Below are 57,985 nucleotides of genomic sequence, written 5' to 3' on the forward strand. Positions count from 1 at the left end.
ATGTTTTTTTGTCAACTTTGTTGTTAAATATAGTCACATGAGGTGGACCCGACCTCCGTGTAAGTCGCCACGTTTGCTACGCAGTGTTGAAAACTATTGCACCAAACGGTCCAGAAAACGTCGAATTCGTGTTGAATTTTCAGCGATGCCGGAAACCGGAAATGCCCCACTGTAAAGCGTCCCCTGTCGGTTGCTAGGTTGGTTGCGGCCGATGCCGTACCATCGTCATATACCGATGTCACGGAAGTGCATAAGGCACGCCTTAATGCTGCGTTTACTATGGTTACAGTTAGGGGTTTGGTTAGGGTAAGGGTAAGGGTTCGTTGTACACTAAATACACTACAGTGTACACTGTACACTAAAAAACAAATAAGCACTACAATAAAAACAATTCACTACAGCTACCGCTCTTCTTTCGCTTTTCTGCCACATTTTAATATCTGCCACTGTCGGAGGAAAGGGACAACTCCGGAGTAGAAGGTGCCAATAATGCGCCTATTATGCGCCTATTACGCGAGTGTACAACCAATCAAGAAGAACACAGCCTCAACCATAGCGCCAACACTTCCTTCCACATTGACCAATCACAACAGAGTGGACCATCTGGCCAATCAGAGCTTCAATGGGAGGGCGGCTTAAAGAGACAGGAGCTAAAACCAAGCGAATGTACAGTGTGAGGAAACTGATGTGTTTGCTGAACATTTGAGCATGTAAATCTATTCAAGTAATACCCCAAATCAAATTGAAGAACCTGACTATGAGCATGATGTGCCTCCTGGTCGTCGTTCGGCAACAAGCACAGACTACGATGGAGCGTTTGGCGACGGGGGTGAGCATAGTAAAGTCAGGCTGACAAAAGCGATCCAGGGGCCTAATGCGGTCTACATTCGCCTGCCTGTTGGCTCAGTCTCAACAGAAAGTGGCCGCATTGGAAAGGGTGGTGCTAAAACCATGTACGAACTATACAAGGTGAGCTGGTAGAGCAGCTGGGAACATGCCACACTGAGGAGGCGTGTTTATAACACACTATGCGGTCCTTGTATGCATTTATTTTAATGTACAGTATTCGTCAACAATTATTACCTCTATGAAAACCTGCTACATTATTCCAAATGGGTTTTACTTGTTTGTTATTAATGTGCATACACTGGCCTAGATAAAGTTGTTGACCAATACATAAAAAAAACCCACTTGTATCTTCTTATAACTGCACAACGGTGTGTTTTAAACCATTTATTAAGTGTTTACATGTGCTGTTTATACTGTGAATATGGAGCAGGGGTCTTTATTCGGTTGGTTTCCTCGCAATCGCCATTTAAGTTTGCTGTGACAGGGCCTTAGATGTGTGTTGCCACCAGATTATGTATTCTAGCAAACAGATAATCAGCGCCAAAACCCCAGATTAATAACTTTTTTCGAGCCACCTGCTGGGCGACCATGAGAATGTAATGAATAAAATAAAAAATAAAGAAATTGCGATTCTGTGTGCATAAAGGTGTGGCTGAGACTTCTGGGCCAAGTCATCTGAATTCACAGCCAGGTCAGACACAGCAACGACAAAATAAGCTGCGGTACTGTGATAATCTGATGAGTGTGAGTTTCCCTCTTTTAAATTCGTATTCATCTTTAGGCTACAGTAGGGATATAATTAAACAAACCCACTCCCAAAGTGTTGGCGACTTTATGGAAGAGGATGCAGTGGCCACAGCAACACGCCATTGTGGGGTATTATAGAGGCCTCTTTTGTCTCTCTGGAAAATGTCATGGCGTAATTGATATTTCTCAGCGGGGCCTTTATCTTTGTGCCATGTTCCAGGTTCTATGATCTGCGTCCACGCTGACCTTTAGCAGTGCACTCTTTTCTCTGGCTTCTTTTTTTCTTTGGGCCTCACTGAAAATAGCTCAGTCGGATTTCAATGGGGTGTCTTTCATTTGAGACAATCTTCTCTTCCTCCTACCTGCCCACAGCCTCTTTGACGGCGGCCATTTATTTTTGAGACCCAACTTTTCAGCATTTTGTTTGATCTGGGATTTACTCCGGTTGCTTTGTCCGCCGAGGTCTGAGGAAAAACTCCTCCTGTTCCTCGGCAGCGACAGAAGAGATGTTCGCTGCGAACTCGTCAGGGTAAAATGTGCTTGACGATGTATGATCACACAACACCAACCTGCAATTGGATCAGATCGAGGTTTGCGTCGTCCAATAATTAAACGGAACAACTCACTGTGGAACTGTAACTTCTTCTTCACAATTTTTTTTATTTTAATTAATCTCTTTCTCTGCCTTTATAACCACCTGGCCAACAACTACAACCTGAAAAATCGTCCCCACGTGTTCTATACTTCCGTTATTCACCAGGTTAATGGAGTTGCACAGAAATTCACTGGTCCCCATGAGCCCCAGTAATATCACACTTTTGCTTCACTGCTGCATTTTTTTTTCAAGTTTTGAAAAGACTAAAACAGTAATATTGTCCAGCTCAAACACCTACACCGGGGTTTTAAACAACATTTCAATTAACTCTCACTGCTGGCAAAGACGTTAACATGCATCCACTCAACCGTGTGTTAACTCTAAACTATAAAAGCCTCTTAATCCATCCATCCATTAGCTATACCCATTATCCTTTGAGGGTCGAAAGGGGGGTGGAGCCAATCGCAGCTGACATTGGGCGAGAGGCCGGGTACAACCCGGACACGTCACCGCGCCGTCACGGGTGCAGAGACAAACTGCTCAAATTCACCTATGGGAAATTTCGAGTCGCCATGCAGTTAAAGGGGCAGCAAGCGATTTTGGAGAAATCTCGTCTCGCTCTCTTTGTTGTTTTGATTTTACTGCACTGACCGAGCCGCCATCCCATCAACCTTGGGTATGTACCCAGAGAAACCCCATGCGTGCACAGGGAGAACATGTAAACTCCACATAGAAAGGCCCCCGGCTAAACTGGGGGTTCGAACCCCAGAACCTTCTTGCTGTGAGGAGAAACTTGGAATGCCAAGTTTTTAATAGTTGTTAATGGGGTTAAAGAGTATTTACAGGCCGTATCTCACACCATTATTGAAACAGTCCAACTTACTATAGATTAACTTTTGTACCCCTATTGTACAATCGTACCTTTATAATAGCCTTATTAAACTAGACATTAAACTCACTGGTCAAGATTAAAGTCGTAGACAATGCTGCTGTCTCCGCTGGTTGCCTGGCAACCTCATAGTGATGACTGAGTGAAGACTTCAGCAAGTGACTGCAACCAGCCAAGAAAAAATCCGGCATTTAAAACAATGTGAAACCACAATGTTTAAAAAAAACTAGTTAATTAGCGAGTTTAGAAAGTGGATTTAGTTCCTTTTTTCCAGTGTCTAAGCTAAGTAGCACCTGCTCTATATACAAAATATGTGTATAAGATAAACACGTGATTTTGAATACCAACATGGTTTGCCCTCAGACTTTTGATATTTTTCAACTATTTGATGGCTTTTTCTGAGATGTTCAATGTGGCAACACAGTGGAACTCATCGCATTCTACTTGTGAATGGAAAGGGGCAAAAATAGGCAAAAATATTTATGTTTCAACTCAACCTCCGAAAAGACAGCGGCCCTTTTTTCAGGACAAAAGGATTAAATGCAGAAGTAGGCAATGAATGAATTAATGACTTCACATAAAGCACTGTCAGTTTAGACAATGAAGATCATGCAATGTGATTGAAAGCTGCAGAACACAAGAGGTAGTGTTGATTTCAATTATGAAGTTTGACTGTAAAACAAAAAATCAAAGGAGAAAAAAAACAATGAGAATTTGAACATCTCCATCTCCATGACCAATTAGCAAACTCTGCTGAAGAAGATTATGTCAAATGATCAAGACTGATTTGTCAGCCGTGTTCTCGTTCACGAGCCGGCATTGTATAACGCGGCATCTTTGTCACACTAACGTATAAAGATAATCAGTAGTTGTGGGATGGGAATGTGTGAATTCCTTGTGATTTTAGTGTGCATCCAACAGGTTGTGTACCCATTGAGGTACTTGTCACTACTACTTTTCACTCTGCCAGCTGCTGTCAGTGCCAAACATCCCGAAGACAGTTTCTTTTACTTAACGTGCAGACGTTTCATGGCCAATTAAGAGTATTGTAATCTGTTTGTCTATTGATTTTCCAGAAGCAAAAGTGGAAGATTGTCTCAATAAAATTCGACGAGGAGCGCTGATGCATCCTTGTTCTGAGGCATGTGCAACTGTTGTCATTTCCACAAGGAGCCATTGTGTAGTTGAATAGGTAATCCCCTTTTGAAATGCAAAAATAGGCTTCATATGTGATATGGTTGAATGCATCCAATTATGGCCTTTAATTTCTAAATGATTTGCGGTTGAAACATATTCCAGGCAAGTGTTCCCCACTAAAAAGCCCGTGCTCCTTAATCTTGCACTGAGTGGGGAATAAAAAGGGAAAAACTTTTTGTGAAAATCCCCCAACCTCGCACACACAAGTGTTGCTGATGGCCTTGCAGTGGTGTGTCATTAGCATTCATTATAGTCCTATAAGCCAGAGTAATTACAGGCCCAAGTGCAGGGAGGAATAGCAGTTTACACTGCTAGTAATTTGATTTGCATCTACGCTAATAACTTCTTTTGTGTGTGTTTATGTGCCGTGTCAGAACACAAGTGCCATATGGCTGCAGGCTGTACGAGGCGAGAAAAAAAAAGGAGCCTTTTAAATTCTAAGATTGAGTTGCCTTTGCTTTCAGCACTCGGAGCTCTCAATCTGCCAAAGCGTTCAGATTAGCGTGATCACAGAGCGGGTGATACAGCATTTTTTTTTCTCTTTCTGAAAGTAATTTCTATGGGCCTTGCAGGGAATGTGGGGCAACAAAGGGAAAAATTGGACGGGCAGCCAAATGTTTGTCTTTGCGACCTGCAAAACGTGTCTCTGTGTGTCATGGAAATCGAATTGGTATCACGATTTACAATGCATGGAATTCCTTTTCATGGAATAGATCACCTGATTACCTGCGCACAAAGGCATTTTCTTTTCACGAAAGGGTGCGGTAGCGTAACCGCCTCCTTTATGAAGCTGTTAAAGGGCCATTAAAGCAAACGCCCATGTTGCCACAAGTTGCAGTGCGTGTATCCTGTTCTGCGAGTGCACCAGCAGGTCCCTAGGGAACTAATACCTGTGCTGTCTGGGCAGTGTTTTCTTGAAAGGGGCCAGGCTCCCTCTTCTGATGACTGACTGAGAATAGAAAAGCATTCCCCAAAGCTGATGAGGTCACGGGGTTAAGACTATGCCTTTGTCGCGGGACAATGACATCCTATTTACCTGGCGGGGTCCTGCTTTCTTCTCCATGCAACTGTGACCTCGGTGTGAAAACCAGACCTTTGTCTCCCTGACAAATAGAGGCTCAACGCTCAGATTCGCTTGGTTCCACCTCAGCGGCCCCTGGTTGTGGGGCCGGCGGGTTCTGTGGACACAATGTTTAGCCTCTGCCGGAGATATTTTCGGCAGCAGCTTTGCTTCGGGGGCCGGGGCCTGTCATTTGTCATCAGGTCAACTGGTTTTATCAGTGTTATCTCAGAAATCTGTATAATTGTATTGTGAAGCCAAATTCTGCAGTTTACTGTGTGTGTGAACTGTAAGTGTTCAAATTTTTTTCTTCACTGATTTTAAAGCCGCTCCAATCCATCTTTATGTGTAATCAATGGGTCGATTGTGTGTTTGAAAGTTGTCACTCATACGAAGAATTCTCACTCACCCCTGCTAGCGTCCTTTTGAAGGGGCGGTAGGCGATTCCAAAGCAATACATTTTTTGTGAAAATCAGCGAATATCTCCTCACAGTCCGCTAAATGTTCGTCCTGTGTGTGTGCGGAAAAGGCAAAAGGCGCTACGGCAGAGGGTTTTTGGCCTAGTGGTAAGCGCGTCGATGTCCCGTACCAGAGGCTGCGGGTTCGTGGCCTGGCCAGAGCCGGAAAATCACAATAACAACAAAGAGAGGGACACGCTTTTTCTCCAAATTCCAGATTCTGAAGCAGTACACGTTTTGTAAAAATCAGCGAATATTTCCTCAGGGCCCGCTGGCTGAGAACAAAGAGAGGAACAAGCTTTCTCCTAAATCGCGTACTGCCCCTTTAACTGCTTGTTTCGATTTTACGCCCTCCAACTCTAACGTTGCCTCGTCGACGCCGTTCCCAGGCGGCTGTTCAGCAGGCGGCTGTCTTAGTGAAAACTCCAGTGCGACATACGTTAGTGACTAGCTGATGAACACGGAGGAGCATTAAGCTGTTGAACAGACTTTAAGACTGTCGCCGCGACTACGTCTCTAATTTCAGAGCGGAAGATATACCTGGCTAAATGTTTTGGTTTGTTCCCCACCTGGGAGGGACAGAATCACCTGGGACGGAGGAAGCTGTGGGTGCCAGTGCAGATGCCAGTAAGACAGTGTAAGTCTTTAACATGTTAAATTGGCCGATGCCACGATCATCAATTCAGCCGCACTCTGCGCATGTATTCCTGTCAAGTCAATGCTGAGTGGAAAGACAGGCAGACTGTTGAGGTCAGGTTGTTCCCTCTCAACCGGGGGAATTTAAAGGCTTTGACAACTTTTTGTTCTTATTTCGGTTGTATATCTTAATACAATTCGATCAGCAAGTTTAAACCAATGGCTGAGCCCGGTTTCCAACCCCCGGATGGTCATCCGAGGACGTCGGTTATGAAAGCCACCTGACAGCTAGCCCCCAGAGCCCTTCCTCTCGCGTTTACCCGCTCTCCTAATCCGCCGCTAATGGTTGGCAAAGGAGGCCCAGAGCCCCATTGGTGTGTGGAAATCCCTCCTGGAGTGGGAGTGTCGCGCTTGAGGAAGTGCTCAGCGAAGCGCGCCTCAGACAGCGACGGGACCCCTCGTGCCGTGCGCCACCGAAACGCTCAAGGTGACCCGGCAGCACAAATCTAACCACCACACGCTGGTGTACGCGCGCGCACGCGCAAAAGGGACACACTTTGATTGTGATCGCTGGGAAAGGCTGCGCTGCGAACAAGAAGAAGAAGGGATCTTCCCCTTTGAAAATGTTCCGTCACATTGTTGTGAAGGTGAATGAAATTGTTTGTGGTGTCCTCTCGCGTGTCGCGGTCGTAATGGGTTCTCGCGCATCCTGAGACGAGGATATCTGAGACAAGAATCGGCTTTAAGTGGGACGTGACTACGAGGGCGAAGCGGAGCCCGGTAGTCGCCAAGAGAAACAAAAGACCTGAAAGAAAGCCACTGCAAACGGCCCGAGGCGTTCAGGGCGTTTGCGGAGAACGGGTGATACAGATGTGACACTGCACAATGTACATAAACTGCTAATTAAATGTTTCAGGGTTGCCGCCGTGTATTTTCCTTCATCACCTGATAAGGGACTCAAAGGTTTGTTCTCACCGTCTTCCTTGCAGTGCTTTGGCCTCGGCTTGGTTCGCCTTTGATGAAGGACTCCGTGTCGTTGTTTTCACGGGGCTAACTTTTCATCCAGCATTATTGTCGCACACTCAAACACAATGTGCACGGGGAGCCTCGGCGTTCCACCTCATTGCTCTCGGCCTCAGGGCCCAAGGTCAGGTGTAGACGCCGTTTGTTTGCGCCGGGGGTAAGTGTCGGAGGTCCGAACTTTGACCCTGCTTATGTCCGAGTGGGATGCTGGTGTCAGCGCAGAACAATGGCGGGGTGACAGGACAAACCGATATGGTGTGGTCGAGGCTGTTGCCACAGGCCTTTTGTGTAACCTTTGGCCAGCGAGGCTGTCAACGTGCCAAGAGACGAAACCTGAGGCTCCGCTGTAAGTCAACCTCGCTTCCCATTTGAATCCAGTTTTAACTCTTCACACAAAGCCCTTGTTCAATAGCGCATTATTTTCCCTCATAATAAACTCAGCCGTGAGCTGACTGGCTACATGAAGGAATACTGGCCATGTGCATGAACGTGTGCGGGAGAGTTGATTTGCATGGCGTCAACTTGTGAACGCTCAGATGTGTGTGTGCTCACAAAAATACCAATTTAGGATTTTATCCTTCGCGAGGAAAGTATGTTTCACTCGGGGCAAAATGGATGTCAGAATGGGGCAAGAAAGAGAGGCGCTAATCTCAATGAAAAGAAGGGTTAAAAAGAAGATTGATATTAATATCAAATCAGGGCACGTGTGCGAGAGGCAGCGTTGCGCGAAATGCTCAATCTAAACGGCGTGGACGTCCGTCGGGGAGCCACTAAATGTGGAGTGACCTCCTTAACCCGTCCACCAGGATCCCCTTTTGCTGTAATAAATAATAGAGGATCGGTTGGGTCAAGCAAAGCACCGCCGGGTGCCCCCTCGCTCACACGCGAAGGGTTAGTTTGCCGATCGCACAATACACAATGTGTCCCAGGAGCCGCAATCAATTATTGATGCTTGATGAGAGAGAGGAGCCGGGACAATCTCCTAACTTCCAACTTCGCGATGATATGAGAGTGAGATTGAATGGCCGGGGAGTGCACGGCACCCCCCGGCGGGTTAATTGTGGTTAAGCGTGATTTGTGTGCACGCGGCGTGATTGCCGGGCCAGCGCAGCTGAGATGAGGCTGACCCCGGAAATGGGCGCTTTGAAATTGGTTCTGCGCACGGATTTGTTTTTTTTTTGTCTGGGGTCCTATTAAAAATCGCGAAATTATTTTTTTTCCGCTCACGTCTCGCGGGTGTGGGCGTGCGCGCGCTCCTGCCAAAACACTCCGGCTCGCCTGCGAGTTTCTCTCCTCCTACTTCCCGCACAGCCCCCGCCCACCGCCCCCTGTTCTCTCCGGGCCTCCGTGTTCACCGCTTCCTCCCAGAAAAACCAGTCGCTGCCTGACACCGATGCCGAGCAAATATGTACAGATCAAAAACAACTTCCCGTGTAGTGTCACGTTTCAGCCTAAATGCATGTAGTGTCCCAAACGGAGATTATCTGGGCGGCTCATCTTGATTGTCTTCCCCCCCTTTTCTCGCTCCCAGGTGGCAGAGCGTGGTCCACATGTTTGCACAGGCACAGCAGCAGTCCCTTGGGGGCAATGCTACTGCAGCTAAAACCCTCTGATGCTTCTGATCGCACATCACTCCGTGCGTGTGCGCGTGCGTGCGTGTGCGTGTGTGTGTGTGTGTGTGTGTGTGTGTGTTTATCTATCTATGCATACAACACACGGACACATCCGCACAGTGCAGCTACAGTTGATAGACTATATCGCACCCTATTATGCCACAAAGAGATTGAGATAGCGGCAGGTTCGTACGATGCCAATCTCCTTCGCAAAAGAAACATCGGGGTTTGTTTTTTTACCTGAAACTCGCGGGATAATCAAACGGGAGACTTGCGAATCCGGCCTGTTTCGATGTAATATTATGATAAAGTAAAGAACAATAAAAATGGCATTAGCGGCTTTGTGCGGCGGAGGCCGACTGATTTGCCATCACTTGGATCCATGACAGTTGTTTATTGATGCCTCGGGGCCAAACGACAAAATGATGAATAGAGAGGAAGTAATCAGGAGCACTCCGAGATGCACCACAGATACGCGTTCCTCCACGGGGTCTGCTTCGCCGGCGTTTAACAATTAGCCGGGTGATTTTTATTAACGGTATCATCCCCGCTCAAATCTGACCTGTCAAGAGGAGGGGGGAAAAAGACTGCATATTGACCTGAATTCCTCTTCCTCAGATAATCTGATTTGAAATCGGCAAATTGTTAAGCCCGCTTTTGTACTGCGCTGCAAACAAACGCAGGAGAAAACTGTTGGTTTCCACTCATCAAATCGCCGTTGTGCTATTTCCTACTCCCCCCCCCCCCCCCCTTTTATCTCGTGGTCTCGCACGCGGTGGTGGTTTACGCGGGGATATCGGTGCCCAAGGTTAAACACATTGGTGTCTGCGCTCAAGCCAGCGGTTGGTGCTCGGCTTTACGCAATTAAAGAGAATTAAACTTGTGTTTTTGTCCCACCACATAATTGCAGGGCTGCGGAATGAGTCATAGCGGGGTGTCAGAGACTCAACAATGGTGGAGGAAAAACTTGTTCATCCGATTGTGACTGCCAGAACATTGCCCCGTGGAGACAGGAGGGAAACAAACACACACACACACACACACACACAGGAAGAAGAAAGAAGAAGAAGAAAAAAAGGCAAATTCATCTGCTTATTCTTGCATTCCTTTATTCGAATACAGATGTATTTACTCCCGTGTCAGTCACTCTTTTAAATATGCTTGTGTTGACTTTTATTTTTTCACAGTGAAGCTGTATTTACCGTTCAGGGCGGCTGCTGAATGCCTAAGACTTTACTCTCTTCGTGACAATTGTCCCCGCTGCTCGGAGACAGGGACAGACCAAACTTTCTCACCCCAACTCCTTCTTTTTTCTTGGGCAAATAGGAAGACAAGGACACAAAGAGTTTGGGGGGAGTGGGCGGGGGGTACCTCGTCCTGTGGGAGGATTTGCCCATGAAAACATTTGAGCAATCAGCAGCGAATCAGATAGATAATAAGTGTTTAAGAAGTCTGCGAGCCCTATGGAGTGCGTTCTCCTCTCTTTCCCCTTTTTATCTGATGCAACCATCGCTTGTCTTGTCTTTATCAGCCGGCGGTACGGGGATGCCACACAACAGCAGCAGCTGCCGCAGGAGCAAGCGTTGGGGGGGGGGGCGGTTGTTGGGGGGCGGGGGGAATGCTTGGCTGCAGTGCCCTCTTGTGGCGGCTGCTGCTAGTTGCGGAAACTTGGAAGAGGTCCCTCAAGGACTTTTTCCGAGGAAGGAGCGTGTCCGAGGTGTCGGGGTTGCGTCCAGCCGGACGTCTCGTGACCTCCTCCTCCTCAAACACGCAGAGATTCATGATGAGTGCATTTTTTAAATTTTTTTTATCAGTCATCTCTGTGCGCCATAGTTCACACCGCGGTGCTCCAGCTTGGAGACGGGAGTCTCACAGTGTCAAAGTGGCCCCCTCCTCGGGAGCCGAGTCCCCCTGCCACGTTTGGACCCCCTTTTGTCCGCCGCCTGTCCAAATGAGCCTCTCCCCCTGCCACGAGGACGAGAGGACAGGAGATAGGATTATGCGATGACTTGTGTTCCGCGGATGATGAACAAGCCCTCGTTAGCGGGGCACTTTAATGTGCGGACAGATAGCGCGCTCATTAGCTCTAGTAATGACCACTTCTCAGTGTACCGCCGCTCTAATTGCATGTTTTGTTCTCTCGGAGGCTCCGGCGCTGCAGAAGAGGGGGGAAGACATCTCTCTCCTTCCCTTCCAAGAAAACTGGGGGCTATCGCTCCCTAACTTACTGTCCCCTGTTCTCTCCCCGCGCCCTCTGCCATCTATCACGGCTTGAGGACGCCACGTATTGGCGGTCGCCATAGCGTCCGAATGGGGCACGGCAGATTAGAAGCCCCCCCCCCCCCCCCGAAAAAATCATGTCGACTAAATGGAACAGATGAGCCTGGATGAAAACGCGGGTGCTGTCCCTGTAGCTAGGGCAACGGAGGGTCCGACTCAATTGTGCTCCCGTCGATTGATTCAGTTATGCAGCAGTAATAATTTTTGGACGATACCGAACGATAGGACGGAGCAGTGGAAATGTGGAAAATAACTGAAGATCTCACCTTTTGATGCAGAGTATGAAATATGAGTGGCTCCCGGCATCAAAAGCACTAATCACATCGTATTTTCTCAACATAAAAGACTCTCTCCTTTCCCCATTTTATTCCCTCTGCAGCAGTCATATGTCACGCCGGTCGCAATATTATGCACAAGTGCTTTTCTTTTTCTTTTTCTTTTTTTATTGTGAAGTCCAGATCGGGTGGAACATGTGATACGGAGGCTCAGAGGATTCCGATGCCCTTCTATTTTCCTTGATTTCGTCACCAGTGGGCCATTTTTGCCTCCACACTCTTTCATGTCCCTCCCTTCTCGGAAAGTAAGTTGTTTATTCTCCATGATGACTATCTCCGGCTCCAAAAAAAAAATATCTTCTGAAAGGACTTCTGAGCAAATCTGTCCAGGCCTGGTCCCTTTTTAAATCTAAGGCTTGGGTAGGAGCCTACAATGGCTTAGACTCCTTGGAGGAGGCAGCTTTCTTTTACTCCCTTTCTCCGTTCCCAGTCATCTTTGTGATACTTGTGAACACACCGCTTTATGACAAGGAGCTAACTTAAATCAATTTAAAACAGCTTTTGAAATGCCTTTCGATATGCCATTGTGTTTACTTGAAAAAGACTGAAAAGAAAATCTGAATTGTAACATCTGTCGTACTGGGCAACCCCCCCCCCCCCCCCCCCCCCCCCTCCCCTTCCGTGCAGCTTTCGTCACACACACACACACAATGAAGTATTGATCGATTCAAGTCCGTTTAGGTTTTGAAATAAATATAAAAAAAAAGAAAACGTATAATCTATCGGGGCTAGAAAGCAGGGAGAGAGAATCGGAGGGCCTGCAGGCAAACAAACGCATTAAAGGCATCCAGAGCGCACAGAGGCAGCCAAGCTATGCTAAGCCAGCGGGATGATTCATTTAAGCACATCTCTCGTCTCTGTAAGCGCCACCGTCATTGTTGCCCGGCTGTGTACGCTGCGGTGAACGGCGGCTTTAAGTGGAAGGGAGCCGCGGTGGTCATTCTCCGGAACAACAGTAAAGACTATCAAAAGTTTGCCGAATAAAGAGCCGCTCGCTCCGTTCATCTGCTTACTGTATTTCAGGCCCGGGCTTGAGTGCTCCTGCGCTCGCAGAGGATCAAGAGCCACTTGAAATCCTAGGAGGCACTGACCATGAAAGGAAGAAAAAGAAAAAAAGGGAAAAAGAGACCTCAGCCTCATGTACCACATTATATCTCGCAGACCATCAGCCTGGCACACAATGCAACTCGAGGCCCCTCGAGTGACATCTTGGTACGAACAGAACGGGAGAGAATTCCGCTCTGAAATACCTCTTTGCAGAAGCCAACCTGAGCTACAAGCAAATCCTTTTAATCCAGTACAGTATACTTAAGGACTGACCATTGGTAAACCCCGGAGAAGTGGGAAGTATTAATAAGCTGTCACAAGGCTTACTCATTCTGTGATTTCCACAGACACTTAACTGCCACGGTGAGAGGCAGGGGAGGGCTCGGGGATGAGTGCTCACCCCTGATCTTTACCCCTCTTAGAGCAGTAGGGAAAATGGAGTCAGGCAGGGGATTATGGAGTGCAGTAATTGTGGAGAGGTGTTGGAGTCAGGATGCAGCGTTTCTGCTGGATTAAGACAAGAAGACAGGCTAATCTTGGATTGGGAGAGGAGACACAAGGGTCGGAGTTGTTCTGGAGCCCCGGGGCCGTTTGGAAAGCTTAAGTGGCAAAAAAAAAAAAAAAAACAGGACTGCTTATCCATACCTCTCTTGTGCTGCAAGATGGCCCTCCTCAACGTCTTGCAATGCTCCCATCCTGCTGCGCATCAGAAGTGTTCATATGTTGTCATTGAGGCTGACAGGGCCAAACACGAACCGGGGTCGAGTTCTTTGCTTTGCGTCCGCGGTTGCCGAAACCGCAAAGGGACGAATGCAGATTTTGGAGAACGGCCCCTTTTTTCCCCTGCGTTTTCACGCTGCCGCTGACATCCAGCGGGCCTCGCCGCTTATTAGCAATAATAATCGCGATAGAAGATGCTGGCAAATTGCATTCCCCCCCGTCTTCGCCTTCCTCGCGATGCCTTTGTGCCGGCGACGGTCCCCGGCGCATCCTCACTCCAGTTTTGTTGTTGTGCTCCCATTGTCTCCCCGAGGGGAGGTGACCCCGTGTCTGTTGGTTGTATCAGCAGCCCTGCATTGTACTCAGGGGGGGATTTAGACTCTCAAAGCATCTTCCCGCCGCAGCTTTCCCAGCAAACACCCAAAGTGGTATCTTGCCTTTTCTCTCCCTCAGACATTAATCTTGCTCTACCCTTCTACATCAAAAAATGCTTGTATTGTGGGGGAGCGCTAATGTTTGCCTCCTATTCACTATATATACACATATATGTATTTTTGTGTCTGAGGGAATCAGTCGAAGGCATTGTTCCCAAATCATTGTAATATCTATTTAGAGTGGCAACAGCACTGGCTGCCGATGCTCAGTATTCATGGAGCATAAACCAGCCTTAAGACTTAGAAAAGCTGAAAGGGCTTATCCCTATATTCTTAAACTCCCCTCTTTTATGTTGGTCTTAGGCATTAAGGATAGGATTGTGAATAGCAATTGTTCAACTGCTGCACTGAGAGTGAGTGTGTATACGTGGGTGGGGGGTGTTTTATTCCCCGGCAGAATCCTTTCCTTTTCTCCCCTTTTTTTTCTTCTTCTTCTTCCAACTGTAAATATTAACTGTGTTCTTAACTCTTAACGGTGTATGGGACAGAGTAATGTGCTTTTAAGGATATATTATGTGAAAGATTTTCCACCGCATACACTGCTGCTTGAAATAAGAAAAGGCTATTTTATGGAGCCTGAAAACAAATTTGCCACGGCAGAAGAAAAAAGGAGAAGAAGAAAAAAAAGGGGGGGGGGGGGGGGGGGGGGGGGGGGGGGGGGGTGGTAAAGATGGAACTTTGCAGTATCAAGTCGTCAGCAGACAATGAAGGAGAGATCTCAAGGGGGCTGAGCGGAAAAAAAAGTGATTGCATCCCATTTTTATTTATTCATTTTTTTTCTTCTTCTCTTTCTCTTTCCTTCTGGTACCGTCGCTGTGTTTCAAATCCGTGCTGGGTCTTTCTTCGGAAAGTGTGTAGTGCTAATGCATTTTCAAAAGCCCATTTTCAAAGCACAATGGAATATCGCCATAGAAGTTTTAGTGGTTCCGCTCAAGAAAGTGGCTCAGTCGTCGAGAGCTGTACTCCATTGTGCCGGAAAACCTGAGACATTCTCGGGCGAAAAACTCGCCGTTATCCCCCCCCCCAGTTTTTCATAGCTGCGGCTGGAGTTAAAAAGGTTGTCGAAAAAAAGCTTACATATTTCCGTGCTGCCTTATGGCCTGTTGTAATAATTACCCTTGTGACATCTAATTGTGCGGGGCGGTGCTTTACAGCAGAATAAAAGGTCTGGTGTATAAAAAAAGAAGCACAGATTTCGAGTAAAGTTCTTCGCATGGGCTGAATCGGTGTCCCGGAGCCCGGAGTTGAGAAACCGTTCCCTGACTCTGACTTAGTCTCTCTTAGCACCGCCTCCTCGGTACAGCCTGTATAAACATATCATAGGGGTCGCACAGAGAAAACCATTACATGTACTGTAAAGTGCAGTCAACTGTGTATAATCAGAATGGAGAGTGGCACTTAGGGGATTGTGACAGCCGCAGCCACCCCTGTTGATATCAAATAAGACCTTCTGAAACCTTAAGGATGAGTTGGCATGAAACAAATTGCTCCTAATTGTCAGGAGGATAAACTGTGACTGTGAGCGTCTGTAATTCTGACGGCTACCATTCAAACCCCCCCCCCCCCCGCATCTCCAAAACGCATCTCCATTCATCTGGGCCCGGGCGCTTTAATTGACAGGCTCTGGACTGGCTGAGTGAACCGCTAATAGAAATGAGGACCAAGTGTGGGTATTTTAATCAGCGGTGACTCCTGTGCCGGGGCAGGAATGAGCCAGCGCGACCCCGCAGAGCGGCGGGGGCCATCCATCTCCAGGGCCTCAGGTGGAGATGGAAGAGTGGCTCCTCCATTGGATGTGACAGTCACTCAAGCGGGAGGGGGCTGCCGCCCAATGGCTCAGCGCTCACGGCTGATGGTTATTGGGATTTATGCTCCCTATCAGAAACAATAACGCCACCTCTCTGAAACGGCACAGGCAGCAGAGCGGTCGTCACCACGGGAAGCGCGCGGCGCAAGTCCTGTACTGCGTCAGTACTGCGCTTCTGTACGCATTGTATCATTGGTGTTGCCATCGTCTGCCCTGTCTGCCGCCACATTTTCGGTTGTAAATCTTATACTTTTTGCCTATTCAACAGCTATAGTTTGCTGGTTACTTTATGATTTCATATACAAGATGTGGTCTAAGATGCAATGTATGTAATCCTTTGACAGTGATGCTCATATGTCAATGCATTTGTAATCATTTTCAAATTATATAATATTCTGTATGAAGGGGGGCAGTTACTTTAACTTTTAATACTGAAAGTGCAAATACATTTTACTGATTTAACTTTTTGTACTTTTTTAGGACATATGTGTATCTGCTGTCTTCAGAAGAGAGGATCAATACGATTTGCATGTCTGTTCACTAAAAATGAAGCTTTATTAAGCTTAGCTTAGTTTAGCGTGAAGATTGCAAGTGAAACTGTTGTGCTACAACTTTCGCTGGGGAGTAGGATCCGTTCCATCACTGCTGCCAGCTCAGCTTCAGTGTGGCGGTGCTGACTACTGGATGTAAAAATGCTAATCATTCACTCCACGTCTGCAGCATTATTACACATGACAGCCGAAGCCTTTGTCCATTTAAAAACACACACTCTCCAGTAGTCCATGAATAGGCCGACGGGACTATTTATAAAATTGGACAACAGGGGAACAGACTGGAATGCGTGTCTTTTTCTTATTTAGCTCCAGGATATTCGGCGTGGCCTCGCACATGCGAACTTCTACATATTCTAATTTGTCCTTGTCATGTTTATCATTAATCTTTGGCCCCGGTTTGCCCGAGACGCGGTGATTTGTTGGGATGTCCCCTGGGAGGACTGAAGACATTCTCCACTCCGATAATGGCATTATGCCCGCCTCAGTGAAAATTTGTCATATAAATTATACATCATCAGTGACTACATGCGTCATATGTTGATATGGCAGCCCTCAGTCTGGGCGGAAAACACTCAGATGTGTCATTTATAAACAGGTTCACTGTCCCAGGGCTCCACTTAGGTTACCTGTCAAAGCTCACGAGTGCTCTTTGATTATAAATCATATATGCAGCTCATATATATACTCACTAAAGAATGTATAGGACAATACAAAAAAAGGGGCCACACAAGTTTCACAATTACATGGGGGACAGTGACAACAACGATATATATTCAGTTTTGAAGGTTGTTGGCAAGATTAATTTTATCATGTTGCTTGCTTTTTTCTTAATCAATCATTCATTTGACGGATGTGTAAACTGTTTTAGGCTGTTGCTTGACAAAATTCCTCAATCAAATGATACAGTACGGCGCACTTGATATTATTGGGCATTATTCACCATTGTCCCTCAGTGAGTACACACTCTGAACACCACCGGCTCATGTATCAGTCACAAGCATTGTTCACTATGGATTATTTTAACCGGGCGGAATCACAAGATTAAAAGGCGACGATCAATCATGAGTTCATAGTTGTTGTAGTTTCACAAGTTAAATGTGTTTTGGTTGTTGTTGTGCTTTATATTACTTTTGCGGGGGGAAAAAAAGAAGCAGTCCAAGATGTTGATGACTGGGTGAATCTGTGGACTTGCAGCACAGGCCTCACTTTTGGTGCAGTGGCGAAGAGAAGGAGACGAGAGACACGATGCTGGCAGAGATGAATTAGAGCTGTGGAAAAAAGCACTCAGATTCTTGCAGGTGACGTCTCCGCCGGGGAAAAAAGGGGAACAGAGGGTAAAAAGGGCTGCATTGTGCAAAATGGGACAAAGTACGAAACATGTTCAAAGTAAGTATGAAATTCCCCCCAAACTTCAGAAAGCCATTTAGATCATCCGTCCAAGTGACGTAAGGGAAAATAATATACTTGACCCTTTTGTCTGTGCACTTTGAGAAGTTTGTTATAATGGCAAGCCCTGTAATAATTCACTGTGGCTCATGTATATTAAGTAGAAATTCACTGGCTTTCATGATAAATTGCCAGGGTAACACCAGGACACCTCTTTTGCATTTCAATGCGGGAGAGTGTCAGATTCTTATTTCATTACCAGGCGACACATTAGCTGATGGATTTTAATTTTCTTTTTTTTTTTTCCTTTTCTCTCCTCCTGCAAGGAGCAATCCACAGAGACCTGATGGAAACAGAAAGGGTTTGCACATAAGGATAGGTGAAAAAAAAGAATGAAATAAATAAATAGCTGTCAAGTACCATTATTGCAATTTTGAAGCCATCACAAGCCCAAAAATAATAATAATAAAAAAAAGAAAAGAAAAGAAAGTCAGTTTGTGATCTTTGCATACCTTCGTGGATTGCCTGTCCCGAGTGTGAAGTGATGTCGCCCCCCCAATGTCACCGGTGCAGCTCTCTTGCTGAGTGGACAGAAAGTGGAGGTTTAGTGCGCGGCGATGAAAACCGGGATGTGGCTGGATCGAAGACGTGCTGAGCAGGGGCAGTGTGCGGGAGACGTGGCGGCGTCGCACAGCGGGGCGCTGAGCCGCTCCTCCGCCCGCCCCGCCTTCGCCGCACAGCTCAAAACCTCTGCTGAGGGGGGAATCTCTCCTGCTCGGCTACAGGGAGGGGAGGACAAGACGCAGGTGCCAAAAGCAATTATCAAATTACCTAAAGCCTTTTCTTGCTCCTGTTTAATCTGTTTGTAGCAAATCCAGCTAATATAGTACATTAGGGCATTCAAATGTGGCCCCTCAGTAGGAGTAATAATTACAGTGCCTCCTGTTTTCAGTGGGGGGGGGGGGGAGAAGGGACCAAACTGGGTCAGTGTGAAAATATCTACTGAATCATACGTTTTCTCGTTCAGGTCTTGGGCCCTCGTTGGGCGAAACAATTACAACCGACTTGTCTTGACCAGCACAAGGCAGGGATAGACATATGCAAGTGTGTGCAGATGTGTAGCGAGACGCTGCGGCCCGTGGGCGCGGCGTGGTTGGTTCGTGTCTGTGGAGCTGGTGTCAAACGTCTGTGGAAATGTGAAGCTCTAAGTCAGTGTGTTTCCACTGTACCTGATCTTGACTCAGCCCATGACTGGTGAGAGTATGTCTATGTGTTTTCAACGTATTATCTAAAGTGTCTTAAGGGGCAGCAGGCGATTCTTAAGCAATACACGTTTTGTAAAAATCTGTTCATATTTTTCCTCCTCCTGAGGTATATTGTGTGTTTTTTTGTTTTTTTTTTACGAATTTACTTTCACCATACAAGCATTTAACCAAGTGTCCAATATTTTGACCACAATTATTTGTTCAATAACGTATATCGTCCTCTCCACAGCTGGCCAACTCCCCTTTGCTCGTAGGCGCAACTGCAACACTTTGCAGTCACTGGGTGCTTCCAACTAATCCTGACATTCGAGTGAATGTTCTGTATGGCGCCACCCATTTCAACTCGAGAACAGCTCGCGCAATCCGCTCCAGGTGTCTCCATGGCGACGGTCTAACATGTTTTAACTGGATGTACCCACTTGGCTGGAAGGCCGTCGACAGCTCCAATTGTACTTGGCTCCGGGGGGTTTGGGCCAAACCCAGTCCCATATGTTGAATATCTCCGCGCGGCACTGCAGCTCTTCCTGCCTCCCACAGCCCACTGCGTTCCCACTCAGCGACAACAAGATGCTCCCTCATTTCACACCCGGTCGTCCGTCCGCGCAGCGCGTCCCCACACCATTGTCGCAGCGTTAACCGTAGGCTAACATAAAAGTAATTGGAAACTGACGCGAGCCAAAGCTTCAATTAATGCGCCACCAAAGTTCCCCCGTTCTGTGTAATCGGCAATAATGGTTTCATGTTGGGGAGGGCGCCAGGGTCACCCGCGTTCAGCGCTCACCTCATGACAGACACCGTTAAACCCGGCTCAAAATCCCCACTCCACTGTAATCTTCATTTCAGTCCTTTTCCCTCTTTTCTCCATCTCCGATGACAGCTCCAGTGTCTTCGCCTTGCTTGCAGTCAGATTGGGCGCCCGAGTGAACAGGAGGTGTAATTGACTACTGACAACTCGGCGACAGGATTCTTAATTATTACTCCAGGGTATGGTGGGCTGGCTGGCCGGGGTTCAGCTCTCTCACTGAGTACGCTAACAGAGCCATTTCTCCTCTTCTCTGTGAATATTGAGGAGAAAAAATAGGCAGTTTTGTCCGCTGCGTGGTCCATGTCAGAGCCCGAGACTCCGCGGGACGATTGCGGATGAAATGTGCGCGCTGTTGTTTTTAAAGTCGCACCGATTCTCTTTTCCCCACGGGAGTGGCCGCGGGGCTGCGGATGCGGGCGTCCCCGGCTCCCCGGCCGTATCGGTGACTCACTCGGTGGTGCTGCACGCCAGTTTATTCACAAGATATTATATTTGTCCCTTGTGAGAATTCTTAATCATATGCACATATTTGACTGTTACTCAAAGAAATATAACATTCAGGCTCCAAACATAAGACTACATGGTGCCTTTTGTTCCCTTTGCCTTTGTGTGTCAATACTTCATCTGCCCTCACAGTGATAAGACATTACACTGAGGCTTCCGCTGCTACTAGCACTACACAAGAGCATAATTCCTCTGGTCCTCGCCTGTTTGTGCCTGCACTGGGCCTGCTCTGTGTGATAGAGCGGAGTAGAGAGGGTGAGCGTCGCTTTTATGCTGCAGTCTGTATCTTTTGTGCGGGCGGATATGGAAGAGGGCGTGAAACAATTGGACAAAATGGCCCCTAATGTGCTTAAAGAATCTTCTGTCTATAATCAAAGCTCACACACATGCACCGCAAAGGCGAGACAGAGCGAAACCCAATGCTCCGCTCCTCCCGCCCGAGTGACTGCTCTTCTTCTTCTTCTTCCTGGCTCCGGTGCCTCTCCTCTCCCGAGCTCAAAATCGGGATCAGGTTGGCTTTGTGGGCTTCTTTCTCTCAACTGTCATTCTCGTGCACTCATTGCCTCATCTCTCCAGGCAGGGGACAGCGGGGAGCTGGCGTTTAGACCAGACGGCGGAAGTGTAACTTTGTACTTGTGCTGTCGTCATTATGGCCCATTCGTTTGGCCGCTTGATCCAGGATTTGATTTTCAAGCCACCCATTCCAAATGTTCCTCATGTCCTAAAAAAGGAAATACATTTGTCATTAAAACTTGTTTGGCTGTTAGTTAAATGCGTCCTCTGACCAGCAGCTGTCGACTCGTGGGGAACGTGTGATACTCGACATTTAGAGAGTTGTGATGTCTTTTACGTTAGCCCTTCAAGGACCAACAACACAGAGAGCAAAGTGTAAGAATGAAAACAAAAAGAACAACAAAAAAATTAAATAATGATAATGTTAACGTAAATAACGTAAATAGGCATTTATTTCATATGTTTACTGTAGTGTATCAGATCGGATTTTACTTTTTATTCATTCCAATATCAGATCCAGTCATTTTGGCCAATATTGCGCTGATAACGATATGGAATATCCGATCGGGACAACCCTATTCACTACTCTTTATAAGTTTGAAGGATTATCAGGTAAATGTTAGAATAAAAAAAATTGCAATTATGCCTAACAAATCCAATAGTAATAGTATTTCTCAGCAGTCCAGGGCGCTGTAGGAGTTCAGGCTCACATTAGCAGCTCTGGTTACTCTCCAGCACCAAGGTTTGGTGACCTTTGGTTGATCCTCATGCGTAAAGTTAGTTTTCTCTTGTAACGTTAAACGTGTGAAGACCCCATTTTGTTTTGTTCCTCTACAGAATGATAATGGGTGCAGCCAGGTCTAGGTCTTGCTACAAATGAACAGTCTAATCTTACTTTTTCCTTTATCATATTTACAAATATGATCGGGCGGATGCGACTCAGGAGGCGGAGTCGGTCGTCCACCCGAAGGTCGGCGGTTCGATTCCCACGTCTTCTCTTGTCCTCGGGCAAGACGCTTGACTCTAAAGTTGCCTCTGGCGGCGCTCCCGACTCATGAAGCGGTGAATAGCAGCGCTGTGTGAGTGTTACGCCAGCTGACTCTACGCTGCACTGCAAGAGAAATCCTTTTTTCCGTGTCCTCTGTGGATCAACGTGGATCGACTTTTGAGGATGCTGACTTTTTAACCGACGCGCATGGCTTCAGCCTCTGTCTTTTAGCCTGTCTTGTAAGCAGCCGTAAAGATCATCAAAGATGACATTATAAAATAGCTTCTGAATCCAAGGATCCACTCTTACAAAAATGACCAAATGGTGACTCTGCCACTGTTACCAATGTGTGCTGTGCCGGGAACAGGAATATGACAGAAATGTGACGGGTGTAGCAATGATATCAAAAGTGGGCTGGGTTTCGCGAGTGGCCATTTGAGACTTTTAAATGTACCCAGGTTTTGTTTTTGATCACGCGGCACAGTTCATGAGGTTCTTGTGAATACCCCGATGGCCCCACTGACATCGAATTCCTTTATTCCCCAGTTCTGCCTATTCTGCACAGTTAAGACATCAAGGGAGTGATCAGAAATGGCCGCTCCTCTCATCTGTAATTTGATGATGAAGAAGAGGGGAATGAAAGGGGGGGGGGGGGGAGAAAAAAAAAGGGAGCATACCTGGGAGTGTAAAAAAGCAAGATGGCTGCCTCATGACCGCTCTTCTTGCCCTTAGTGTAACATTCAGGGGGAAGAGTGTCCCTTTGTTATCACCCCCCTCTCCCTGGCAATTATCACAAACTCCACTTCCCCTGCCCTCCGGAGCCCGGAGAACTGAGCGGCCGGAGTGGGAGAATAGCTACATTTATAATTTTTTTTTCTTCTCTTTCCATAGATTAATTTTCTAGGAAGCCCTGTCACCGCTGTACAGGAAAGCGGAGCGAGAGGAATGGAGTGTAAAAGGGAGGGGGGGGGATGCTGGGGTATAGAGATTGGGGCTACAGTGCACAAGCCTTTCTCGCTTTTTTCCTTTTTCTCTTTTCCTTTTTTTTTTCCTTGACAGATCATTTTCCATGCAGGGGTATCAGGGGGTCTGGCCGATAATTGGCATGCAGATTGCAGCTGATGGCGTCCCGCGACGGAAGAAAAGAACTGGCTAGTTAGAATAATGAGCCAGCCCGCTTGATGGATGGGCGAGGGAGGAGGTCACACAAAATGTTTCAGACACAATTCTTAACCCCCCCCTCCTCCTCCGCCTCCCCCCAGCCACACCGCTATACCTGCACCACCCATTTTTTTTATTTTTCTATTTTTCACAAAGCACTGATATTCCATTATTTCCTCCTCTCTCTACCCTTCTGGGTCGATGAAAGCGTCCCATCTTCCTCTTTCTTCCCCTTCTCCTTTTGTATTTTCCGCCCCCCCCCCCCCCCCCCCCCCCCCCCCCCGGCCCGGCTGTGAAAGAGTCCGCACATATAGGAAGCGCACAGTGACTGTACAGTTTTGGGCCCGTGGAGCCTCGCAGAAATGTCACAGCTCATTAGGAGCCCGACACCCTTAAGAGACTCCGGTGTTTTAATTACAGCGAAGGAGTTAATTGCTGGCCTCTCGGTGGATTTGGGTTCCTCACCCTCCGCTAGTTCAAGTTTGAAATACAGGAGGAAGGCATCCATATAATGGAACTTAAACTCTGACATGCTCATTAATGTTGTTTCTTTGTCCAAAAGTTTTAATAGCTTTTGAAGGGGGGCTACGTGCAGTAGGTATCTGTATTGCTCTCCCTTGATTTTCCTTCACACGGCCGCATACAATAGAATTTTGAAAGTAAACTTTCCTACATTGGAAATGCATTATAATAATAAAAACATCGGTGGACCTTTCCAGGCCATTATCGATACTTTAATCACTGTAAATTAAATTCTTTTCCATCCTCGGTTGACTTTTAACACGGCTCCTCAGTTTGGGCGAACCCTGGTATTAGATCCTAGGGCCCCCCCCCCCCCCCCCCCCCCATCTCTCCACCACCCCTCAGGGTTACATTTTATTGTGAATTCCTCTAATCCCCTGCGGCTTTACAGATAATTAACCCCGACTGTCATTTCACCCTGCACGTCACTGCGCTTTTGATCTACCTCCCGGGTCAGGTAGTGAGGTAAACTGACAAATTGTAATAGCCTGTAAGCGTTATTAAGCGCCGTGTTGTGCCTGAGAGGATCAAGAACCTTTTGCTTATTTTGTTTCTTTTACCAACTCATCTTGTTTGACTTTTACCAATCAGCTTTAGGAACACCATTTCAGAATTACAGAATGTTCCCCGACACATATCGCAGTAAGTCTTTTGGTATGTGGCATGGCTGCCTTGATTATAGGATAGTAGGAACTAAAAAGAGCAAATGATGAACCCACATTTTGTTCCCCCTCAAATAAAAGTAGATATGTACTGACCGTACACCAGCAGCTTCCTGCGGCAACTCAGCAGGCACAATTGTGTCCTCGACACATATCAACCGTGTACAGTTTGTACCACATGGATTGTCACGGTACACATAGTTGGTATATGACAACATCAACAGACGATGCAGTTCACACACAGTTCACTCCAATTCAGCAAAACTTTATTTATCTGAGCAAGGGCAACTGTCTTCTGCAGTGGCTCATGGTCCCGGTCCAAATAAATTACACACAGTGGATAGGAGAAGAAGAAAATACAGTGTTAATCATAAAACCAACAGAAGTTAATGACAATTCTAAAGACTATGTGGACGTTGGTAGTAAATTCATTGATTAATAAACAAAAATATATTGTTTTAAATTTCTATAAGTAAATAAGACACACAAGAGAACATAATGAATCACAACTTAGAGTTAAGAATCTCACTCTGAATTTTTGGCTGCTGTTTTATATATGAATACTGATTTTTGAGTGCCTTTGATTTTGTTACTTTGCAATGAGCACACCTCCTTTAAATGAGTGTGTCCTATGAAACTGGGACACTGCAGCGCAAAACCGCGTCCCTTCATATTCATTTCCAAATGAATTCTTTATCGTTGGAGCAAATTACAGCAGTTTCTAGGGAGAAAGGGGAGCAGGCTGCAAAATACAGGAGAGTGATGGATGGAGTGAAAATGCGGTGGTGATGGAGTATGATCACAAGAAGAGCATCATTCGCAGGAGCGCAAGGAGAGAAAAAAAAGTTTAATGGTGCAAAGAGCAAAAGTCTTGTTGGTGTTTGATCAAGTTCTGTGGCTGCAGCGGCTCGGCAAAGCCCTAATCTCACTTGCACCCTCATCAACACGACACAGAAGGGAACAAATTCACTGTTTCATCCGCATTCTTCCGGCGACGCTAAGGAGCTGTGTACAGTACACAGCAGATCAAAGCCTTAATTGAAAAATAATTATAGGTACTTAATCACAGAAAAGCGCCGGGCTAATTGAAGTGAAAACAAGGAGGCGAGCGCAGACCCTCGGAAATCGTGGCAGAAAGAGGATATTGTAAAAGCTTCTCCTCCAATCCCCATTGTCTCCCAGATTAAACAGGAGAGGGGCTATTAGCAGAGTTAATTGGCTCTCTAATTTAGATCTCGCCCCACTGAAAGCATAACGGATGCGCGCCTGTCCACCAATGATGAGTGCACTCTGTCACGCTGTCCTGCCGGACCGTGATTGGTTAATTGCTCAGGGAATTTTTTCGAAAGTTTTCCGTCATTCTTCAAAATGTAGCAGATTTGTTTGGGGGGGGGGGGGGGTTTGCCGTGTTCCTGTCCCTCCTGGCTGCCCAGGTAGTATTCATCGTGTGAAAGCGGGAATCCGTGCGACTCGGTGATCACAACTGGATCACGTGAAATCAGTCAGGTTTTTTGAATGCAACCAAATGAAGTGCTATAACACTTATTATTCATACTGATTTCTGGCATATGCACCCTTATTCGCATGAGGGAATATATGTGCTGTAATGCCGACCGTCCACCTCTTGACCTCGTTTTTTGGTCAAAGTTCCCCGTGCCCCCAGCAGGCCTCCTCATGTGAAAGGCCTCCTTATCACCCCCCCAGCTATTTGGCTCTCTGCTGCGACGAAGGCTCACCCTGCCCTCTAGTGTCAGTCGCGCAACAGTGCACTGAATAGTGAATTAAAAAATCCCCCCCCAAAAATCAATGTAGACTCTTCACAAGGTGGACCAAAGTAAATGGGCCATCTTTTCCTGCCATTTTCCCAGACGGCCTTTCATCATTTCGGTGTTTTTTGGGTTTTTTTATCATTGTAGCCCGAGCGGTGATGGAGCTCTTGACTGGAGTTCAAAAAAAGAAGATGGTGTGGAATTTTTTTCAAGACTTTTTCCGGCGACAGTGACAGCAGATTATGCCGCATGCCCTGCTGTACGACACCACGTCGGGGGAGGTCTGAACTGCTTCTATAGGCTGCAGCTTTCCCCCCACTTTTCCACAGAAGTGACTGTAAAGCCTGCTTGAATCAATACTGTTAGTCCTGCCAGTGGCGTGGAAGTGTAGCTCCGTCTGTCAGTGGTTTGGTTCTCCACTTTGGAGCCACACTCTCATATCTCAGCAGCCGCCCGAGTGGATCGCGACGGAATTTGCTGCACACTCACCTCAGCTCCGTTTCATCTCGCCCCACGGAGCCGCTTAGCACGCTCGTGGACCTCTCGGCCGTTGTATTAAAAATGGATGAAATGATTGCGTGTACTGGAGGTTTGTCGTCCTTTGACTCATTGTGTTGATTTCAATGCCTGCAGCTTTTACTGTTGCAGTTCACCGTCAACGCTCGCATTTGGGCCGGTTGCGGCCCAGGGAGCAGCTGTTTTCAAAAAGAAGACAGGCTGACCTGCTAATGACTTATTAGTAGTAGTAGTAATAGAAGTAGCAGTAGAAGTAATAGAAGTAGTAGTAATTGTAGTAGCAGTAGTAGTAGCAGTAGTAGTAGCATTAGTAGAAGTAGTAGTAGTAGTAGAAGTAGTTGTAGTAGAAGTAGTAGTAGTAGCAGTAGTAGTAGTAACAGTAGTAGAAGTAGTAGTAGTATTAGTAGTAGTAGAAGTGGAAGTAGTAGAAATAGTAGTAGTAGTAGTATTAGTATAGTAGAAGTAGCAGTAGAAGAAGTAGTCGTAGTAGTAGTAGTTTTCTTTGTTTGTCTCTACCCTTGGAAAGGACCTACAGGCAATTGTTTCATAAAATTATTGCCATGTCATTTTTGTAATAATGTCACCTTTGTGTTTACAGTTTAAAATCATTGTCATTGAAATGTTCTATTCCACATGCTCTGACTTTCACATGTAATGTATCTGCTTGTTCCTGTTCTTCATTGATGGTCGACCGTGTTTATTGAGAAATTTTATAAAGAATTACAACTTTATATATATTTTTTTTATGATCTATCAACTTTAATTTCCGTTGGTTTGTCGTTTCATCAAAGGAAATAGTCCCTTTTTATACAATTCCCCAAAATGTTCTGTATATCTTTGAAAACATTTGGATTTGTATTTATATCACTTGTTAGTGGGGGCGGCTGTGGCCCAGGAGGTAGAGTCGGTTCGATCCCGGCTTCCCCCAGTCCGCGTGCCGATGTGTCCTCGGGCAAGACACTTAACCCTGAATCTCTTCCAACAGTGTGTGAGCCAGCTGCCGCTGTATGAATGTTTGTGAAAGGGTGAATGGGACTTTGTCCCGCAAAGTGCTTTGAGTGTTCAACATAAGACTAGAAAAGCGCTGTGTAAATACAGTCCACTAGCGTATGATTATGTCCGCACTTGGCGTACAGTACACATTTGTGTCAGATATAGCTTCTCTTTTCGTGCACATTTCTATGGGCAGCTCGCGATTAGCAAACAGAGGCCTCTTCAGACCGCTGGAAAAAGTTGTTTGCTTAAGGTTCAGCCTGCTGCCGCAACAAATGGGTTCGGGCGGCAGACGGCGCAAAATCGTGAGCGCCGCCAGTAGCGGCCTACCGTTCTCTCTACTGGCTGTGATTCAACCAGGTCGCCTGTATGAGTGTGGGTGTGACATCTCAACCACTTTCACAACACTTTCCCCATGTGAACATGTTTGTTTAACCTTATTTGCCACTTCTCTACAGCTCATAGCCGCATGATTAATTATTTCTTCAGTACTTACACTTGAATGCTGAGAGTCGGGTTGCAATTTGTAAATAATGTATTGACGCCGTAGTTACTTTAAAGTATATCTATAACATGTAATATCACCAATCTCGAAATCAATTTGTGGCTTCTACCACCAGCAGTCCGGAACAATGTCTCGCATTAGATGAAGAGAATAAATAGGTTCCTTATAATCAACTGTTAAATTCCTCTTATTGTTCAGGTTTAAATGGCAATAAATAAAGAGTGCTACAGGAAGTGGGAAACATATTTGACAACTTTTATACAGCTCTCGATGTGTCGAGGACCTGATGTTGTGTCGCGCACAGCGAAAACAAAGCAGCGGCCCAGTTTCGCTTCCGTCCCGGCGTCTCGCATGTTCTCCTCCCACATATCAGCCGCAGTCAAATTGGTTTCAGTTCATCACAATCATATCAGTATTGACTTTTTCCTGACTGGCCGCCGGTGCCGCCACGATACAGAGCCCCCACCTCAACGACGGTGTCATCCAGCTTTGTTTGACAAAGCCCGGACGAGGCATGGGACAATATTTAACCCGTAAGCGTTGAGCCTCGAAAAAGTGAGACAGCGGTTCACAAATTCAGGATGCAATTTTTGTTGCAGAATGATATCCATAACAACTTCAAAGACTCTTGAAAGATTGTGGCGGTCGGAACTTATAAAAGCACAAAGTATTTTAGGTACAGACATTATTTAATGAGTGTTTTTGGATTTTGAATTTTGGAAGACTACAATTATCAGCAAGAAGTGAGAGAACATATTTGCATCCGTCAGTATATCCTCCTTGGTATCACATACACATATCAGCCACCATACTGTCAAGATGACGTGTCATATGCTTTCATAATTATGCCAATAAACACGAATGTGATCTTATTGGCAGCGGAACTTTGACGATATTCAGGCATGAGCGGCTTTTTTAACCTTGATGTCTTCCCAGCTGAATCGCACTTGAAACCCGCTGCACAGTACAGAACCACTTTAATGTCACTGAACTGACTTTGTATGGCCATGCCTGTAATGGCTACAATACAAAGGTTATTTATCCGTGTGCCTCCAAAAACTACTTTACTTCCTCCCAATACTGTTTACAATAGATCGGGGATGTTCTTTCACACAATGACTCATCATTGTACAAGGTATGAATCTTTAAGTTTTTCCTTCTCTTACATCTAGAAGACGTCAACATTGGATACAATTTATCTGTAAATGTATTCACTTCAATTCCCCTCAATTTGACCTAAAGCAGCTGATGGTACTGAGACCTCCTGCAGTTCCAAGTGCACAGCTAAGAAAGCATTGATGTTCAAAAGCTCCTTCTGATTGGCATAATTCGCCTGTCAATATTACATCTGTTTCCTCTTTACACTTGTTCTAAAATGCTCTTTCATCTAACTTTTGGAATAGCTGTACATGTATTTAATCACATGCTGGGATAAAATGTTTTGACTTTGACATGTATTTACCTCCTTTCTAATACCATATGCAAGACTTATGTTAAGCTGTCATTATGCGTGAGTGAGTGAGTGAGTGAGTGAGTGTGTGTGTGTGTGTGTGTGTGTGCTTTTGTGTTGCTATTGGTTAAGACATATGTTCTGAATATGTGGTTCTTGTATTTTTGCGTTGTTAAGGACCCCCCTTAAAAAATGAGATGGGTTCATCTCAAGGGGTTATTCCTAATAAAGAATTTGAGTTAAAGGTGTGCTTCGTTGCTCGTGACGTCAAGTGTTCGTCTGTGAAGGCTCTGGGAACACATTTACTCCGTCAGGATTATAATATGATGACAGACCTTTCGGACAAAGTTAGAGGAGTGTTTTGGTGAATTCACTCTGGAAACGTCTGCCTGTATCTCACCGGGGGACAGTTGGAAAGTGAGTGACGTTATGTACTTCTAAGCATTTTGGCGGACGGCTGGTGATGGTTCTTTTGCTCATGTTGCCAGGCCACTGTCAATCAGAATAGTACTTAGAGTAGAATAGAGTAGCTGTATATTTACTGTAGCAGTCATCAAAATTCCCCCCCCCCCCCCCCCCCCCCCCCCCCCCCCCCCCCCCCCCCCCCCCCGATGACCAGTCGGAGTAACTCATCGAGTTCACGTTACTGACCAGAATTAGTGAGCAACATTAATCCCGATACACTGATACCGATACGCTCCACCCTACTCCTTGTGTACATGACTGGGCCGTGTGCAAACAAACAGGGTCACTGGCGAGCTCCTTCTTGACTTCACACCTGCTGATATCGTACTCAAACACGCAGCCGCAGCGCCGAGGAGAGGCCGCTCGTCTTTCCAATTGACACTTCCAGACAGCTTTTGTTTCGGGGTGGGGGGGGGACAGGAACGGCAGCAACATGACGGCCACCCTCTGTCAGGTGATGGGCTTCCTCCTGAGTTTGTTGGGGGTGGCGGGAATAATCGCGGCGACGGGCATGGACCAGTGGGCGACGGAGGACCTCTTCGACAACCCCGTGACCGCCGTGTACTCGTACTCGGGCCTGTGGAGGTCGTGCGTCCGCCAGAGCTCCGGCTTCACGGAGTGCCGACCTTATTTCACCATTCTGGGACTGCCTGGTAGGCTTCATTCTTTTGTCATTAGCAATGTGGAAACAGCATGCAGTGGAACAATTACGTAAATGATCTCAAAAAGTCTAGAAGAAATCAATGCCAACAAAGTCGCAGTGTCTTATATGTGTCATACGGGAATATAGGTTATTAGCGGGGATATACGATAAATAGTTTTCATTGGCCAAAAAATATCATGGACTGATAGGGATAACACATCAAACCAAATTTGTGTCCGCGATTCCTTGTAGAGATGGGGAGAAAAAATGAGAACCACACCCTCTCTGACGAAAAGGGCGGAAACTCTCATCACCAGCGTTTTCCCCGAAACTGGGACAAAGACCCGCGGACATTTTAAGTAAACACCTGATAAGGCCTGTTCCTCGTTGGGACGTACATAATAGATAAGCCGCAGCGCCGACGCACCCATTTCACGACTCCATGTGACATTGGCGGTAGCTGTTTTGTTTGAGCGGGACATCTAAAATGGCTGCCTCGATGATCCAGTTAATAGGATTCATGTTGTCTGCGCTGGGGCAATTTTTGATATCGGCGGCGACAGCGATGGACATGTGGGGCTTACAAGACCGATCTTTTACGGTCGTGACAAACGTTTTCACCTATTCTGGGCTGTGGAACACGTGCGTAGGGACGTCGTCCGGTACGACACAGTGCAGGCCTTATTTTACCATCCTAGGACTGCCAGGTAAGAGAATTACACCCACAGGGAAACCTTTATCGAACATGTCTCCCCCCGGTTGGATTAGGGGGAACATTTTTCCAAAGGACCTTGGAAGGTACTTTAGCATATTTGGAAGGTTTAAGGGCAGATCCCCCCCCCCCCCCCCCCCCCCCCCCCCCCCCCCCGCTGCATGAAAGTGCAGTCGACTGCAGAAAAAGATGGTGTCTCTCCGGAATCAGATGGAAATTTGATGAAACATCCAAAGCTTAGCTGAGCAAGCACAAGCTTTACCGGAGTGTCACACAATGTAAAGTACATTTGCACACTCTGTACTTAAGAGCTGAATGTAGTGTCGAGCACATTGTATGGAAGGCTTTAAAGGCTTAAGGCTGGAATAATACAGGTACAATATCTCCGGCCATGGAAGGATGGCATTTAGGCCAGTGTGTTTTATTACAAGGGTTCCCTTGATTTGTGACATTTTTTATACCACTGCTGGGGGAAAAAACGTAATTACAATCTTCTTATTCCTTAATATTTTTATGTGCATCAGTAAAAGTCTGTCACTGTTGAAAAAAAATATTCTAAGGAGATTCTAACCGTGCAGTACCAAGTTGTTCATGATATGCGTGACCTAAAGACACCTTTTAGCACCATCGCTATCCTCAATGTTATATGTTTGCTTCTGTGTGCATGTGTAAGGATTAATTCATGTGCTTTAACTGCTTTTGTATGAAATGTTGCTCAGTGGGAATGACACTTAAACCTTAGCTTGTTAAAATGGAGTGCTCAGTGATGTGTTTGGCTTTCATATTACATGTAGGACAAGAGACTTTTTCTAAATATAATGAAGGTATCTCTTGTCTCTCAAAAGTTAGACAACACCTTCAGCAGAATATTTAAAATAGCAGCTGACCTGCCATCGCTGATGAAGGGAAATTCAAAACATGTTTTCCTTTTTTTGTGGAACTATGGAGACTGATGCTGCTGGCTGTGTAATTTTTGTTCATATATTTCCCATATTCATATATTTACGTTATATATTTACTTTAAGTAAAAGTCATTTTGAATTAAAAGCAAAACAAACCCCAATACAAACAAAAGTCAAAAATGATTAGAAAGTAAACATAATAAAAAAACAACTTGGACTGTATTTATATAGCACTTTTCTAGTTTCTAGCTTCTTTCTCTCAAATTCATACACTGCCAAAAGAGGCAATTTAGGGTTAAGTGTCTTGCCCAAGGATTATTCGACATGCAGACTGGTGGAAGTGGGGATAGAACTGCCCACCTTCTGGTTAGTGGACAACCGCTCTACCTCCTAAACCGCAGTCACCCATAAATAGTGTTACTGAATGTTAAGTATGTCAAATTAGGGATAATTAATATTAGCCCATTCATGTGTAAGCCGCAGCTGCTATGGTGAATCTAATTTTAACTACATTATGTTCTGTTGAGTAGTTTTTATCTATAAAAAAATACATTCACATAGTCATATTTTGATCATATGATCCTAACTTGAAAAGAAAACCATTAACTTAAGCTGTGTAAAACAGAGTAAAAAGTACAATATTTCCCCCAAAGAAATGTAGTTAGCTGGATGTATAGAGTGGCATGAACGAAACGCTCAGTGTGTAGGATTTAGTGACCTCTAGTGTTGAAGGTACATATCGTAACCGACTGAATACCCCTCACCTCACCCTCCCATTCCAAGCATGTAGAACCTATGGCCTTGCTGCAACATCCAAAGCACTATAGAGTGTTCCGTTTGTCCACTCATGATGGGGAAGTGGACTCGCACCTGATGTCGATGTATAAAGGCCTCATTGTAAGATAATGAAAACACAACAAATCTTAGTGTATCATCATCTGAAACCATTGTCCTGGCAGCAGGTGTAGCTAAGGGGGTTACACCGCTGACTTTGGCGCAGGGGGTCGGGGTTCGGTTTCAGGTCATCCGAGTGTGGGCCGTTAATGCGGCGTGAGCAACATCAATGTATGTTGTCTGTCAGCAGAGTGTTCCTAATGATGAATATTCTGCTGAGAGATTCCTCTAAATCCAACACACCGGACCTTTAAAAGTTAATGTTCCTATCCACACAGGTTTCAAATCAAGTACAACATGTTATGAGAATTTTTTTTGATAGTTTAACTTCGACTTTCAGCTCTGCTCCAAGCCGTCCGAGCCTTGATGATTGTTGGTATTGTCCTCGGAGCCATTGGCTGTCTGATCGCCATATTTGCGCTCAAGTGCCTGAAAATGGGGAACATGGAGGACAACGTCAAAGCCACAATGACTCTGGCCGCCGGGATCATGCTTCTTCTTGCAGGTGTTGTAATTTTTTGTTTGCAGTCTCTAGCTCTGTTATTGCAATTAAACCATTTGGGCCTAATCCGGTAGGATTCTTTTCTTCTTTTTTGGATACATCTTAGGTGTCTGCGGCATTGCTGGGGTGTCAGCCTTTGCTAACTTGATTGTGCAAAGCTTTCGGTTCACAACGTACGCTGACGGTGGGTTCGGTATGTACGGAGGAGGGGGCATTGGTGGACTCACAGGATCTCTGACTCCGAGGTAAACGTCAATTAAAATGAATCTATGCTGCGCCGCTTTAGCTACTACAGCACTTTCCAGATATTTTTTACCATAATTAACGTCCCCTTTCAGGTACACGTTTGGCCCGGCTCTTTTCGTGGGCTGGATCGGTGGAGCCATCTTGTTCATTGGAGGCATCATGATGTGCCTGGCTTGTCGTGGAATGGCTCCAGATACGAAGCAGCGGTACGTTCGGTCGCGGCCGGAGGCAATCCATGACCTCTTGTGACCTTTACCAGGACTGTTAGGAGGTGCAGCAAACTTTTGACAACAGAACGTGACTCCTGTATAGTAAAGTAACAGAGAGGACTAAGCTGCTGAATAGAGCAATGGTCCCAACAGAGGTGTCTAGTAAGCGGAAAAGACAGCATTGACAAAACCGGACAACAATAAATAACACTCCTGGATTTTGTCATTCGATGTGGTAGTAAAAACCTTAGTTCCTTTCAAATTTAAAGGCACACACTCAGCAAAATGTAAATGGGAGTCTCTTGGCGTCTTCGTCTTTGCATATATCATGCAGAGTTGCAAATGCTCACCAGGCTGCTTCCAAAACAATACACAGAGGCCCTTGTATTCCTCTCCTGGTCACACACATTTTCTTCAGGTACATTCTTTAGGACTTCTTTGATATTCGCATCAATGTCCAGACGTGAAGAGGTTGGAGCTGGTGTAAGTCGAGATGTTATGATCAACGGCAGTGGTGGAATGTCTCTTAATACTGTGGACTCTTGCTCTTTTCTGACTTTGAATTGATATTTATTCATTCTTGATATTCTTCAGGTACGATGGGATGGCCTACAAAGCCGCTTCACAACACACCATGTACAAGTCGGACATCAGACCACGTCCAGCCTACAACGACTCCTACAAGGCTCACAGTGTGGACGGACGGCAGTCGAACCAGAGATTTGACTATGTGTAGACTCATCTCGCCCTCAAGGATACCCCTTTTTTTACATGCTGCCACTTCTGCTACGATGAGTGAAGTTTCTCTTGGTTTTTTTGCTCGTATGTTCATCAGAAGGGTGGTTTCTCTGTTCCTTAATTTGACAAAGTTTCAAAGCGTTTAATGTGTATGTTTTTTTTATATCTTTTTTTTTCAACAGAATTATATAATCATGCTGTCTTGTGATTTGTGTTATTTTTCTTTCTTTTTTTCGTGTCAAATAAAAGCAAGAATGATTCTTATTTGTCTTGACACAAAATGTACCACTGCAACATGGAACACAAAATGAGGATAATGACAGAATCTGGTACAAACTTTTCCCGAGCATGATGTAATATAGGATCACTAAATTGAAGAAGGTACCACCACATAAACTACAGTATTTCTCAAGTAGTGATTAGTTCTTACTGAAAATATACACCCAGCAACTGTTGCGTAGCTAATTGAACTAACAGCAAAGTACCGCTAGCTTGCTAATATATAACTCTTTTAGAATTAAAAGGAAATGTGGTAATATACAGTGGAAATGTGCTGAATTATTAATTGAAAATGCTGTCGCTTAAGGATGTAAACTAACAATCAAAAACATTATATTCCCAATTGTTAGCCTACAGTAAGTGACCACATAATGTGAGGTCAGCGTTAGATTAACTGATACAAACGTTTTCCTTCATGTATTTTACCTTGTATGTACATACAGTATAAATTAAACAGCCATAACTTCATTAACGGTAATTATCTGTAAAGTTTTATATGCCTCCCAACCACCTGCTATATTTAGTAACTTTACGTTACAGATTGTAATGCTACAGTTTGTTACGTAGTTCACTGCTTTTGATTGGATGTTAGCCACAGATTTACATACTCTCTAATCTTTGGGAACCAAGACATTGTCACATGTTTTTCAAGTGTCATTACGTGTATACTGTAACTGTAAAGCTATCAAAAGTAACAGAAATAAACTTTCATTTTGAATTCAGTTGGTAGGATTGATTACATAAGCGTGTGTTGTACTTATAGGAACCATGGCTGTTTCATAATGTCATCAAATTTAATTGAAATATGATTTGACACTGCACATGTCAAACATGCGGGATGAAATGAAATTACATCCAGTTCTCACCAGAAACAAAAAAACAAAAACAAATTCAGTTTTTTTTTTTTAATATCCCATCATGGTGATCAGTCCATCTGACCCAAACACCCATGTTGATGATGGTGTTGTTGTTTATCCAATTACTGTTATCCAGTCAAAATGCAGTTGTCATCAGCTCATCCGCAGTAGTAGTAGTAGTTACCTGTTATCTCCAGCCCTCCAGCGGCATACGACGAATAAAAATAATGATCTCATTGTTTCACTGTTACTGAATGAACCAAATGGTTGTCCCCTCTGATGCACTCTGAGGTTCCCTGGTCAGACGCCCGGCTCTGTAACATCCCAAGTTTATCACAGTTTCTGTTGCTCCTCTGGGACATGTCTCAATTTCCCAGGGAACATGCAGCGAAAAATAAGGTTGCATGAAATTACAGTTCTCGATTAAGCATGTAATGAAAGTGAAAAAGTAGACAATTATATTTGATCATAATAAAAAGGACATTAGTTAACTGTCTTACAGATTGGAACAAATGAATGGCTCTGCATTAGGGAAAATGAGGCAAACCTTGCTTCACCTGCTTGGCTCACGAGTCGTGAGTTCAGGTGAGGGCACACTGGGAATTGCTCTATCACTTTTGTACAAGGACTGGTCCTTAAGATATTCTCTAATGCATCACAGAAAATCTGATATAATATCACGCATAAATGCTTTTCATTTCCCACTTTCTGTTCTGCGTGCCGTGTATCAACCAGGTAGCCATTTGGGATTTTTGTGTTTTTCTAACTGTAGCTAGAGAGGCGGGAGGTAGAGCGGGTTATGCACCAACCAGAAGGGTGGTGGTTCGATCCCCGGCTCCTCCAGTCCACATGTGGAAGTGTCCTTGGGCAAGACCATTAACCAAGTGAGTGTATGATGATGTGCTGTGTGTAGAAGCACTGCATGAATGTGTGTGAACGGGTGAATGTGACTTCAACTGTAAAGTGCTTTGAGTGTCCACTAGGACTTTATGAATGCAAACCTTTCCATTGCCTTCCGTAGTCGTGTGTAGAAGGGTAATAAAGGTTGATTGTGACCAGAACACCAGCACATAGGTCGTCTGCCTGAACTTCCCATCCTCTTCATTAACAAGGCCTGAACTCAGGACTGTTACTTCTCAGATGTGGCACTCATGGAGATTCTGTAAACTCGGGTTTGCCAACTTTATTGCCACATTGTGAGGAAGGCACTTTGCCTTGCCAAGGGTTGGGTGCCATTGATCCAAACCAATACAGTTGCATCCTTGGAACTCTGGCACCACCTAGTGGCTCAGCGACAGTCACTGCTCCGTAAAACATCTTGAGCAAGGAAAAGCATTTCTTGTTGAACTTCTGCAAAAAGAGATGCATCACATTTCAGCGGTGCTTCGTTTTTCCAGATCAGTCTGAGACCTTGGTCTTGTACACTAACCCATCGCATTTTGGGGTTTGGACTTATTTCGTGGAGAGGAACCTGACAATCACCTCGACCTAATACATTGATCCCAACTAATCATTGTCAGCTTTACACAAAGCTTATGAGATTACAAATCATTAAGTTTCAACGACAGACATTAGCCATAAATATTCTCACATTTCATTATTTATTTATATTTTGTACAGGAGCCCAGAGCCCCACTTTCACAAAGCACCAGAATATCAAACGCAACTGTCACCATTTGACGTGCTGTACGAGAGTAACCTCGTAAAGTTAATTTCCCGCAGCCATTTTTTCAAATTGTAAATTTCATGTATTTACTGTCTGATCATAATGAAGGAAAAAAAAGTTTTTGCTGGAGGTATTAAAGAGAAGAAACTAAATAATACAATTTGAATTCACTAGACTTTTATTGTAGAGGGCTCCTGGCTGGTAGCACCCCAAAAAATCGATAGTTTAATACAAAAAGCAGACACTCTTCCCATTTCTTGTTTTAGATTGAGCATTGAACTGATCTCATACTGACACAAAGGTCGATTTTTCTGCAGTTTTATTTTATGGAAACAAGGACAAAGAGCTGAGGCTTTGCCTCCGCGTCCCTTCACGTCCTACACTATCTCCCATCCCAGAGAATCAGGTCTTAGCAACAGCAACAGACCGGTTACAGGGATGCAGGATAAAAGCGCATAGCACCAGTCACAGTTGTTGTCGTCAGTGGGAAACGGTTCCAGCTCAGACAACAGCCGTGTTCCAGCTGAGACGGCACAAACCCCCGAAGGCAAGCGTTGAAACAAAGGAGCTGGGCAGCTGTGGGTGGAGGCTGGGACACGCCGCATCAAGCTTAGCCACATTAATCTCATCAGCAACAATGTACACGTTAAAGAGCGTAGGGGGAAGAAGAACAGTGCAATATTATCACAGCTCCAAACGTTCAGGTCTTTGTGATCACAAGAGACCCGGGGGCTGTGTGCCTTGACCTTTCAGAGATGTGCCGTGTGTCTGAAAGTGTCTGTGAGCGCGAGAGAGACTTCTGCCGGGAACATCCGAGCATCTCATGCCAAATCCCATTCAACCTGACGGAGCTGGGCAATTCTAGATTTCAGATCTGTGTTCGTAAAGGGTGCGCTGAAAGTTTTTCAATATTTGGTAGTGACTAAAGTGATGATATGAAATGAATACAACCAGCCAAAACCAACAGCTAATAAAAAGTGAAACCTGTTTTTCTTCTCTGCATATTGTGCATACAAATAATCATAGAGGACCATGGGGAAAAGATATATATATATACCCATGAGAGTGAGGGCTGGAAATCTCATCAAAAGGGGAAGAGACTAATTACTAATAACATGAAGTTTGAAGTTCATCTGAGGCATTATATGTTGCCTCAGATTCTTTTTTGGCAACATATGAAAGGTAGTTCTGCGACTGGGCTAAACTGTGCTAAAAGCACAGATGTAACTAATAAAACAATTTGGCTGCCAAGATGTTTTCCTGGTATTGTGCATGCTGGCTCACTGGCACACTGTCATGATTTACTGGAACTCATGAGCAAGAACAGTGCTGTGGTTCATGTTTCTAGTACCAACTGTATGTTTCCTGCCTGATCCCAACTTCTGAAAAACATGAAGTTGCCCCCTCCAAAAAAATATCAAAAATCGTTCAAAATTTATATTCAATCGAAGATTTTGAGTTTTATGTTTATGATATAGCGACCATTAATTCTGGCACTGTACATTGCAAGCTTGTTTATCTATACAAAAGCCTAGGTAGGGCACACTGTCCCATATTCATCATTTTAACCATGTAACACCATGAATACACATATAGATATAGTTTATCATATAATGATGGCCTCAAAGTGAGTCATTCATATATTTATTTTACTCTGATATTAATGGCTGTGTCTATTGCAGCAGAAAATTGAAATACTTTGGTGATATATTAAGTTGTAATGAGATCTGTACCCTTGTTTGAAGCTGTGTATGTGCCACAAACACTAGAAAAATCACTTTACAGAGTTGCTACAAAGGCTTTGTTGTTGGTTCAGATCAGAGCTATTAGGAGTTGATTGATTTCACAGTGAAAATCACTGCGGCTCAAGTGGATGTGGTTGGTTTGAAGGGAACAAAATGATTTTAAAAAAGTACAGTCCACTACATTTCAATTCTCATCAAACACAATCAAAGATTAATTATAGAAAAAAACATACTCTGGATTTTTTTTCACAGTAGAAATGGTGTAATAGGGTCAAATTCAAACAATAACTGTCCCCACCTTGGACCAACAACATCACACCGGGCAGATGTTTCTGTGCAGCAGCTACTTTACGTATCAAGCAGAAGTGTTCATGACTTAAAACTCAGAAGAGAACTAATGGTTACCTTATACATCCCCATTTTTCTGATAATTCTGTGAGTTATCTTCATAAACTTCCCTCCTCAGAGTGGATGAGGAAACCAACTTATTTGAGACTACTACAAACTGCAGTCACTGGTGTACCCAGCAGAGTATTTGACCTTTGAGGATCAGCTCCATTAAAAGATCAAGTATCCATATCTCACTGTGTTGTTATATCAGTAACCGTGACTTCCTCCAGTATTATCAGTACAGTTTCTGTGAAATATTTGTCAAAACAGCCTTCAAATTGCGTGATCCTAACAAACACACATTTTTATATTGACTGAGCTTGATTTTATTCATTATTACAACTTATAACAAGTACTAATAAATTCCAAAATTGTATCGACAGTATCAAATAAATATTGCATCCTTGGAACTCTGGCACCAGAGTTGGTAAACAACTTTCTTTTTCTAGTGAAGGATTATTAATTTTTATACATTGCTGTTGCTTTATGATGGATATAGTTAATTATATATAGTCATTTTTAGATTTGGATTTATTTGCAAAATCCCTAAAATGTTACCCCATACATAATAGTCTACATTGTTTGCTGGAAATTTTACTCACAATTATCATAAAACAGTTTGATTAGAAGGTTTGTTTGGAGTGATATGACTCAAACACCTAAGTGAAATATTGTAATATATATGACAAATATTGTAAATGATATATATGTATATAGATATATAAGACAAATATTGTAAATTATATATCTGTATATAGATATATAAGACAAATATTGCATTGACGCAAGTATAAACACAAGTAGCTGAAAATGAGAAACAAACCCAGACAGCAGGCTAACTAGCATTTACCAAATGTAATTGCCAAAAGTAAAATGGTCAAAACACTAATTTACCAACACATCTGTCAAAATGTGGGCTTGTTTCATTCCTCTCTGTGTGAGATGAATGAGGCAGGGCGGGAACAGCTGGCTGAGAGCAGGTGATCGATGACAGCCAAATAGAAAATTAAAAAAGTGCTAACAGGATTATAGTTGTGGAGAGACAAATAGGTTTTTAATCTCTGTTTCAATTTTCTTTTTATTCTTCTGTTTTATACAGTTATTTAGCAGCTTGTAGCGTGATACACATTCCAGTCCACTAGGTGGCGCCTTGCGTCAGCAACCCCGGTTGCTGCCCCCCCCCAGTAAACACGAAGAAGAAGCGCGTCATTCAGTGACGCTACCTGCGGTAACGAGCTGCTGCGCTGCGGAACTCAACTGGAGTTTGAAGCCGATTTTGCTCCACATTCGAGTCGACTTTAAGTAACTGAAGAGTCTGTGAGCGGTCGGCGGGAATTAAAAACACCGAGTGACCACGGTCCTCACACTCAGCATCCGCTTTGCACGCGCTTTATGATGTGAATAGCGAAGCTAGCTGTTGTAAGTTTGTTTGGCTAAAGGCTAGCTAACCCTGCTTTACGGCAGCTGGTGATCCCTGTAGCAACCGATGGCATGTATTTAGTTTTACTCGAAGTCAGTCATTTCGGTCTCTAGTTATGATCGAGTAGCTGCTTTCGCCGAGCTAGCCGTTAGCCGCGGACCCGAGCCCCGTCGCCGCCCGTGTCCGCGGTATGCTCCATCTGGCGGATCGATGGGGTTCCTGAGGATCACGATGCCGCCCAAGATCCAGCTCCTGGCCGTGCTGGCGTTTGGAGTGGCGATGCTCTTCATCGAGAACCAGATCCAGAATCTGGAGCAGTCGCGAGCCAAACTGGGTCAGTTCACTCAGTGACCATCACATTGTTGCTCTGAATCGTTGGATCGTGCAAATAAAAGTTTTTTATACCTCAGAACACTATTACATCAGACTAAAATATAGTGGCGGTTGGTGTCTGGGCTTGATGAACATGCATCTAGTGGAACACAAGAGGAAGGTCTGGGAGGTTGACACACACGTCTGGTTTACTATGGAGACATGTGGATCGTGTATTAGGACCCCGATGACTGCATGATGCTACATTAGCAGTCATCTGACCATAGGACATGATTATTTTAAAAGCCTCCTCACCATCAGTCACTGGCCGTCACCACAGCTCGGCCACTGTGCACACATTCAATCCATTTCTCTATGAATGTCATTCAAAGGCAAAAGTGGCTGTGTGAATCCATTCAACGTGTCCGAACGGGGACGTTAGGCCTGCAGTGATGTTGCGGGTTCATTCTTCTGGCATCCAGGAAGTGACCTGCAGCAGAGCGGCGAAGAGCTTATGGTTTGGCTCGGAGGTACATATTTATTATGTACTTTCAGACACATTTGTGAATCGTACCTCTCCCGACAAAGTCACGTCATGGGTGGACCGCAGGCTAGGATGTCACTCAAGAGACGGAGATGGTCATTCCACTCCAAGTCTCTGACACAAGCGGATTTAATAGACTCAGAAGAAAGCCTATGGAAAGCAGAGCAGGTCAAGAAAGGAGAGCGTCGGACCCGACCCCTCCATTAACTGACATTCAAATGTCTGTTGAACGTCGTACACGTCAGCAACAACATAGTTGACTGATATTGACCGGCCCGTTTGGTTCATTGTGCAGTAGTACTTGTTTGTAGCTTTTTAAAAAAAAGAAGAAAAGGGTTGTATGAATGGCCTTAATGTGTATTTAAACACTTTCCGTACTGCAGATCGGTCAAGCTGACTGGTTGAATGAGGTAAGTCAACAATAATCTCAGGGAGAGTGTTTTCACCTGTACTTAGAGCTGTAACACAGTTACAAAAGGCTTAATAACACATAGGCATGTGTCGAGACTAGGGGCTGACAGATATGGCTTTTTTCAGGGCCGATACCGATTATTACTAATCTAAGAGACCGATAACCGATATTTGTCTGCAGTGAAAAAGTTTCAAGAATAATACAAACTCTTTACAGAAAACTTTGTTGAAATGCCTTAAAGCATATGTTCAATTCATAGAATCTTTCAACATGACCTTTACACACAAAGTGCAGTGAACTTTCAGCAGCATTATAATGAAGCTGACCAAACCGACATGGACGGGACACTGCCAAAGTCCAGAGAGTCGTGACTGCGGCTGCATCAGAGCCAAAGAAGCACATTTTAAAATGAAATCATCTTATCGGCAAATCGGCTTAAAAAGTGTCCGATACTGACTATCACAAAAATGTTGTGGGGACATTAAAGAACAAGTATGGAGAAGCATAAACATCCTGCAGACACAAGGCTGCAAAAAAAAACCTTTGAGTTTGGTATCTGGGAGTGGGACAGTGAAGCTGGCCAGCGGGATTCGTTACGCCAGCCGGAGAGACGCTCACAAGACCGTTCCCGTAATTGGCCTTAATTAACACCGCGGCGGAGCGAAGAAGTGAGAGAGAAGACTTTTAAGATTTTTTAATTATGCCTCCTGTCTAAATTAGCATGAAAAGCTTAATTACTTGTTTTGATGCTATCGTGTTTTGAAGGACTATGTTGTTTTCTTTAATTAAAGCGTGCTTACACCTCGCCGGCCTTAATTTCCAGAACCGCTTGTTCATTTATACAAGGATCTGCCTTTGTCTTTGTAGGTCTCTCACACCTGCTGTGTGTGCTGCCAAGTGAGAACAAAAATAGGCATCAACAAACTTGCTCATTAAAATCCAGACAGCTGAGAAAAGCAGCTAAGTCCGTAATCATAGAAAAAAAATTGAAAATTATATTGATTCTGTTTAGAAATGCCCGCCATAGACAATCCTAAATTATTTTCAAAGGTTTACTTGTCTGATCATGAATGGTAAAACGCCCATGTTTTTCCGCCTCTTCAGAACGAGCCATTGCCAGACACGAGGTGGCCGAGGTCGAGCAGCGTCACAGCGGAAGTGCCGGACGGGAACCCTCGGCCCCGGCGGAAAGAGATGACACGGTCATCATCTACAACAGGGTGCCCAAGACTGCCAGCACATCCTTCACTAACATCGCCTACGACCTGTGTGGGAAAAATCACTTCCACGTCCTGCACATCAATACGACCAAAAACAACCCCGTGATGTCCCTACAAGACCAGGTGAGGACGTGGCCCATCACCGCATTCAGGAGCGTTTTTGTGCAAACTCTAATAGAGATTCCAAAATCCCACACAAACATGAAGGGTCAGAATTTATTACAGCATGTGAACTGTCTTACTATAACTGCAAATACTTTGCTTTTTTTACATCGCAGTGAATAAAATATGCCATTCAGACTCTCCCTCTCACATTTCTAAAGTAGAGCAAATTTCTATTGTAAAACCCAAAACAGTGTATGATGAGTCATTTGTTGGCACAACAGGTGCTCAGCTCATCGCAGGCTTGTGGGCACTTTGATCATCACAACTGAAAATCTGGAATTAAAAAATATCCAATTTGAAACACGAAACATTTTTGTCATGAGTGTAGGAGCTTTACTACTTTAATATTATAGTGGCTTTGAGCCCTGCCTTTTAAAAAGTCTGACATCTGTGCAAGCCATTACTTCATCAGCAGCTATTGTCAATAAGTCTTTAATGGTAACTTCTATTTTTGTATATTTGTGCTTATCACCCGCATATCTTTCGTAACTGCCAGTGTTGTTTTTCAAAAAATACAATCTATTGCAACCCTTGTCGCCATGCAGACAGTTTTACTGCTGGTAAATGACCTGCTGCCTTTCTTTTTAGTTGCTCCTATAATAATCAACTAAGTAATTAAAGTCTGCAACTCTTTACAACACGTTTGAATCACGTTTTTGTGTGTGCAAAAGTGAATCTGCTCACCAGATTAACTATGCAACACCTATTTAACCATTTTGGCTTGGTGTGTCTTGCAAAAGAGATATTAGATAAAAACTCTGAGGCAGTTCTGAAGTGAGACCACTTCCATAATGTTTGGTCCTCTGTTAGCAAACCACTGTTCTACCTCAAGTCCCCGGCTGGTGAGAGTCTGCTTCAGTCCTGTGAGATCCTCAGTGATCACAGCCTGCAGACTGTTCATGATAAAATCATTATTCATGCAAACTAGTTGTCAGACTCATGTTTGATTCCATAGTTCATCTTGACAATAAATCTGCTGCTTGACTCTTAATGTCAGTGTAAAATATTAGAGGAGGTGGGACAACATGAAAAACGGTTGCTGGAGACTATTGAGAAGCATTTGTCTTGAAAACTATTCATCTCTTGGTTCATATGGTTGCTCTGAGTTGTATCTTTGTCTGTTTGAGAAAGTAAGCATCCTCCATTTTCCTTAAAGCTGAAAGTCGGCACAGATTACAATTATTATTAGAATAAACATTTCTTAATTTTTGAGAGAGTGAGATAAAGTTGAAGTTCTTAAAACGTGTCACCTGTGTGTTAAAGTGTCTTACACCACTCTTGTAAGTTTATGTATGTAGAGTGTATGATGATAAAACCTACTGAGTCTTAGGCTACGACACAAGACAGTACATAAGAATGTACACATGATCAGTGTGCGTCATCCATCTGCTGCGCTGTTGAGTTGAACAATGGATGGAAGCAAGAACGGAGCCCTTGCGATAGTTGAATTTATGTGTATGGAAAACATCCAATCAGGAGGAGGAGGGGGAGAATGTGAGCGCGGCAGTGGCTGGGGACAACGTTGCTTTGTAGACGCAGGTTGTATCAGCATTGTGAGATGGTCTTTCCAAATTTCTGTCAACATTTTGTCCCAGGCTCCTGACAACAGCCATCTTTGAACCCCTCTATCACTGGTACATAGGACCCCTGTTTTTGAGGAGCCAAGACAAAAGATATGTTCACCACGTTGTCATCTTCCGTGTGTGTGTGTGTGTACAGTATATACCCACTCTTTGTATGTTTCCGTCTCTTGAGCGTGTTTGTCTCCGCTGTTGACGCGATGAAAAACCTCGATGTTAGTATCTTTCTCGTGCGAACATACAGACTGTTTCAAAAGCTCTAGACAATATGTGCGGCATCAGCCTGTTACACTGAGTGCATTCATACTGCTGTCAGAACCGCTTCGGACACACAGTGTAAAAAGCCCCGGAGCTATTCCAGCGTTATTTTTGGCTGCTGGTGTCAAGGTAATATCCTGTCTGCCATCTCGCAAACAGCCTCCTCCGTCAGAGACGAGTGGAAAGACTCGGTCTGCTGATACATCACAGTCCAACTCATTTCACTAGAGGAACATTCAAGGTTGTGTCCAGTAATAGCATTTAGCTTGGCCAACAGCGGTGAATACTTTTGACTTTGTCATGCCTTTTTACTCCACTGTGTGTGTGTGTGTGTGTGTGTGTGTGTGTGTGTGTGTGTGTGTGTGTGTGTGTGTGTGTGTGTGTGTGTGTGTGTGTGTGTGTGTGTGTGTGTGTGTGTGTGTGTGTGTGTGTGTGTGTGTGTGTGTGTGTGTGTGTGTCTCTTTGATTTTAACTGTAGTGTTTTTGTACATTTATGTGAGGTATTGAATGGAAACACAGGAGGCCAAAGTTTGTTCCAATGATTACAGTAAAAACACTGTTAAAGTATTGTGATTAGGGCTGCAACTGACAATTAATTCCACACACCAAAGATATTCAGTTTACTGTCATAGAGGACTAAAGTAACCAGAAAATATTCACATTTAAGAAGCTGAAATCAGAGAATTTTGACTTTTCTTTCGTTAAAAAACTACTTGAACCATTTATCGATTATCAAAATAGTAGGCGATTAATTTAGTAGTCCATTACTAATCGATTAACTTTTGCAGCTCTCGTTGGGATACACGTTTTTATTTTATTCACTAAGGGTGTCTTTTCTGTTTGGGAATCCTCTGGCATCCTGTCCTCTTCACTTTTATAAAAAAAACCCTTATAGTTTCATTTTCACACACAAAAAATTCCCTCTTACTGTGCTGCCACTAAAATCCAGTCTGCTCCGTCTGGGTTGAAAGAGATGTTTCCTCACCAGCAGCAGCAGGAGCATTGAGTTTTGAATGTCCAACTTCATACAGGCCACCACACATTTGTCATACCTGTTGGGACTGTATGCATTTGCCAGATTTAAGAAAACATTTTTTTTACCTCCTCTGTATGTGTTTCAGAGTTTAAAATAGAATTGAATGTTGTTGCAGTAAGTGATAATGACTCTTCTTCATTTGAGTATGATGGAAGAGGAAGCTGCTACTTACGTAGTAGCTGTAATTAGGAGATTTCACCTGAGACATTACACCTTTTTAAAAAAAAAAACTTTTATTAAAGGGAGAAAGCCCATTAATCCACACTTACCTTCACCCATACTGACGAAGTGCAGCACATAAGAAATGTATTCAACATCCAAAATTCAAATCTCACATTTCTACAAAAGAATTCAGAGCTTCATTTGTCGAAGCCCTTTTGGCAGCGGTTACAAGCTCCCCAGTTGTCTTCGTTACGTCTCTACAAGCGCCTGCACACCTGGATCTTGGGCAGTTTATCATGTTCTCTCCGGCTGATCCTTTCAAGCTCTGTCACATTTGACGGGCGGTTTCTGTAAACTGACATCCCCGTGTCTCTCTACAGCTGATATGTGGGGTTTAAGTCTGGGCTTTGACTCAGGGACAATGTGAGACTTTGTCCTGGAGACACGCCAGCGTTGTCTTGGCTTCATGCTTCGGGTCAATGTCGAACTGGGATCGAAGAAGAGAATCTTTTCCCTCGTGCTCTCAGAGTCCTGCAAGTACCAGCTGGCAAAACTCAGGCAGGCTGTCACATGTCCTTCACTTAAAGTTCAGATTGATGAAGTGCTGCTGAGCTGAGATGGTCGTCGCTCCGGCAGGTTCTCTCATCTCTGTTGGAATGACTGATGGGTTCTTGGTCACCTCCCTGACCAAGATCCTTCTAGCCTGGTCGCTCAGTTTGGTTAGACGGTCAACTCTACTCCGAGCCCTGGTGGTTCCACGCCTCTTTGAATTCCCAGTGACTGAGGCCAATGTGCTGATCGTGCCACAACAGAGAGTTCATTGAACTCCACAGCTTGGTTTTGTCCCGACATGCATTGAGAATTGTGGGACGTTAGTTACGCAGGTGCGCGTGTCTCTTTAAACGCTGTCCAGTCAGTTGAATTTACCTGAGGCCTTTTACTTTTGTAAATCAGAGGTTTCAGTGTTTTTTAGGGTTTTTAATATATCTGGAACATAAATCAAGTTGTAGCAAACGTGAAGAGGCCTGAAAACTTTCTGAAGCCACCGTATAATCAACTTAACCTGTATGGTGTATAGTTTTTAATTCTGACACTGTGGGCCGTCCCTCAATCCAGCTGACTGCACCTTTCCCCACAGCTGCTCACAAACATCTGAACTACGCCCATGAATCATTCTGAGCATTCATCATGTCAGAAACTCGGATTGATAGTACAGCATAGGAATATTAATGGATTCCGCCACTGATATGTACTTGTCTTACTCTATTTGAGGGATATAGTCTCTGATGAATTGGTATAATAGTATATAAATATAGGGAATAGCATTCATGTTTTTAACTTTCATTTTTTTTGGTTAAAACTTGTCATGTTTCCCAAACTTCTGAAACATACACCTTTAACATTGTCCCAGGAAATGTGTGAGCCACACTGATTGACCTTTTGATATCATCTGCCGCATTTCCAAAAACAATATGATCTCCATTCAAAGAATTCTCACGAAACGGTGTCCTCAGACCTGCGAAAACTGACCACAGCCTCTTGAGCATAAATACAATACCTTCTGCTCCATAATACGTTTTTCATTATCTTTCGCCACAGGTGCGCTTTGTCAGGAACGTCACCTCGTGGAGGGAGATGAGGCCCGGCTTCTACCACGGCCATGTGGCTTATCTGGACTTCTCCAAGTAAGGCCCTTCATTTCCTGTGATACCATTAATATCCACATTAGCTACAAACAGCTACCAGTAGCAGATAAAGAGGAGGTCTTGTATTGACTGCTAACGTGCGCTGAAGTGTTGATGAATCGCATTGTTGCGGTTATCTCCCCCTGACACCGTCACTTCACTCATCACAGGTAATTACCCTAATGGTCGGAGTGTTTTTCACTGAGCGAGATCCTGTTAAGTGGCAGTCCTCAGTCCTCCGTCATGCTGCCACCCGCTCGCTAATGGAAACGCTGATACTCGAGTATGAACAGTATAAACTTGATAAAGAAACGTGGCTGCCTTAGGGTCTTTTGTCATTTGGTCTTCAATTATGGTTTTTCAGTTTTCCCCTTTCCTCTAGTGTGTTTTATACTGTAGGATACTGTAAAAAAGTCTGCAAAGTTAAAAAGCCCATAGTTTGCGGCAGTTTGTGGACTGGGACAGGAGCTAAAACCAAATGTTTTCAGACAGACGCTGGAAAGAGGAGCTGCAGGAAAGGACAGTCTGAGGAAACTGATGCGCTTACTGAAACCCAAATAAAAATGATTAACCTGAATATGAATATATGTCTCTTTTTTTTTGTAGATATACAGTGAAGGGTAAGCCAATGTACATAAACGTGGTGCGAGACCCTATAGAGCGGCTGGTGTCCTACTACTACTTCCTACGTTTCGGAGACGACTACAGACCTGGCCTGCGACGAAGGAAGCAAGGAGACAAAAAGGTCTTTAACTCACAGCTCACCGTTCTCAATAATATTCTGTTTGATGGCTACTCCATCAGCATGTTCACTCATGAGAGCGCGTGTTCGTGTTTGTCTTTCAGACCTTTGACGAGTGCGTGTCATCAGGGGGGTCTGACTGCGCTCCTGAGAAACTCTGGCTGCAGATCCCCTTCTTCTGTGGACACCACTCAGAGTGCTGGTGAGTGAGCTGCACCGGCCCCCCCATCACGCGCAGGACACGGTCACAGTCACTTCACGTTAGGGTTTGTCAATTAGTTGTTGATGTCCCACCACCACTGTGGCACAATAACTCAAAACATTTCATACTATTACTATAAAAGGTACAATATATAGTAGAAACTTCATACTTGGACCACAGGTTTCCCAAATGGAATAGATGATCTGATTTAGATTTTGTTGTGGCCTTGCTGCATAAATCTGCTTATTAATGAGGTCAAAGTGGAGATCATGGAGAGTCAATAAGATAAGTCCTACTTCAGCTCTTTTATAATTCCAAAGTATGATTTAAAATAAGGATGGGCATGATCTTTGGATAAAAAAAAATTTGAATAGTTAATGCGACTATCGTCTTAATATTTACACACAGTATATCCCATAACAGGTGCCCATTTTAGTTCGGCTGTTTACCACACGGGGGCAGTATCAGGACAAACATGCTGAGACTACTACAGCGGACAAAAAGTTCCGTGTGGAACTCCGTCAACAGAACAAATGAAAAATGAAGTGCGGGGCAAACTGTGCTAGGTAAAGCTGGCATATCATAAATCCAAAAAGACAATGCACAGCCATTTGAGAGCGAAGCACCCGGCAGAAGACGGGAGCCCAGCAAACAATGTGGAACTTTGTCACCGGACGAAATTAGTTTGAAACAACGGCCCTCATCTCAAAGATGAATGCTAAACACTGGCTTCCCATCAACTTCGTTGAAAGCGAGGGGTTTACAACTCATATGGGTTTTTTTGAGGCGGGGTCTCCGGTCCCATCAAGAAAAAAAACTTCTCGAAAACTGGAGAAATTATATCAAGTGAGCTGCGCACTCCGCCAATGTGTCTCTCACCACAGGTTCATGGATGGCACTTACAACTAAAGCTTACGTTACCATCACCTGTCATGACATACTGAACTGGTGGATAGAGAGTGCTGTGCTGCAGACCGAGCGGCGTTTGGCTGACTCGTGTGATCCCCTCTCGAGGAGCGCTGAGGTCATGGGTGAACAGTTCACAGTGAATATCAAAATTTGTTTCTGCTTGAAAAGCCCATCCCTAATTTGAAAGAGTTCCAGTTTTAAGAATGAAAGTGTCTTAACAAGCTGCAGCAAGCAAAAGTGTCAGCAGGCAGCTATGTATTTGACCTGCTATAATGTCTGTGCATTAGCGCAAAAGATGGTCAGTTGGAAGAAGAAAACACCAAGCTGTAAATTTTAGAATTTAAAAAAATTATCTTTTATTTTTTCTGTTTATAAAAGACCAACATTGGCAAGTCTCATCTTAGCTCAGTAGCTGTTGAGTTTAAACGACAGACTATTGTCTCTGGTCTAATTTTCTTGATTAAACATTTGTGCACATCTTAAAACTAAAGTCTAAAAACTTCAGATCTGTGAAGCAGCTCATACCGTCAGTGAGCGAAGCAAATTTTAATGTCAGCTCAAAAAGCTCTACTGCAAAACTGTCAACAGCACCACAATAACATTGTGTGACACGAGTTCCCAGCACTTTGGCATTATTATCGTAGATACGGCAGCCCTGCAGTACGTAGTGAAACCAATGAAGAAGCACACAAAAAACAGCAGAAACACCAACGGGATTGATCTCAAATGTACTGATCCCATGTTCAACCGCTGTGTGCAGGAACACCGGCAGTCGATGGGCCCTGGAACAGGCCAAGTACAACCTGGTGAACGAGTACCTGCTGGTGGGAGTGACCGAGGAGCTGGAGGACTTCGTCATGATCCTGGAGGCAGCTCTGCCTCGCTTCTTCAAGGGAGCCACGGAGCTCTACAGGACAGGTAACGGCCACCCTGCAGATCATCGCACCCAGGGCTCCTCAATAACTTTTTACATGGGTTGCACTGGTGCGCCTAACTCCTCCATATACGTGCACCCAAAAACTTTCACTGAACCTTTTGGCATCGCAATAATACACCTGTTTAGAGCTGCAACAGTCAATCATCTATTAGTAGTCAACTCCTAAATGAATCGCTATTCTATGTTACTCTATGACAGTAAACTAAATATCTTTGGTTTGTGGACAAAACAAAACATCAAGTGCGGGTTCAGCGAAACACAATCCACATTTTACATCATTTTATGGAAAAGTTTTCTCGCCCTGTCACCTCCCATTCACTTTGCTCCTCTACCAGTCACTATTAACCCCTCTTGTCTCCCTCCAGGGAAGAAGTCTCATCTGCGAAAGACCACCGAGAAGAAGCCCCCCACCAAAGAGACCAAAGCCAAGCTGCAGCAGTCCGACATCTGGAAAATGGAGAACGAGTTTTATGAGTTCGCACTGGAGCAGTTTCAGTTTGTGCGCGCACACGCCGTCAGGGAAAAGGACGGAGAACTCTACGTCCTGGGCCAGAGCTTCTTCTATGAAAAGATCTACCCCAAGGTGAACTGAGAGGCGGGGCCAAACAACTGGCGACGAGGGCTGCGCAGACAAAAAAAACCAACTATGACTGAGTCGTTTACACTGGGACACAACGAGAGACGCTAACGAGTGATGTTGGATTTATTATTCCTCTATTTCAGCTATTTCTGGTGGTCTGATTTTGACCCTGTTCAAGCACAGGAAAGCCTTTTCAGACTGTACCGAGGAATTTACGAGGCATGTGTCTAATTTTTTTATTGCCGTGCAGCAGTTGAGGAAAACCTCACATGGATGAACTGTCAGTACGAGCTGTGAGACAGAATCTCTGTGACTGAATATGGTGCAAAACCCCAAAAAACACACGAGGATAATTATTAAGTAATGTGTTTGGTTTTTTTGGTGGGAACATAAAACACATAGCAACTCAAGCCTCAACTACTTAAGTCTAAAACCATGTTTCAATGTGTTGTTTCGATTGGAGATGTAAACAAACTCATCTGGTTTAGTACGTCCGTCGTATTTGCACGATGCATCTTGTTTACAAATGACAGAAGATTTAACTGTTACGAAAACACAAAGCTGTGTTCACACACACACACACACACACTAACATACAGCGGTATGTTTATTGGGACCAAATGATATCAACAGAACATAGACCGAACCACTGCCTCCTTTTTTTGGTGCGTGATATAGTTTCCCACTGAGATGTTCATAGACACGTTACAACACATCGTGTCAGCATTTTATCACAGATTTAGTGACGTGGTGCATCTTTGATATAACGATTGCTGCTGGGGGGTTTTTTAGCCTGTGAAAGGAGAGATGTTTTTAATCAGCGCTGAAGAGATTGTTTGCCCACAGGGTTAATCAGAGGTTAGACTTGGTTACAGGGTTGCTATGCAGAGAGGTTGAACTGATAGTGCCTTTAATTCAATGTATAGGGGAGTTTTTTGTTTTCTTTATTTTCCAGTGATCCCACAATTATGTGTCCTCTTATTTAGTGTGTATTTTTTAGTGTGAAAAATGTCTTGTTTACATGTTCACCAAGACACTAAGCTGCAGCAGCATCTTCCTCCATGACTTTTAGTTCCTACAAATATCATCCATGTCGGCACTTACTGGTTAATCTGTCAAGAATTTGACATGTACAAATAAATGTATCATCCAATGCCCCTGTGTCGATAATTGTGAGGAATCACATCCCACAACCTTTGATGGACCTTTGAAATGGATCTTACGACTTTTATTTAGTTTGGCGCGACTGTAATTGATGCTGTGCTAGCAGCTTTGAGCTCATCCTGAGGAGGACGTGTGGACGAAAGTGTGAGGAAATAATATATTTCATGGAAATATTATGCTTTTTGTGTATTATTTGACTGGCACGGCTGATGACAATCAAGTTTCTCTTTTAATCAAATCTGTCATTTGGTCCCGACAATGGATCGGAAAAGAAAAAAGAAAAACTCCAATTGGCTAAAGCTCAAGATGACGCCTCCTCTTGCCTCCTCTCTGATGGGAGAGCAGACAGGAGGGAGGGCGAGAGTCTGCGTCCGCACGCTCCGCCAGTCCGCGGCCTGTTCTTGTGTCGGCGCAGAGACGAGCACAAAGGCCCCCCAACCCACATCTGACGCTCCGTGGCCGCGGACACAGGGAGAGAGGGGCCCCGCTCGTCTCAGAAAATAGAACTCAATTAACAGTTTTGCCGCGGGCATATTGGAACATTGTTTCATTAACGAGGTGAATACAGTGTGATAATGACTTCATCTCAATTAGAAAAAAGAAAAAGAAAGAAAGAAGAGAGCGGGCTGCATGTATTGATCGTGGCTGATGAGCTTGAAGGTTAATTAGGAACACAATATTTCAAAAACAGTCTGTCCTGCTCTGTGGGAGCTGTTGTTAGAGGACTCTGCAGGTCTCCCCGTCACAATAAGACTTCTTGATTTCAGCAGTATAACTCCTCACCTTGGCTCCAGCACTGTGGTGTTTGAAGTCCCCCCCCCTCCTGCCTCGTCGTTGCGACCCCGCGCCACCAGAGGGAGCCTGCGGCCCGCGGTGCTCTGGAGGCCCAACAGTGCACCTGTGCAAAGCCAGATGGGACAAACATAATAGTGCATTTGCCATTAACGATACAAATTACAACCGTCAGGGCGCATTTGGCATCGTGGTGCCTATGAATAGATTCACTTGCTCTTGGGGCAAATCTTTGCGGCGCACTTGTACAACAGCGGCGCTCGTATTTAATTCCGGCTGCTGGTGAAAACGGCGTGGTGCCCGTGTGGCCCGCGTGTTGGGAAAGGAGACATTTTTGTGGGGGGGGGGGCGCAGCAGCACAACCACCTCCGCGAGAGGAACTTGATCTGCGGGGGCATCGGCTATAACGTAAGTAGAGATGACTCCACTACATCCCATCCCGAGCGTTTACTCCTGTTATTGCTGTGCACAGAATAGTGACCTCTTTTCTTTTTTTTTGCCGATGGAGAGTTGACTGGGGCCTCCAGAAATGGCTCTCTGGATTGGTTTTGGACCCCTTTTCTTCCCAACCCTCCCCCCAGCACAGTTTTTTTTTTCTGACCTCAAAGTGGTTTTTACTACTGCTCCATAAAACAAACAGAGCAGAGCAGAGGCAGCTTGGCTGCCCCTCACTGGGACACTGTGGACAGGACCTTAAAGGGCCCTGGCCAAAGGGGACTATTATGTCTACCACTTTTCCACTGTGTTTCTATGTAAATGGGCCACGCGCGAAATGGAAAGGTGAAATGAAGCCAGCGTGTCATGAGGCACCGGGCCAAGAAAACCTCAAGTGTTCCTGATATTCCTATTGTCTTTTTTTACCGGAGCCTGGTGCAGATGATGGATCGCAGTTGATGGGGTGGGGGGAGAAAAAGGATGGACGCCATCACCGTCGTAAAGCATTGCCAGGTTCATCCATTAATGGTTTTCTTGCCTTTTTAGCCCACGTGACACACTGACAATTGACAACGGGAGGAGGATACTTGGGAAAGACCAAGAGTCTAGCAGCTCTCTGGAGCAACACCTCGGCGCGGTCATGTATCAGCTTCAAAGTTACATTTGGAGTCACGGAACTTTCGCATCTGTTTGTCTAAAAGATAAATACCCAGCGGTGTCTGGGAAAAAACTAAAACCCAGACAGTCATTTAACCAGCGCTTCATTGTTGTTCTCAAAGTATTTTCAGAATCATCAAAAAAAGTCTTGTAACCATCTGGATGGGAAAAAAAAAAAAAAGTATTCTCACCACTGCACATGAAAAAAAAGAGAAAGAAGATGAGGCACACAAAGACAGTGTCACCGACATGCCAAGAACACCTCCGCTCTCATGGCCACAAACATAGATCACAGGCTCCGTCTTTACCTCAATAGTAATCCATTCATATGTGCTGCTAGTCCAACTCTTACGGAAGGTCAACGGTGCCGCAACTCTTTTCATGCACATCTTCTTATCAGTTAAAAGGAAAACGGAGGGGAGGGTGAAATAATAATAAAAAAAAAAAAGATTTAATCGGTTGCATGTAGGAGTACACGGCGTATTACAAAATGGACAATGTGAGCCAATGAGCACAACAGGGAGGTTGACCCCAAACAGGAAACTCTCTGATACTCTTAATTAGATTGCTGCATTGTAGTTTGACCTTGGTGAAGACACTCTACACTGCTCCGTCCCACCCTCCCTCCCTGCCTCCCTCCCTCCCTCCCTCGCTCGCTCGCTCCCTCGCTCGCTCCCTGTCTTTCTCCTGCTCTTGGTGGTGCTGGCAGGCTGCGAGCACATAGTGGAGCATGGGCATTTTGTCCTGGAGGGTAGGAGAGAAATGCAATCAGCAATTCAATCGTGGCCATTGTGTTGCAGTGCTGATGAGCTTTGCAGAGTAGATAATGGATTAAATTATTTATCCCCCCCCCCCCCCCCGCCCTCCTCCCCGGTGCTCATTGTTGCCTCCTCTTTGTGCCGCTACAGCGGTACACAGGCGCAGGTTGAAGGCCTAGATCACTCGCTGCCTTTCATAGATCTAATTTTTCTAATTAGCGCCTGAATGCCGAACGGTGCTCTCCCCCTTTTAACCCCTTGCCTCCGCCGCGGCGCTCGTTGTCGGGTACATTCCACGAGGTGAGCATGTGAAACTATCAGCGTCCAATTCGGTGACGGAGAATACCACCGCGCCGCCACTCCTGCCTGCACTTCTCTCATTGGAACGCTAAATGATCGCGATAATAACCTAATCAAGGACAGTTTTCTTTTTTTTCTCCCTCCAAATGAATGTTGTTAGACAGCAGCAGCCGCGCAGGAGGGGCCCGGCTGATCTGGAGTCTGAGGCCGTGCGACCGCAATGTCACCCCTCTAAACGTTTTCAATTACGGAGGCGACCGTGTGGAGGAAATAAGAAAAACCGCTGGACCCAGTTCATCTGCAAATTGAAACATGGACAATCCATATATGATACTGATAATGTAGGCCATCGACCGGGAGTCAATACACATTTTACTGAGGCCTGTGATGCACTGCATTCACGCTGCTGCTGCTGCAGCAGCTGGCGGCTTCTTTATCAGTAGGTCATTGGTTGGTTCCTGAAGATGAGATAAACTTTATCAGTCTCATAAGGGGGAAATTACAGTGTCACAGCAGCAAAAAGTCACCGCAAAACAGATGAGTTGTGCAGGCAAGTGATGCAAATACTTTCATATACACATCACTACATACATGCTGAAATATACAAAAAAGTCAGCCCGTGTAGCTTTTGGCTAAACCGACAACATACTACCCTTTGTTAGTTTGTGGCTTCAAGGTCAGAAAAAAAATCATCTCATTCAACGCTGTCTGGCGGTATCACGCAGTCTGTTCAACAGTGTGTCGTTCAACTCTTCACGGCTACAGAGAAAATGTTTAAAGCAACGTATAACATCAGTTTTAGCTTTTATTATTTTGAATATGTTCAATGTGTGTTGACATATTATGCAAAAATCACTCTTTCAGTGTTTGTGGAGCATGCCGGCCCACAAACTGTGGAAAAAGACCACCCTGTAGTTTGTTCGTGAGCTGGCTAGACCCTACAGCCTGGCTCTGAACGACCGGTTCAGACTTCTCTCCCACTGTGATGTCACAGTTGGATTCTTTTGGGGTAACCCCGCCTGCAATCAGAGAATCTCCACTTTTCTGGTGAAGGGGTGTGACATTTCCTACACATTTTGAAATCGGTTGACCAATCACAGCAGACTGGGCCCAGCTGGCCAATCAGAGCAGATTGAGGTCCATCGGGAGGCGGGGCTAAAAGAAATCCAGGCGTTTCAGACAGAGGGTGAAAAGAGGAGCTGCAGGAACGGGCAGTATGAGAACACTGATGCCTTTTGTGAACATTAGAGCACGTAAACCTTCTCAAGTGGCAACCCAAATTAAAAGTATGAACCTGAATATGAGCATAATATGTCACCTTTTAAAGAAGGACCCAACAGCTGAAAAGGCCCAGATCAATAACATGCGAGTCCATCTCACAAATACTCTGAGATGGTGTCGTGGTTCATGCTAAGCATGTAAATCACAAAACATAAGCAAACAGTTTCCTAAAACAGCCGGGCAATGTAGTTTTTTTTTCAACAGATATTTAAACTGAGGCGAAACGGAGCACTGGTTAATGGGGACTATTTTCAGCTGCGGATTAATACACATTCAGTGAGCTGGATAATATTTACGGCCGCGGGTCTGAGTCTTGTATAAACTGCGGCGGCCACATTCACGGTAATGAAAGAAAAACACGGCTGACGTGTTTTCAATAGTTTTTGGACGGCGGTGAAAGCCGAGGGCACAGAGAAACGAGATACGTCGGGCTTTGATATATACACACACACACACACACACACACTCTCACACACACACACACACACACACACACACACAGCACTTGGTAGAAGGATTTATGTGGTGTTGTTTTGTTTTTTTTCCGATGAGATCTGTTGACAGCGGAATATTGCAAACTCTATTTTTAAAACATGTATACATGCGTGGTTAAGTCCCAAAGCCCGAGACCGCTTTTCCCATTGCTCACTCTCTAGCTACCAAAAAGTTACGAAACAGTTACGAAAAAATCCGGTCCTCTCTATTGGAGAATACAGTATGCATTACTATTATGAGTAATAAGCCACTTTTAATATGCATTTGGCTTCTACGCATGTGTCGTCGCAGAGAAGCAACTTCACCAGTTGCACCAGGCCCATGTGGCAGCGCTCGTTCCTCTCCCCTAATAGCCAGCTAATACTGGCCCCACTTCAGTGTGTTGACACATGACGGGACTGTTGTGGT

At 44.7% G+C, this 57,985-nt stretch overlaps 2 protein-coding genes across 3 annotated transcripts; both read left to right on the plus strand.

The window, feature by feature from the left end:
• Positions 1–30,082: 30,082 nt before the first annotated feature.
• Positions 30,083–35,595, plus strand: LOC118317794 (claudin-18). 2 transcript variants are annotated; one of them, XM_035646773.2, is made up of 5 exons: positions 30,083–30,401; positions 33,240–33,404; positions 33,508–33,646; positions 33,740–33,853; positions 34,451–35,595. In XM_035646773.2, the coding sequence occupies exons 1-5, from the start codon at positions 30,182–30,184 to the stop codon at positions 34,590–34,592; spliced, it is 780 nt and encodes a 259-aa protein (XP_035502666.1). In that variant the 5' UTR covers positions 30,083–30,181; the 3' UTR covers positions 34,593–35,595. The 2 variants fall into 2 exon arrangements, with proteins under 2 accessions (XP_035502666.1, XP_035502667.1); XM_035646774.2 differs by lacking the exon at positions 30,083–30,401 and adding an exon at positions 30,755–31,098.
• A 5,145-nt stretch (positions 35,596–40,740) lies between these two features.
• On the plus strand, positions 40,741–52,850 carry hs2st1b (heparan sulfate 2-O-sulfotransferase 1b). Its single transcript, XM_035647766.2, has 7 exons — positions 40,741–41,285; positions 43,324–43,562; positions 48,240–48,325; positions 48,932–49,070; positions 49,172–49,269; positions 50,939–51,096; positions 51,481–52,850. The coding sequence occupies exons 1-7, from the start codon at positions 41,162–41,164 to the stop codon at positions 51,705–51,707; spliced, it is 1,071 nt and encodes a 356-aa protein (XP_035503659.1). The 5' UTR covers positions 40,741–41,161; the 3' UTR covers positions 51,708–52,850.
• Positions 52,851–57,985: the final 5,135 nt, after the last annotated feature.

Source organism: Scophthalmus maximus, chromosome 13 (assembly GCF_022379125.1).
Source record: "Scophthalmus maximus strain ysfricsl-2021 chromosome 13, ASM2237912v1, whole genome shotgun sequence".
NCBI classification, from domain to species: domain Eukaryota; kingdom Metazoa; phylum Chordata; class Actinopteri; order Pleuronectiformes; family Scophthalmidae; genus Scophthalmus; species Scophthalmus maximus.

Bases quoted from the DNA above. Each gene is read 5' to 3' on its own strand.
- LOC118317794 (XM_035646773.2), top strand. From the start codon at position 30,182: ATGACGGCCACCCTCTGTCAGGTGATGGGCTTCCTCCTGAGTTTGTTG. The intron at 30,402-33,239 runs GTAGGCTTCATT...TTCGACTTTCAG, and splicing joins CACCATTCTGGGACTGCCTG to CTCTGCTCCAAGCCGTCCGA. The intron at 33,405-33,507 runs GTGTTGTAATTT...GATACATCTTAG, and splicing joins GATCATGCTTCTTCTTGCAG to GTGTCTGCGGCATTGCTGGG.
- hs2st1b (XM_035647766.2), top strand. From the start codon at position 41,162: ATGGGGTTCCTGAGGATCACGATGCCGCCCAAGATCCAGCTCCTGGCC. The intron at 43,563-48,239 runs GTGAGGACGTGG...CTTTCGCCACAG, and splicing joins TGATGTCCCTACAAGACCAG to GTGCGCTTTGTCAGGAACGT. The intron at 51,097-51,480 runs GTAACGGCCACC...GTCTCCCTCCAG, and splicing joins CACGGAGCTCTACAGGACAG to GGAAGAAGTCTCATCTGCGA.